Source organism: Balaenoptera borealis, assembly GCF_965194805.1.
Source record: "Balaenoptera borealis genome assembly, chromosome: 10".
Taxonomy (NCBI): domain Eukaryota; kingdom Metazoa; phylum Chordata; class Mammalia; order Artiodactyla; family Balaenopteridae; genus Balaenoptera; species Balaenoptera borealis.
The window spans coordinates 53,740,024-53,812,112 of record NC_138874.1 but is presented as its reverse complement, the minus strand read 5'-3'; the positions used below and the strand labels follow the sequence as shown (position 1 = coordinate 53,812,112).

The following is a 72,089-nucleotide window of genomic DNA, read 5'->3' as shown; positions in this document are numbered from 1 at the left end:
CAGAACTTCGAGTTCTGCAGGAACTATGGCCCCCACCCAGGTGGAGGATGCTGAAACCCCAAACTGGTCTGAATGTAAGGAATGATGATGTTGTTCTTTTCTGACCCTTGTGACTTCAGTCAATTAAACCTTGGACTCTGGCAACCTTTGCCCCAATTCTATGCTGAATTCTCTTCTGCTCAAGCCCCTTCATGAATATGCATACACCAGCCCGAACCCCTTCATGAATAAACAGGTACCCTTAGCTTAAAACTTCCTCAATTTTGCTGTTCAGGGAGACACTGCTTTGGGAAAGATCCCCGGTGTTCTCCTTGCTTACTGCAAGTAATAAGTCCTTCCTTCTCCTGCTCTTTCGCTTGGTTGTGTCTTTTGGCTCAACACCCACCAAGAGGCAAACCTAGTTTTCAGGTAACAGTGGTAACTTTTCATGCAACATAGAAAACAAACAGGTGGTCTGTAGTAAGGTAATAAATATTTTGGGTGTGACTTAATAAAACATGCTGTAATTATTGTATTTAATACTCCACATAGAATCTAAAAAAAGTTACTTAAAATGTTATCTATGGGCTTTAATCCAGTGTCAAAAACTTTTGAAAGATCTGGTACTCCAAGGAGACTTTCTAGTTACATTTAAAAGAACTAGCCTTACTAACCTATACTGCTTCAGCTACCCAACTGTGTTTTCTTTCCAGCTAATGACACATCCTGAGGATTAGTGCTGTAATAGATGAGAATTTTTTAAACTTAAATTCATAATAAAAGCTATTTTAAGCCTTTCACTATTTCTTACTGAAGCGCTCTTTGCTTTCCCCAGGCTTTCTTTTATGAGCAGTGCATTCTTGGACAATAGTTGGAGAATTAAAAAAAAAGAGGTTGTTAAACAAGAATCACCACCACTCCCATTGTCCACACTATTTTAGAACATTCCAAGGCTGAAACACCCCATTTATAAATCAGTGATGCACCCTTAACAGAAATATGTTTAAGTCTGGGGAAGGCTGGAAGCTAAGGAGGATTTATGGCATCTTGATTAAACATTAGAGAGGCCATTTCCAATTGTCGATTTGTATGGCATCTTAGAAGTTCTCACACTTGGGACATCGTTACACTGCAGTAATATTCAGGATGGACATGAGGAGTCTTTTTTCTTTAAGGTAGGAGAAAGGCTGTTGTGAGGGGGAAAAGGGGACAGATAGCCTGAGTCATGCTATGGAAAGGTACAGTTGAGGGTCTGGGAACAGAATTTCTTAAAAATTCTACACAGCTCCTTACCCCTGGACGTTCTTCTAGTACTGCAGTTTGAACACCTTCGCCCTAGAATATGGGCTCCTCCCTGTATTTCTTCCAGGCCTCCCCTCCCTTAGCACTCACTGGGCAAGGCAGGTAATAGAAAAGTAGACAATGGCCTCCCAACGTCCTCCGAGACAGGAGACTTCTGTCCTAACTGGACAAGGCAGGATAACCACAGTCAGTTTCTTGCTTTGTAATTCTCCGTTACATATTTCCTGAAAGCCATTTTTTTAACCTCATTATTTCAGAAAGGCACATCACCATGTGAAATGAACCATTCCCTTTAAGTTCCCAACAGAGTTTTGTTGAACACCTACCTCATGCAAAAATTCTGTTTCACTGGGGGAGGGGATGTTGAGAGAAGAAGGTTCCTGAGTTTCAGGAACTGGCAGTCCAGATGGGGGAATAGACTCACATTTAGAAAACTCAGACATAAGATCGTTTTGTTTTAAACAACATCTATCTTCCTGAAGATCTCCCATCAATTCAAATGTTTTTCAAGACTAATTTGAACAAAAGTCTGTGGTGAAATGATTTTTGTTTAGCAGCTCAGGTAGCAACAGTATCTGCAATGGCCTCAGTTCCCCAGCTTTGGAATCATATAATTCTTGGTGAATTTTTTAACTTGGGAAATGTTCATTTTCTCCATATTTACACATTCACTAGAACATGTATTAATATTCTTATACCACGGGATTTTACCATTTTATAATTCATATCCTCAAATAGTGCATCTGCTTTTCTGTCCGAGGAAGAAAAGTACTGTAACACAATTGAATGTGTTTTGAGAAGAGCACTTTATTTTGTAAATTAAACATCAGGACTCGGAGATGTGTCACCTGGCACTTGGTAGGTGGGCAACAAACGAGTATTGAAACAACAAAAAAGAAAAATCAAACCAAAAAAGAAAAAGGAAAGAAAAATAAAGAGGAAAAACAAATGAATAATGCAGTGAATTCACTCTCAGGGTGCAGTGTACACATGTGGTGGAAATGAGACAGTTTCCGAAAATCCTGAACAAGTTTTGGAAGACTTTTTGTGGGTGGGGGTTAGAGGGGGGGCAAACAATATACCTGAAAAAAAAGAAAAAACAAAAAACAATGGGACGGAAAGAGGCAGTTTTGCTCTGCCTGAAGCTCGAATGTAATCACTCAGTACTGCCCATCAAACTGGGATTTGCACTTCCCCACTCTCCTGTTAAGCCTTCAGGGCAAAGAGGGGGGAGGTTTGTTCTTCCCTCATACATTCCTTCCCTCTCAGACCAAAAGGAGCTGGATATGGAGATACAAAAGTTTAACAACTGAGGTGGAAAAAGGTCAATCAGAAAACACACCCAAGAGCAAACCCAGGGCATTGCCAAGGGGAACTGGATACTGAACCATAGGAGGATTATATCCAGAGGGCAGACGTCCCAAAATCGGAGTGGGGAGGTGGAGGGCAGTAGATTCCAGGTCAGCCCTAAGACCAGCGTGAGACCTGGGGACTGGGAAGGTACCGAAATCTAAATCTTAATGTAGCATCTTAAAGTTTACTTTAAGTAATCCAGTAGAAGGAGATGGCAGTTTCTAGGGCCCTTATTATGCAAAAAATGCTCAGTGAATCTTTGAAGGGAGTCATTTTAAAGATAGAGGAATGGAATCCAGGTGGAACTGGGCAAGCACTGATTTTCAGCCTTGGCTTCTCTCTGGGGAGCTCTTAAAAACCTGGATGCTGAGGCCCCACCCCAGGCTGATTATATCAGAATCTCTGGGGGTTGGACCCAGGCATCAAAATTTTTAAAGCTGCTCAGCTGATTCCAGTATACAATGAAGTCCCACTGAAAGACTCTTTGGGAGACAGCTGGAACACCCAGTTCTTAACCTTCCAGGCAGATGCTCATTGCATTTAAGTTAATATATTTCTAAGTCAAACTTTGATTTAGTCTGTGAGAAGAACTCAAAGGTAGATATATCAGGGCATAATTGATAATTAGAGCATATATTCCACAGGAGCTATTGTAGAAGGTATCCCATTTCTTAGTTGGCTTCCTCCCTTCCGTTTTTTTTTTAGAGCCCAGAAGTTTTAAGTGAACTAAATAGTACTTTGAGGCCTGAGAGTCTCTAAGTCTTCCTGGGTCTTCAGGGTTTTAAACAAATTTCTATAACCTCAATTTTATGTAGTCTGAACTTGAAACTGCTTCACAAAGTAACTGCAGTCAGAGTGAAGTGATCATCCTTTTTCTTTCTTTCTTTCCTTTTTTTTTTTTTTTTGGCTGCACCCCAGAGGCTTGCAGGATCTTAGTTCCCTGACCAGGGAGTGAACCTGGCCCCGGCAGTTAAAGTACCTAGTCCTAACCACTGGACTGCCAGGGAATTCCAGATCATTGTTTTTCTTTCTTTTTTAAAAAAATAAATTTATAAATTTATTTATTTATTTATTTATGGCTGCATTGGGTCTTCGTTGCTGTGTGCGGGCTTTCTCTAGTTGCTACAAGTGGAGGCTACTCTTTGTTGCGGTGCGCGGGCTTCTCATTGCGGTGGCTTCTCTTGTTGCGGAGCACAGGCTCTAGGAGTGCGGGCTTCAGTAGTTGTGGCACGTGGGCTCAGTAGTTGTGGCTCGAAGGCTCTAGAGCGCAGGCTCAGTAGTTGTGGTGCACAGGCTTAGCTGCGCCACGGCATGTGGGATCTTCCTGGACCAAGGATCGAACCCGTGTCCCCTGCATTGGCAGGCGGATTCTTAACCACTGCGCCACCAGGGAAGTCCCTCGATCATTATTTTTCAATGAAGTTAAAATGTATATACAGATATGCACGAATATTAACTTACACTTTGATGAGTTTTGGTAAATGAATACAACACCTGTGTAACCACCACTCCAAGATGTGGAAAATTTCCATCACCCCAGGAAATTTCTTTATGCCCTTTACCCCTCTCCCCATAGCAACCACTCTTCCAATTTCCACCTGCCTAGATCAGTTTTGCCTGTTCTTGAACTTAATTGGAATGGAATTACACATCATGTACTCTTCACGGTGATCTTTTTAAAAACACAAATTGGATCATGTAAATCCTCTGTTGAAAACCTTTAATGGCTCCCTATTACTCTTGGAATAAAATCCAGATTTCTCCTTGTGTCCAGAAGGGCCTGTATCCCTCTTAATCCTCCAGCACTGCCTCCCAACTCTCTCCCGTGCCTACTATGATGGTGATCTAGCGACTCTGGTTACCCTTCCTAGCTCCTTCCTACCTGGGGACTTGGCTCAGCTGTATTCCCCCGTTAACTCCTACTCACTTTCAGGCATTGTCTTAAATATTACCTCCTCTCAGAGGCATTCCCTGGTGCCCCAATTCTAAATTAGGTTCTCCTTAGGTTTTCATTTCTGTCACTATCACAGTTAGTAATTATATATTTACACATATTTGTTTTAAAAACTTTTGCCTGCGCCGCATGGTATGCTGGATCTTAGTTACATGTATTTATTCTACTTTAAAACTGTCTATCTCCTTCACTTTACCCACAAGGGTAGGGGCCATGTCTATTTTGTTCACCACTGTATTCCCAGCTCATAGCCCAGAGCCTGAAACATATTAGGTGTTCAATAAATATTTGATAAAATAAATGAATAAAATGGTTTAATTTGACTCTTGAACCTACTGAGTTGCAAAATGATAAAAAAAAAAAGAGATGGGGAAGAAAGGCAAGAAAGATGTGGGCAGGTAAGAGTGGGATTCCGAAGGAGAGCTGCTCCTCTTTAATCGTGAATAGTGAGAGTGAGGAATGTGTGTTATATACAACAATGGAAAGAACACTCGGGAAGGAGTCAGATCACCTAGTTGGCTGACTTCTCTGGACCTGTAACCCATCTCCTCATTTATAAAATGCAGGATCTGGACTAGAACATTTCATCAGTACTGCCTCTCCTCCACGGAGCACGTGGAAATATATGGGGGTATTTTCCACAGTTCCACAATACTTGGAGACCACTATCGGCAGTTATTAGTTCAGAGCACCAGGAATGTTAAATGTCTTGCATTGTATGACACAGTCTCAACCCTGTATTATCCAAAGTATGAGTTGAGAAACACTATAATACGATTCTATGAATCTAGTAGGCATGGCCTGTGGTTCCTCATTTTGTGATACTTCATAGACTATCTTCCAGGTAAAAGCTTATTGCATTTAAATTACCTTACTTAGAAAATTATCTATTTATAAGTCAGACTGCTTGCTTTAGTCTGTGATAAAAACTTAATGGTATAGGATTTCCCTGGTGGCACAGTGGTTAAGAATCTGCCTGCCAATGCAGGGGACATGGGTTCAAGCCCTGGTCCGGGAAGATCCCACATGCCGTGGAGCAACTAAGCCTGTGCGCCGCAACTACTGAGCCTGCACTCTAGAGCCTTCGAGCCACAACTACTGAGCCTGCGCTCTACAGCCCGCAAGCCACAACTACTGAAGCCCACGTGCCACAACTACTGAAGCCTGCACACCTAGAGCCCATGCTCTGCAGCAAAGAGAAGCCACTGCAATGAGAAGCCCGCACACCACACCAAAGAGTAGCCCCCGCTCGCCTGCGCGAAGAAATGAAGACCCAACGCAGCCAAAAACAAACAAATAAATAAATATATTAAAAAAACCCTTAACGGTAGACATACTATCAGGGAATAATTGATATTTGAGGTATATATTCCACAGGAACTATGTAGAAGATATATTTATTAGTTTCTTCTCCTTCCTTTTTTTTTCTTAAAGAGCACAGTAGTGGTAAGCATTTCACTAAGAAATTAAAAGAGCTTGATGCTATTTCATTCTTCCTTAGTAGAAGTGTAGGTAGACGTCAATTTACATTTGGGAAACTGTTATGGACTGAATGTTTGTGTCCCCCCAAAATCATACAATGAAACCCTAACACTCAATGTGATGGTATTTGGAGGTGGGGCCTTTAGTGGGTAAATTAGGTTTAGATGAGGTCATGAGGGTGTTGTCTCCATGATGGGATTAATGTCCTTATGGGAAGACTTATTAGAGGAAGAGAGACCAGTGCTCCCACTTTCTGCCATGTGAGGACAGTGAGAAGGTGGTCGTCTGCAAGAGAGAAGTCTCTTACCAGGGAACCAAATTGGCTGGCACCTTGACCTTAGACTTCCCAGCCTCTAGAACTGTGAGAAATAAATTCCTGTTGTTTAAGCCACCCAGTGTATGGTATTTTGTTAAGGCAGCCTGAGCTGACTAATACAGAAACTAAGGCTCAAAGAAGAAAAACATTAAAATTATACAGAGAACCCTCCTGTGGTAAGGTTGATATTTTTAGTGTTGTGCTTCCTAGGCTAATGTTTTACCCACTAGAACTGACTCTCAATTATAGTAATTAAGGAGACTATTTGTTAAGTGTAGTCTTATTGTCACAATTCTAGGGCCCTTGCCCACTCTAAAATTCTATGTTGTTAGTATATATATATATGGTGGAAACAACACAAATGTCCATCAACTGACAAATGGATTTAAAAATGTTTATTCATACCATGGAATATTATTTGGCCATAAAAGGGAATGAAGTACCAAAGCATGATACAACATGGATGAATCTTAAAATCGTTAATACTAAGTGAAAGAAGTCTCTCACAAAAACCTACTTATTATATGATTCCATTTATATGCAATGTCCAGAAAATGCAAATCTATAGAGAAAGTAGATTTGTGGTTTCTTAGGTCTGGGGGTAATGGAGGGATGGGGACTGACATCTAAAGGATATGGGCTTCTTTTTGAGGTGACGCAAACATTCTAAAATTGACTGTGGGGCGGGGGTAGGCATAAATTAGGAGGTTGGGATTGCCACATACACACTACTATATATAAAATAGATAACTAATACGAACCTACTGTATAGCACAGGGAACTCTACTCAGTACTCTGTAATGACCTATATGGGAATAGAATCTAAAAGAGTAGATATATGTGTATGTATAACTGATTCACTTTGCTGTACAGCAGAAACTAACACAACATTGTAAATCAACTATACTCCAATAAAAATTAATAAAAAAATAAAATTAACTGCGGTGATGGTTGCACCTCTGTGCAACTGTGTTGATGGTTGTGAATATACTAAAAACCATTCAACTGTATACTTTAAGTGGGTGAATTACACGGTTATGTGAACTTACATCGATAAAGCTATTTTAAAAATATGAAAAGGTATTCAACTTCATGCATACTTAGAGAAATGAAAATAAGAACAACAACCATTTTTCATCCATCAGATTGGCAAACATTTTCAAGCCTATAATATTTAGGACTCGGCGAGGGTGTGGGGAAGTTGGTGCTCTTGTACACTGCTGGTGGGAGTAGAAATTGAGGCAGCCTTCTTGGAGGCAAATCTGGTAAGACGTTTCATGATTCTATATATATATATGAACCTATATCAGTATGTGTGTGTGTGTGTGTGTGTGTGTGTATATATATATATATATATATATATATATATATATATATATATATACACACACACACACACACACACACACATACACACACCTATTGATTTAGTCATTCCACTCCCAGGAATTTATGCCACTGTACAGTTATCAAGCATAAAAATGATTACCAAAACATTGATTACAATAACAAAAATTGAAAACAACCAAAAGTCAATCAATAGAGAACTGAGCAAAATAAATGATAGATCCATATAAATTATGAATACCGTGCAGCTGTTAAAAGAATGAAGGTGCAGGACAGTATATATACAATATGCTACTGTTTTGTGCAAAAAAGGGAAGAAAATAAGAATAAAAAAATATATGTATGTGTGTGTTTGCATAAAGGATACACAAAAACTAATATAATATAAATGGTTACCTGATTGAGTAGGAACTAAGTAGATATTAGGCAGAAATGGATGTCAGACTTTTCACCGAATACCTCTTACATTGTTTTCTGAGGCTTTTGAATATCTAACCAGAATAAATTAAATTAAAAAATTAAGAATATGACTGAAATAAAAGAATAAAGCTTATCTACAGTAAGTAAAATATAACTTATACAAGATACTTTTTTTTTTTTTTTTTTACATCCCCTATTTTCTAGTTTTCATTTTTCCCATCTATTTCATTTTTGGGGACATGCTTCCATTTGTTCTGAACTCTCTATAAACCTTATCATCTCAAGATACTTTAAGTGAAACAAAAAAGTTACAGAATAGTAAGTACAGCACTCTTTCATGTACTTATTCATTTAACAAATACTTTTAGGTCCTTAATTTATGCTCTAGATACTAGTGATATGGAAGAAAATAAGGCAGCCAAGGTTCCTGCTATCATGGAGATTACATTTTAGTAATGAGTAGGTAGGCAAGCACATAAATAAACAAGGTAATTTCAAACAGTGATAGAAGAAAATAAAACATGGTGATGGGGAGTGACTTGGGTTGGGGAATAGTTACTTGATGGGTGTCACAAAGACCTCTCTGAGGAAATAACCTATGAACTAACCCCTGAGTGAGGATAACCTGGGAGAAGAGAGTGGTCCAGGAAGATAATGTAGCGAGTGCAAAGGTCTTGAGAATGGAACAAGTTGGCAAGTTTGAAGATCTAGAATATAGTCTGTAGAGCAGGCAGAGAGTGGTAGGAGATGAAGCCAGAGTGGTAGTCAGGGGACAAATCACAGGTTTAAATAAAAGAATAATACGTACGTTTGTATATAAATTGAAAATATCCAGAAGGACACACAAAATCTTATTAACCTTATTAAGTGGCTATTTTGTAGGGATAATGGTTAGTAGGACTCTAATTTCCTATATTCCAGCAGGATTTGGATTTTTAAACGTATTTTAAAGTGCATAAAAGAAATACGCTTCAAAGGAAAAAAATGTTAATAGAGTGTTGAAGTAGGAATCTGGGAAACTGAATTTTGTACCTAGAAGCTTGATGATTCCTTTGGTCCTAGTCCCTCTAGTGGCGGCTGTGGGGCAGTGCTGGCGACAGTGTCTAAGCACAAGCATCCCATGGTGAGAGCTAAAGTATCGTTAATGAACTCTGAAATACTCAGAAGTTTGAATTCTTGAAATCGTGTAATCCTTGCCACCTGGTGAGTGGGAAAAATCCAAAAATCGCTACAGTGATTGTTAGTCACCTACTGTATACCATAAAGCAGGGGCCAGCAAAGTCTTCAGATTTTAAAATCAAAACATGAGGAAAACGCTCCAGTGCAGTAGTCTTACAACTGTGTGGCTTAAACATCTAGGCCCTGGTCACACCATCTCTTCTGAGCCTTTCCTCAGGCCTATAATGCTCCGTCTTCTCTCCACCTGGACGAGCTACATCTTCCACCCCTCTTGGTCAGCTCACCCCTTCTACATAGCTTCCCCCGACAACTTGCTTTGCCCCCTCCTTAACTCATCCCTTGGCATTTCCTGACCAGGATAAAAATAGCTGACGTTTAGGGAGCTGTCACTGGGTACCAGACACCATGTTAATTAATGTTACCTTGTTCAATCCTCAAATCAATCCTGTGAGGTGGTCCTGTTATTACCCACCTCATACAGATGGAGAAGGTAGACCTGAGGCATCGGGGCATAAAGTAGGATCAGGGCTGCTAAGTGGTAGCTTGCAGTTGAATCCCTGTCTGACTCTAGACCACAGGCATTTAGCCAGCAATCGATAATTGAATATAGTTTTTTATTTGGATAGATATTGACTATATAATCAGTGTAGATCATAGGGCATAAATTCAGATGTATATAGGGACCAGGATGTGAGTACAGAGAACCTGACATAATAGTCTTTTATATATATATATATATATATATATATATATATATATATATATATATATATAAATTTATTTTTATTTATTTAATTTTTAGCTGCATTGGGTCTTCGTTGCTGTGTGCAGGCTTTCTCTAGTTGCGGCGAGCAGGGGCTACTCTTCGTTGCGGTGCGCGGGCTTCTCATTGCAGTGGCTTCTCTTGTTGAAGAGCACAGGCTCTAGGTGTGCAGGCTTCAGTAGTTGTGGCACATGGGCTCAGTAGTTGTGGCACATGGGCTTAGTTGCTCCGCAGCACGTGGGATCTTCCAAGACCAGGGCTCGAACCCTTGTCCCCTGCATTGGCAGGCGGATTCTTAACCACTGTGCCTCCAAGGGAGGCCAAGTTTCTTGTTTTTATTCCATTCATATTTCCTGAGTATCAGATTAATATCTATGGTCTAGGTCATACCTTGATGCACATTATAATCACTGGCCATAGCTTTAAAAAAAAAAAAAATCCATGCCCCGCCCCTAGAAACTCCATTTTAATTGATCTACAGAAGGGTCCTGGCACTGGTATGTGTGTATATATGTATATACATATATGTGTATGTATATGTGTGTGTGTATATACGTATATTCACCAAGTGATTTTTTTTGGCTGGGCCACCGGCTTGTGGGATCAAACCCGGGCCCCTTGCAGTGGAAGCCCAGAGTCCTAACCACTGGACCGCCAGGGAATTCCCCACCAAGTGATTTTAATGTGTAGCCAGACTAGAGGATCACTGGTCTAGGTTCTGGGAATCAGAACTCATAGGACCAGAGAATCTCAGATCTTACTGCCAGAAGTTATCTCATGAGTTATTTGGCCCAGTTTCATGCACTTAAGTCACTATTTTCCTAAAACTACCATCATATCTGATTTGACTACTATATTACCAACATACTCCACTGCAATTCTATTTGAGAAGAGGGGAAAAAAGCTGAAATGTCAGGGAGATATTCAAGTGCTTGTTTCCCAAACATAATCAAGTGACTGTTCAAGGAATTTCTGTTTAAAAGAAATCTGTTACAGTAATAGTAGGTCCAAACTAATAACTCAGTGACTTCTGCCTCACTAACAAGTGGCATATTAACCACTTTTCTATGATAATTAAAAATGAATTTTTTAACGTTTTTATTGGAGTATAATTGCTTTACAATGGTGTGTTAGTTTCTGCTTTATAACAAAGTGAATCAGTTATACATACACATATATCCCCATATCTCTTCCCTCTTGCGTCTCCCTCCCTCCCACCCTCCCTATCCCACTCCTCTAGCTGGTCACAAAGCACCGAGCTGATCTCCCTGTGCTATGCGGCTGCTTCCCACTAACTATCTATTTTACATTTGGTAGTGTATATATGTCCATATATACACTACCACTCTCTCACTTTGTCCCAGCTTACCCTTCCCCCTCCCAGTGTCCTCAAGTCCATTCTCTAGTAGGTCTGTGTCTTTATTCCCATCTTGCCCCAGGTTCTTCATGACCTTTTTTTTAGATTCCATATATATGTGTTAGCATAAGGTATTTGTTTTACTCTTTCTGACTTACTTCACTCTGTATGACAGACTCTAGGTCCATCCACCTCACTACAAATAACTCAATTTCGTTCCTTTTTATGGCTGAGTAATATTCCATTGTATACATGTGCCACATCTTCTTTATCCATTCATCTGTCCATGGACATGTAGGTTGCTTCCATGTCCTGGCTATTGTAAATAGAGCTGCAATGAACATTGTGGTACATGACTAAAAATATGGAACGCTTCACGAATTTGTGTGTCATCCTTGCGTAGGGGCCATGGTAATCTTCTCTGTATCGTTCCAATTTTAGTATATGTGCTGCCAAAGCGAGCACAAAAGTGAATTATTTTTTAAAAAGAGAGAACACACACACACATAGTAAAAATGAGAAAGGTATAAAAGTACACAGTAAAGTTTACCTGCCATTCCTGTACTTGAGCCATCAAGTCTGCCTCCCTGAAGGCAGCTACTCTTATGGGTTTCCTGGGTATCTTTCCAGAGACATTATAAAGTTATTTTTTATTTTCATATTTTGGCTTCAGTTAGGAATCTTTACTTCTGTCACTCTCTTTTTTGACAGATCCTTCAATACTTCCTTAAGAGCAAAGGTGCTAAGGTTAGAGGGGGGAAGAACGATCCACTGTGAGAGTGTTAGAACCTGAAAGGACCTCAGAGATCATCCTGTCCTCTGCTATTCCAAGTGTGGCCCCTGGATTAATAGGGACTTCACCTGGGGGCTTGTCAGAAATGCAGAATCTCAGACCTCACCTAGACATCCTGAAGCAGATGTTTTATGTTCACCAAATCACCAGGTGATTTGTGTGCACTTTTAAGTTTGAGAATCATTGCTCTGATCTGACATCCTCCTTCTCAAATCAAGGAAGCGTGGGTCAACAAGGAGCCAGTAGAGAGCTGATACGAGAAATCAGGTCTCCTAACAGCCTTGTCAAGTGCATTTTCTGAAATGCCTAAATTCTGGCCAGATAATCTGATGCAGTGTTTTTATGCATTTTATTCACTATGAGCTTTGGAGTCAGACACAGCACGGTTCAAATGCTAGCTTTACCAATGGAACATAGTAGGAGCTCAATAATGGTGATTATACTTCCTGTTATTACCGTTATTTTTAAAAAATAAAGAATTTTTCAGAGCAGTTTTAGGTTCACAGCCAAACTAAGCAGAGTTCCCATTTACTCCCGTCCCCCACTATCGATATTCGCACACATTAACAAGTGAATTACTATCATTTGTCACTGCACTTTGCACTTGATTAAAACCTCAAAGCAATGTTTCAACAGCCTTTAACGAATCATTTACAGATTCTATGCCTGACTTAGCAGAAAGACTCTTTTTTTTTTTTTTAAATTTTAAATAGAATGCTGTTTTGCTCTGGCAGTCAGGGAGGGATTTTATCAGGCAGCCTAATAAAATGGAAGGACTAAAACATAGGGAGGCTAAGGTCCTGGCAGGTTCCGTTTTCTTTCCACTGGATCTTATGTTGGAACAGAGCAGCAGATTCTGAGGAAAAGACGTTGGGAGGTAGGAGCTAAATCGGAAACTAGGCCTTTTAATCAGCGAGCTCAGCTGGTGTCCAAAACCCCAGCCTGAGCCGAGAGCAGGGAAATCAGAACGAATGGTTGCAGGCACTTCCTGGAACCTGGGGTTTGGCGCCTTGGAAGCTCGGGTTCCGAAGAACCGCAAGGGAAAGGTGCCGATTTTGCCCTGCACAACAGAACTTAGCGTGAGACTGGAAGGAAAAGGGAGAAGCAGGAGGAGAGCTGCACATCTGAGAACGACTCTGGTAGCTGGTCGCGCAGAGCTCACCTATGGGCTGCCTAATTTCTTCCTCGTTCGGAGCTTCTGGGCCTTGTAAACTCTTACCTTCCGGCCTTTCTCCTTTACTTTTGAGCAGAGTTAGCTTTTTTCTTCCCACTTAAAGCCTACGACCTCTGACGTTAAAAAAAAAAAAAAAGCACTTCCGCAGGGACGTTTCCTGGAGACCGGAAGTAACTGGGCTGTCTCCTGTCGCTCCTTTACACGCAATTTTCGCGATGGCTTGTGGGAGTTGTAGGCCCGGGGCCGAGGAGACTGGGCGGTTTTTCTGGTCCTGAGGTTGGGCCTCTGACGCTGCGCGTCTTGAGGTGCAAAGAACTTCAGCGATGTTAAAAAGTTCTATGTAATTTCTATGATATATTTTGTACTATGTATTTTTAAAGGGTTTTTTTTAAACCAGCATTTGTAAGTTAAATTATATTTGCTCTTTTAAAAAGCATACCAAAAAAGCATAAAGAAGAAAACAAAAGTGGTGAGATGACTGTATTGACTTCGTACAAACAGTTCAGAAAGATGTAAGCTGAAGCTAAAAGCCTTTCTTCTGTACCTGCCCAGCTCCCTCTCTGAAAAGGAATCCACATATATGATTTTTAAAGAAAAAAATCAGGTGCAAATGTACACACAGTTGACCCTTGAACAGAACGGTTTTGAAATGCAGGGGTCCGCTTTTACCGGGATTTTTTTTTTCAATAAATATATGAATTATGAAAAAGTGCACAGAAGAGATAATGCTATCATACTCTTCTCAACCTTCCTTTTTCATGTGATAATCCATCATACAGATCTCTCCATACCACACAAAAAGAGTTATCTTACTCTTTTGTTAATGGCCTTATAGTAGTAGTTCATAACACAAATACCATACTTTATTCATCCACTGATCTCTTCTTCTCCATCCCATTGAGGGACATTTTGGTTGTTTCCAATTTTTTTCTGTTGCAAAGAATTTTGCAATGACCTCCTTGAACATATTTTGGTGTACATCACAGGGTAAATTTGTAGAGAAAAATTATCCAGTCAACAAGATATAAGTTTTATAAAAGTTGATAAATACCACCAAATTGCTAAATTGTACCAATTTACACTCATATCCGACAATGTATGAAGGTGTTTACTTTCTCACTTCTGCTCTAGCACCGGGTATTATCAAACTTTAGACATTTTGCTTCTCTGAGAGGTGAACAATTTATCTTCCTTTGAGTGATTAGCAGTTTCATAATTATGATTGAGGTTGCACTTATAGTTATATGTTTATTGGCTATTTATGTTTCTGAAAGTAGTCATATTCTTGACCCAATTTTCTGTTGGGTTGTTAATTTTTTTTTTTTTAAATAAATTTATTTATTTATTTTTGGCTGCATTGGGTCTTCGTTGCTGCACGTGGGCTTTCCCTAGTTGTGGCGAGCGGGGGCTACTCTTATTGCGGTGCGCGGCTTCTCATTGTGGTGGCTTCTCTTGTTGTGGAGCACGAGCTCTAGGTGCACAGGCTTCAGTAGTTGTGGTATGCGGGCTCTAGAGCGCAGGCTCAGTAGTTGTGGCGCACAGGCTTAGTTGCTCTGCGGTATGTGGGATCTTCCCAGACCAGGGCTCGAACCCGTGCCGCTGCATTGGCAGGTGGATTCTTAACCACTGTGCCACCAGGGAAGTCCTGTTAATCTTTTTCTTACTGATTTGTTTACACTTTTTTTTAACTGGGGAAGTCAGCCTTTTGTCTGTTACGGGAATTGTGAAATTTTTTTCCTTGTACATTATTTATCTCCTGATTTTGCTTTTGTATTTTTATGCCACACACATGTGCTTAATTTTTTTTTAGAGAAAATCCTTTCTTTATTATTATTATTTTTAAAATATTTATTTATTTATTTGGCTGTGTCAGGTCTTAGTTGCGGCACACGGGATCTTTTGTTGCGGCACACAGTCTCTCTGGTTGTGGCGCATGGGCTCTAGAGTGTGTGGTCTTAGTTGCCCCTTGGCATGTGGGATATTAATCCAACCAGGGATTGAACCCGCTTTCTCTGCATTGGAAGGGGGATTCTTAACCACTGGATCACCAGGGAAGTCCTTTTTTTTTCTTTTAAGGTAAGAAGTGGATTTATTTAGAGAGAAACACTGCACAGAGAGAGTGTAGGCCATCTCAGAAGGTGAGAGGCCCACAAGTGCTTAATTTTTGCATAGTCATGTTTATTAATTTTTTTCCTATGGCTTCTGGGTTATTTGGTTATCTGTAATTTATTTTGATATAAGGAGGAATGGCTCTAGCTTTATCATTTATCATTTCTTCAAAATACTAGCCAGTGGTCCCAACATGATTTTTATTACCTTTATCATTAGAGGGAAAAACCCAGTGAACATTAAAAATACACCCTATCATAAGATGCTGCAACAAGTTTAAATTTTTTAAATTAATTAATTAATTAATTATTTTTGGCTGCATTGGGCCTTCGTTTCTGCACGTGGGCTTTCTCTAGTTGTGGCAAGCGGGGGCTTCTCGTTGCAGAGCACGGGCTCTAGGTGCGTGGGCTTCAGTAGTTGCAGCACGTGGGCTTCAGTAGTTGTGGCTCGTGGGCTCTAGAGCACAGGCTCAGTAGTCATGGCGTATGGGCTTAGTTGCTCTGAGGCATGTGGTATCTTCCGGACCAGGGATCGAACCCATGTACCCTGCATTGGCAGGCGGGTTCTTAACCACTGCACCACCAGGGAAGTCCTGCAGCAAGTTGAAAGGTTAGTTTTGGGGAAAAGAGTAGAAATAAATAAGTGCACTCTACTTTTCTCAAAACACATGCTTACCTGTATTAAATAATACCCCCAAAAGGCTGCTAATATTTATTAAAATAAGTAATGAAGACTTTTCTAATCAGTATACAACTTAGGGCTTCCCTGGTGGTGCAGTGGTTGAGAATCTGCCTGCCAATGCAGGGGACATGGGTTCGGGCCCTGGTCTGGGAAGATCCCATATGCTGCGGAGCGGCTGGGCCCGTGAGCCACGATTACTGAGCCTGCGCGTCTGGAGCCTGTGCTCTGCAACAGGAGAGGCCACGATAGTGAGAGGCCTGCGCACCGTGATGAAGAGTGGCCCCCGCTTGCCACAACTAGAGAAGGCCCTTGCACGGAAACGAAGACCCAACACAGCCAAAAAAATAATAATAAATAAATAAATTTTAAAAATAATCTGTTTAAAAAATATATATACAACTTAAAAAAGAGAATAAATTGTGAAAATGATTTAAAAAGTTAAAATGATTGAAGAATTCCCAAATTGAGGAAGTATTATGTATGTTCAAATATAAAGCAAAGTTTTTCCCCAGATCATCCTTTAGAAAAAAATGTAGATGCCTCATACTTGTAACCTTACAAAGTTTCTCATACAATGGAAGAATAGCACTATTCTTAAATTAATACGGTTTTTCATAATATAGTATTTTAAATATGTATGTTGAAGTAAATTTAAAAAGTTGAATATTACATGTCATTTGATCATTTTATATATAACTAAATAATGAAATTTAAGTATTACATGTAGGCATTTGACTATTTTACATATAATATATATACTATATTCATATGTAATATATACAAATATGGCCCTAAACTCATTTTTTGTTTTTGTTTTTGCATTGTCTCATTGGTGAAACTTAGACTTGGCTTTTATTCAGGCCTGGATGATGTATTCTTGCCATTTTGTTATTGTTTGATAAAGGCTTTAGTGCGGATACAGTGGTGCAATACATTAAACTTAAAGAAGTTCTGAAGTAGAAACATCATTTAGAAAAATGGTGAAAAATACAAGAAGAAATAGCTAAATGTTTTACCATATTGACCTCTAGGCAGAGGGAGGTATGAGGCAAGTCTTCCACTTTTTTGTTAAAAACTTGGAATACTATGTCCTTTTAAAAAAGCCAAAACTCGGGCTTCCCTGGTGGCGCAGTGGTTGAGAATCTGCCTGCTAATGCAGGGGACGCGGGTTCAAGCCCTGGTCTGGGAAGATCCCACATGCCTCAGAGCAACTAGGCCCCGTGAGCCACAACTACTGAGCCTGCGCGTCTGGAGCCCGTGCTCTGCAACAGGAGAGACCTGACAGTGAGAGGCCCACGCACCACGATGAAGAGTGGCCCCCGCTTGCCGCAACTAGAGAAAGCCCTCGCACAGAAACGAAGACCCAACACAGCCAAAAATAAATATAAACATTAAAAAAAAAAAGCCAAAACTCATGAGGATGTACAACACTGATGTAAATAAAAATTAATTTGAAAACAGGAATGTGAAGTTTATGTTAGTTTTTATAATAAGAAAAACATGAGGATGTTTGGTTGGGCACTTCCTTTTAAGATTTTCTTTTTCGGGCTTCCCTGGTGGTGCAGTGGTTGAGAATCTGCCTGCCAATGCAGGGGACACGGGTTCGAGCCCTGGTCTGGGAAGATCCCACATGCCACGGAGCAGCTAGGCCCGTGAGCCACAACTACTGAGGCTGCGCATCTGGAGCCTGTGCTCCGCAACAAGAGAGGCCACAATAGTGAGAGGCCCGCGCATCACGATGAAGAGTGGCCCCTGCTTGCCGCAACTAGAGAAAGCCCTAGCACAGAAATGAAGACCCAACATAGCAATCAATCAATCAATCAATCAATCAATCTAAAAAAAAAAAAAAAGATTTTCTTTTTCTCTGATTATAAAATCACACTGTAAGCATTTTCATCAAGGGCTTATCAAACTCAACATTTTATGTAAATATTTATATAAATATATATTTAAATATATATAATTAAGTTATATGTGACATACAATAATACATTAGTTTCAAGTGTACAACATAGTGATTCAATTTTTTTTTTTTTTTACGCACCACATGGCTTGTGTCATCTCAGTTCCCCAACCAGGGATTGAACCTAGGCCAAGGCAGTGAAAGCACCGACTCCTAACCACTAGACCACCAGGGAAATCCCATGATTCGCTATACATATACATATATTTAAATGCCAGGTGCTACTATTTTATTTTTTAATATTTATTTATTTATTTTTATTTGGTTGTGCCAAGTCTTACTTGCAGCACGTGTGCTCATTAGTTGCGGCTCAGGGGCTCCTTAGTGTGGCAGGCAAACTGTTAGTTGCGGCATGCATGTGGGATCTAGTTCCCTGACCAGGGATCAAACCCAGGCTCCCTGCATTGGGAGAACGGGGTCTTACCTACTGCACCACCAGAGAAGTCCCTCGATATTTTTATACATTTTAAAATAATCACCACAATAAGTCCAGTTACCATCCGTTACCATGCAAAGTTGTTACAATCGATATTTTTATTTTGGGGATGTGATCTTGTAAGTAAGCCAGTCAGTACTATTATTAAAAAATAACAAAACCTCAAAGGCTTAAAACAAGTTGAGAAGGAGATTTTTACTGAATTCTGACAGTGAAAATAAATATGGAGATATCAAAATGAGGAAAATAACCAGTAATGCTGTGTAAACCTGTAACATCACAATATAAAGGACACCTTCAACTGGGTGCTTATTGAATTGTGAGCTCTTTCTCTTTAATCTTTACCTGTATCCCAAGGGGTGCTGTGAGTTGGGGGCACTAAGGAGGGAGGAGCCATTCAGAGCCAAGGTGTCAGAAATGTAGGCCACAGTTTAGTAAATAATATGATAGATAATACATTATGATGCAGGTGTAGTCTGTTACTAGAATTGCCTAATTCCAGGTTTTTGAGGAAAGGAACGAAACCTTTAGTTGATTTTATTCTGTCACATACATTATGCCTACATGGAATAATAATTTTGGTAAAACTCAGTTACAGGATGTAGGGGGAGCAAAAGAAATTATCAGAATTCTTTATTTTTTTAAAGAAGCAAAAACTACAGGTACTTTGTGAGTATATATCCAATAGGCTCTCAGTAAATGCCTACTGATTTACACATGTTAAGTTTCTTTTCTAAAACATGTGCCAACATGAGTGAAAGACCATAAGAACAAGAGTATTCAGTGCAGTATTCTTTGTAAGAGCTGAAGATTGGAAGTGTCTGACACTAAGGAACTGAGATATATATATGTAAATATATTTGTAAATGCAATGACTGCAAAAATGAAATTCTGTTAGCAGTGGTTACCTCAGTTACCTCGGGAAGAAAACTGGTGGTTGGAAGACCAAGGGTGGAGGGACACTTACCTTTCATGCCTACCGTTTTGTACCTTTAAAATTTTGTTCTGACTACAGTTCTGCAGCCTGTGGAACAAAACCACATTCACAGAAAGATAGACAAGATGAAACAGCAGAGGGCTATGTACCAGATGAAGGAACAAGATAAAACCTCAGAAACACAACTAAATGAAGTAGAGATAGGCAACCTTCCAGAAAAAGAATTCAGAATAATGACAGTGAAGATGATCCAGCACCTCGGAAAAAGAATGGAGGTAAAGATCGAGAAGATGCAAAAAATGTTTAAAAAAGACCTAGAAGAATTAAAGAAAAAGCAAACAGAGATGAACAATACAATAACTGAAATGAAAACTACACTAGAAGGAATCAATAGCAGAATAACTGAGGCAGAAGAACGGATAAGTGACCTGCAAGACAGAATGGTGGAATTCACTGCTGTGGAACAGAATAAAGAAAAAAGAATGAAAAGAAATGAACACAGCCTAAGAGACCTCTGGGACAACATTAAACGCAACAACATTCACATTATAGGGGTCCCAGAAGGAGAAGAGAGAGAGAAAGGACCCGAGAAAATCTTTGAAGAGATTATAGTCGAAAACTTCCCTAACATGGGAAAGGAAATAGCCACCCAAGTCCAGGAAGCGCAGAGAGTCCCATATAGGATAAACCCAAGGAGAAACATGCCGAGACACATAGTAATCAAATTGGCAAAAATTGAAGACAAAGAAAAATTATTGAAAGCAGCAAAGGAAAAATGACAAATAACATACAAGGGAACTCCCATAAGGTTAACAGCTGATTTCTCAGCAGAAACTCCACAAGCCAGAAGGGAGTGGCATGATATACTTAAAGTGATGAAAGGGAAGAACCTACAACCAAGATTACTTTTCCCGGCAAGGATCTCATTTAGATTCGATGGAGAAATCAAAAGCTTTACAGACAAGCAAAAGCTAAGAGAATTCAGCACCACCAAACCAGCTCTACAACAAATGCTAAAGGAACTTCTCTAAGTGGGAAACACAAGAGAAGAAAAGGACCTACAAAAACAAACCCAAAACAATTAAGAAAATGGTCATAGGAACATACATATTGATAATTACCTTAAGCATGAATGGATTAAATGCTCCAACCAAAAGACACAGGCTTGCTGAATGGATACAAAAACAAGACCCATATATATGCTGTCTACAAGAGACCCACTTCAGACCTAGGGACACATACAGACTGAAAGTGAGGGGATGGAAAAAGATATTCTATGCAAATGGAAATCAAAAGAAAGCTGGAGTAGCAATACTCATATCAGATAAAATAGACTTTAAAATAAAGAATGTTACAAGAGACAAGGAAGGACAGTACATAATGATCAAGGGATCAATCCAAGAAGAAGATATAACAATTATAAATATATATGCACCCAACATAGGAGCACCTCAATACATAAGACAACTGCTAACAGCTATAAAAGAGGAAATCGACAGTAACACAATAATAGTGGGGGACTTTAACACCTCACTTACACCAATGGACAGATCATCCAAAATGAAAATAAATAAGGAAACAGAAGCTTTAAATGACGCAATAGACCATATAGATTTAATTGATATTTATAGGACATTCCATCCAAAAACAGCAGATTACACTTTCTTCTCAAGTGCGCACAGAACATTCTCCAGGATAGATCACATCTTGGGGCACAAATCAAGCCTCAGTAAATTTAAGAAATTTGAAATCATATCAGGCATCTTTTCTGACCACAACGCTATGAGATTAGAAATCAATTACAGGGAAAAAAACGTAAAAAACACAAACACATGGAGGCTAAACAATACGTTACTAAATAACCAAGAGATCGCTGAAGAAATCAAAGAGGAAATCAAAAAATACCTAGAGACAAATGACAATGAAAACACGATGATCCAAAACCTATGGGATGCAGCAAAAGCAGTTCTAAGAGGGAAGCTTATAGCTATACAAGCCTACCTCAAGAAACAAGAAAAATCTCAAATAAACAATCTAACCTTATACCTAAAGGAACTAGAGAAAGAAGAACAAACAAAACCCACAGTTAGCGGAAGGAAAGAAATCATAAAGATCAGAGCAGAAATAAATGAAATAGAAACAAAGAAAACAATAGCAAAGATCCATAAAACTAAAAGCTGGTTCTCTGAGAAGGTAAACAAAATTGATAAACCATTAGCCAGACTCATCAAGAAAAAGAGGGAGAGGACTCAAAGCAATAAAATTAGAAATGAAAAAGGAGAAGTTACAACACACACCGCAGAAATACAAATCATCCTAAGAGACTACTACAAGCAACTCTATGCCAATAAAATGGACAACCTGGAAGACATGGACAAATTCTTAGAAAGGTATAACCTTCCAAGACTGAACCAGGAAGAAATAGAAAATATGAACAGACCAATCACAAGGAATGAAATTGAAACTGTGATTAAAAATCTTGCAACAAACAAAAGTCCAGGACCAGATGGCTTCACAGGTGAATTCTATCAAACATTTAGAGAAGAGCTAACACCCATCCTTTTCAAACTCTTCCAAAAAGTTATGGAGGAAGGAACACTCCCAAACTCATTCTATGAGGCCACCATCACCCTGATACCAAAGCCAGACAAAGATACTACAAAAAAAGAAAATTACAGACCAATATCACTGATGAATATAGATGCAAAAATCCTCAACAAAATACTAGCAAACAGAATCCAACAACACATTAAAAGGATCATACACCATGATCAAGTGGGATTTATCCCACGGATGCAAGGATTCTTCAATATATGCAAATCAATCAATGTGATACATCATATTAACAAATTGAAGAATAAAAACCATATGATCATCTCAGTAGATGCAGAAAAAGCTTTTGACAAAATTCAACACCCATTTATGATAAAAACTCTCCAGAAAGTGGGCATAGAGGGAACCTACCTCAACATAATAAAGGCCATATATGACAAACCCACAGCGAACATCATTCTCAACGGTGAAAAACTGAAAGCATTTCCTCTAAGATCAGGAACAAGGCAAGGATGTCCACTCTCACCACTATTATTCAACATAGTTTTGGAAGTCCTAGCCACGGCAATCAGAGAAGAAAAAGAAATAAAAGGAATACAAATTGGAAAAGAAGAAGTAAAACTGTCACTGTTTGCAGATGACATGATACTATACATAGAGAATCATAAAGATGCCACTAGAAAACTACTAGAGCTAATCAATGAATTTGGTAAAGTTGCAGGATACAAAATTAATGCACAGAAATCTCTTGCATTCCTTTACACTAATGATGAAAAATCTGAAAGAGAAATTAAGGAAACACTCCCATTTACCATTGCAACAAAAAGAATAAAATACCTAGGAATAAACCTACATAGGGAGACAAAAGACCTATATGCAGAAAACTATAAGACACTGATGAAAGAAATTTAAGATGATGCCAACAGATGGAGAGATACACCATGTTCTTGGATGGGAAGAATCAATATTGTGAAAATGACTCTACTACACAAAGCAATCTACCGATTCAATGCAATCCCTATCAAATTACCAATAGCATTTTTTTACGGAACTAGAACAAAAAAATCTTGAAATTTGTATGGAGACACAAAAGACCCCGAATAGCCAAAGCAGTCTTGAGGGGAAAAAAAGGAGCTGGATGAATCAGACTCCCTGACTTCAGACTGTACTATAAAGCTACAGTAATCAAGACAATATTGTACTGGCACAAAAGCAGAAACATAGATCAATGGAACAAGATAGAAAGCCCAGAGATTAACCCACGCACCTATGGTCAACTAATCTATGACAAAGGAGGCAGGGATATACAATGGAGAAGAGACAGTCTCTTCAATAAGTGGTGCTGGGAAAACTGGACAGCTACATGTAAAAGAATGAAATTAGAACACTCCCTAACACCATACACAAAAATAAACTCAAAATGGATTAAAGACCTAAATGTAAGACTGGACACTATAAAACTCTTAGAGAAAAACATAGGAAGAACACTCTTTGACATAAATCACAGCAAGATCTTTTTTGATCCACTTCCTAGAGTAATGGAAATAAAAACAAAAATAAACAAATGGGACCTAATGAAACTTAAAAGCTTTTGCACAGCAAAGGAAACCATAAACAAGATGAAAAGACAACCCTCAGAATGGGAGAAAATATTTGCAAACGAATCAACGGACAAAGGATTAATCTCCAAAATATATAAACAGCTCATGCAGCTCAATATTAAAAAAACAAACAACCCAATCCAAGAATGGGCGGAAGACCTAAACAGACATTTCTCCAGAGAAGACATACAGATGGCCAAGAAGCACATGGAAAGCTGCTCAACATCACTAATTATTAGAGAAATGCAAATCAAAACTACAATGAGGTATCACCTCACTGCAGTTAGAATGGGCATCATCAGAAAATCTACAAACAACAAATGCTGGAGAGGGTGTGGAGAAAAGGGAACCCTCTTGCACTGTTGGTGGGAATGTAAATTGATACAGTCACTATGGAGAACAGTATGGAGGTTCCTTAAAAAACTAAAAATAGAATTACCATATGACCCAGCAATCCCACTACTGGGCATATACCCAGAGAAAACCATAATTCAAAAAGACACATGCACCCCAATGTTCATTGCAGCACTATTTACCAGGTCATGGAAGCAACCTAAATGCCCATTGACAGACGAATGGATAAAGAAGAAGTGGTACATACATACAATGGAATATTACTCAGCCATAGAAAGGAACGAAATTGGGTCTATTGTTGAGACGTGAATGGATCTAGAGACTGTCATACAGAGTGAAGTAAGTAAGAAAGAGAAAAACAAATATCGTATATTAACGCATATATGTGGAACCTAGAAAAATGGTACAGATGAACTGGCTTGCAGGGCAGAAATTGAGACACAGATGTAGAGAACAAACGTATGGACACCAAGGGGGGAAAGCAGTGGGGTGGTGGGTGTGGTGGTGTGATGAATTGGGCGTTCGGGATTGACATGTATACACTGATGTGTATAAAATTGATGACTAGTAAGAACCTGCTGTATAAAAAAAATAATAATAAAATTCAAAAATTTAAAAAAAAAAGAAAAAAAAAAAGAGGGACCGTATAACATGGGAAGTCTACTCAACACTGTGTAATAACCTACATGGGAAGAGGATCCGTAAATGAATAGATATGTATATGTACAAATGAATCAGATTGTATACTCCTAGAACAAGCAATATTGTAATCAAATTACTCTGATAAAAAATTAAAAATAAAAAAAACGAACAATACGTCATGAGACATAAAAAAAAAAAAAAAAAGAATTGCAGGTTTATTAGTCAGGGTTCTCCAGAGAAATAGAACCAATAGGATTTGTGTGTGGATAGAGACAGAGATAGAGAGAGATAGAGAGAGAGAGAGAGAGCGAGAGAGAGAAAGATATATATATAGAGAGAGAGAGAGAGAGAAGAAAAAAAATTTTTGTTCTATGTGCATGTAGTGCCCATTAAAAAAATAAAATTTAAAATAAAATTTAAATTCAAATTCAGGGTTAAACCACATTTGTCATTGTTTTCCAGCGTTTCCTTGCTTCAAATGCACACAGCCATCAGATTTAATCTTCATAAAACTTCACTTTTAACATGTCACATGCTTGAGAAACTGCAGCAGTTCCCTGTTACCTCCGCATTGGCTCAGTTTTCTTGGCCTGATCATCAAGGCTCTCCACATTCTGGCCCAGGTCTCATCTTCAACACTAGTCTTAAAGGCTTTTCTCTTCAACACATTCTGCTGTAAAGTTGTTTTCCTCACCTTTCCCCGAACATGCTATGGACGTTTTCATCTCTCTTCGACAGCTTTTGCATTTTGCCCCTTCTTCCTTTTTTCCATGTAATTTGTGAATGCATCTATGAATTTCTTTTAAATTTTCCCTCAAAACCACACAATTTAGCATTTGATTATGTAATGTGCTAAAGCTTAATTTGAGTTAATCTTGTGTTCTCAACGAAATTAATTTTCTGATACGTGAGGTGTGGTGATTAAAGCATAGTCCTATTCAAGGAATAAGGAGCAGGGTTCAGCATTGTTTCCATTGCACTGTGATTCCTGTAAGCAAGGGATCACTCAGAAGAGACAACAATTGGACCTGCCAGTGGCCAAGACCCCTGTGAGAGGGGAAGCTCTGCGATGGCAGGATTCATTTCGTTCTTCTTTGTTCAACCCACAGCACAGTGTTAGCTGCTTTGAAGGGTGAATAAATTGGCTTATTACATGCAGTAGAGCATGCAGCAAACCAAACCAAACCAACTGAAGAACAAATTCTTGAATAGGGCCCTCTGAATTGTCATCTCTACTAAGTCAGTAAATAGCTACGTGATGTTTGGTGTTTTGCAGTTTTTACTGACTTTTTTTTTTTACATCTTTATTGGATTATAATTGCTTTACAGTGTTGTTAGTTTCTGCTGTACAACAAAGTGAATCAGGTATATGTATACATATATCCGCATATCCCCTCCCTCTTGTATCTCCCTCCCACCCTCCCTATCCCACCCCTTTCGGTGGTCACAAAGCATCAAGCTGATCTCCCTATGCTATGCGGCTGCTTCCCACTAGCCATCCATTTTACATTTGGTAGTGTATACATGAACTGACTTGTTTTTTATGGCTTTTTTCTTATTACTCGAATATTATGTTTATCCTAGCAAATGTAGATGAGTAAAAAGAATGAAATATAAATCACCTGTGACCCTGTTACCTAGTGACAATTGGTCTATTTTGGTGTATATGCTTTTGCATATTTTATAAATATACGTACCGTTTACAGATGGTCCCTGACTTACAATGGTTCAGTTTAGGATTTTTCAGCTTTACAATGGTATAAAAGAGATACGTGTACAGTAGAAACCGTACTTTGAACTTTGAATTTGGATCTTTTCCCAGGCTAGCGCCATGTGGTATGATACTCAATAAGTATTCAATAAGTTACATGAAATATTCAACACTTTATTATAAAATAGGCTTCTGTTAGGTGATTTTTCCCAACTGTAGGCTAATGTAATTGTTTTGAGCACATTTAAGGTAGGCTAGGCTAAGTTATGGTGTTCAGTAATTTAGGTGGGTTAAAAGCATTTTTGACTTAGGATGGGTTTATCGTGTTGTAACCCCATGGTAAGGGGTCGAGGAAGATCTGTATATTTATAAAACAGGAATCATACCATACTTCTAAAACTTAACTTTTATATTTTTTTCCTTTTTAAATTGAGATATAACTTATACCCAATAATGTGCATAAGTCTCAGTGCTCAGTGAATGTTTACAATAATGCATATGGTTTGTAACCTTTTTTTTCACCTGATAATGTGTGAACATTTCCCAGGCATTAAATATTTTTCTATATCATTTTAAATGACTACACGGTATACTACTGTATGCAGATCATTATTTAAATGATTGTTGGACATTTAATTTTCCTAAAAAATTTTCATTATTTTAACTGTGTTTTGGTAAAGATAACCAGCTGTATCTTTGTACACATTCTTGATTATAATCTTTGCATAAATTCCTGGGTATGGAATTGCCTAGACAACATTATGTACAATTCTGACTTTTGAAATGCCAATTTCCATTTCAGAAAGGATGTACCAATTTCTTCTGCTGCCAGCAGATTTTTCTTTTAAATATTCATTTATTTACTTGTCTGTGCCAGTTCTTAGTTGCAGCACGTGTGATCATCGTTTTGGCACACGGGATCTTTAGTTGAGGCATGTGGGATATAGCTCCCTGACCAGGGATCGGACCCAGGCTGCCCCCCCCCTGCATTGGGAGTGCGGAGACCTAGCCACTGAACCACCAGGGAAGTACCCTGCTGCCAGCAGATGTTGAATGTGTCTAGGACTCTTTACTAACTTTAATATGCAGAAGGTGAGAACAATATTGGTCTAGGAAAAGAGACTTCCATTGCATTTAATAAAACATGAATGGCTGCTTTACCAAAATTCCTTTCTTAATCATCTTTTCTTTTTGTTCTTTAGAACAACATCAAAGCATTGTCCTGCCTGTTCTCAGGATAGAGAGTAATGCAGCAAACTTGTTTTCTGGGCAAGGTTGTCTAGTGTTCGAGGGATATAACTTTTCTTTTTGATTGTGGTAAAATATATATAACATGAAATTTACCATTTTAATCATTTTAAGCATACAGTTCAGTGGCATTAAGAACATTCACACTGTTGTGCAACCATCACCACCATCCAACTCCAGAACTTTTTTCATCTTCCCAAACTGAAACTCCACCCCCATTAAACAGTAACTCCCCATTTGTCCCCCCAGCCTCCTGGTAACCTCTATTTTTCTTTCTGTCTCTATGAATTTGACTACTCTAGGTATCTCATGTAAGTGAAACCATACAGAATTTGTCTTTTGTGATTGGCTTATTTCACTTAGCATAATGTCTTCAAGGTTCATCCATGTAGCATGTGTCAGAATTTCCTTCCCTTTTAAGACTGAATAATATCCCACTGTATGTATATACCACATTTTGTTTATTCTTCTGTTAATGGACACTTGGGTTGCTTCTACATCTTGGCTATCGTGAATAGTGATGCTATGATCATGGGTGTACAAATATCTGTTTGAGTTCCTTTTTTCAATTCTTTTGGGTGTACCAGAAGTGGAATTGCTGGATCATATGGTAATTCTATGTTTAATTTTTTGAGGAATCACCACTGTTTTTCATAGCTGTAACTTCATATCCTTTTAAGGCCATTTGTTAGTTATTCTGGTCAGGATTTTGTGATGCCCAAATGGGCTTCCAAATACCTCAAGGGTTGTGAAATTTCCAAAACAAAATTTGTACTTCGTTTTAAAATTCCACACCAAACTTTCAGCAAGAAATGATATATAATGAAGGATTAGTAAAAATGGTACTTCAGTGATTTCTCTTCAGAAATAAACCTTAAAAAAGATGTATATTGGTGAGCTCAATGAAAAAGTATTTTTTTAAGGCGATAGTTTATGGAGGCATTTAAAGGGTTAAGGCAGTTAAAATGTATCCCTGACCACTCACTTTCTTCTCTAAATCCTGCATTTCTTAGGGCCACAGTGAGCTGAAATACAGGCACCCTGGACCCACCCTAGGCCAGACACACTCCTGAGTGTGGGGAGAGCCAGCCAGGAGAAATGGCACAGTGATCAGACCCCAGTCATCACACAGTTCTCCTTCTCACTGGCATATTTTATTTCCTTTGTGGCACAAATCACTATTTTAAATAATCCTCTTTGTTTGCATGTGTCTTGTCTGCCTCCCTCTGTCAGAATATAAGCTCCCTAAAAACAGAGACTTGTTCACCACACCTTTTTCTACAATTGTGCTGAGCATAAAATAGGTCCTCAATAAATATTTATTGAATGAATAGATTGTCAAATGAATACAAATTTGCTTTCTTAGTCTATTTCTTTCTACTCTTAAACTATTTTAAAACTTATGAAATACTCTAAACACTCAGAAAAGCGCCTACTACTCATATTTAACAAATCCTAAGATTTTACCATAATGCTTCAATTTTTTTTTCTATCCCTTAAAAAAAATGGAAAAAGACAAAAATATATAGGAGATGAAAAGATGGCCAATTTGGGGAGTGTGTAAAAATGGACAGTCTTTGTCAACTCATGAAAGGAATGGTTCATCTACGTCGCTTACATGAATTCAAACTACAGATCCCAGGCAGCACTGCAACAGTTCTGCTCGTGGGCTATTCTTTTCTCTTGTATAAACAGCCAATGAAAGGTAGAGTTTACAAAGGTCTAGGATGACATCTGGTGTGTTGACTGTGGCCAGACTTAAATCTAGTTATTGTCGTTTGGAACGCGCAGCTGTAAACCAGACCTCATAAGGCTTTTCCTGTTAATTCGCAGTTCATTGTGCCTCTTGTTTCAGAGGGAAGAAAAGCTGATTTAGTAATCTAAATGGACGCGATACTGAATTACAGGTTGGAAGATACTGAAGATTACTACATGTTACTGGGATGTGATGAACTGTCTTCGGTAAGGAAGTGAATAATGCCGTTCTTTTTCACAACAGTATTTCAAGTTTTTATTTAAGGTTTTAATTGGGAACTTACGCTGCCTAATAATCTAATCTTGTATTATTTTAAAGCACGTTTGGCTCAGAGAAAGTTAAGGACTTAAATATGTGCTGGGTCTTTATTTGAATAGTGTCCTTTTTCAGTTTTATGGAAGCTTCTGATTGAATATGTGTATTCTGGCACATGGCCATAGACTTTATTTCAAATATACTAAAAATACATATTTGAAATTTAATTGTAATTGCTATTGGCAGTGTTTCATAGTATACATAAGCTATATCTTTATTATGGTAATTTACACTGTAATTGAGATGAGATGTAATTTTCTAGTAATTAGTGATTTTAAAATGTTTTATTAAAATATGTAGTTTTATGTGAGCAGTTAAATTATATAAACCAAGAAACACCCTTTTATGTTAATACTTCAAATTGTGTGAGAGGAATTACTTCTTTAAAGTCTGGCTTCTGAAACAAAATGTGTGAAAACTCTGTAATTGTTCACTTGATCTATAATGGAACAATGTTTTTAAAGGTCCCCGTAGATAATTATAAAGGTTGTAAAAGTTTTTTAAATTATGGAAAGCTCATTTATAATTCTACCTCCCAAGGGTAACACTATTAATGTTTGGTATATTAATCACCAGGCTTTTTCCTATATATGTATTTTTGAAGACAAGTTCGCTTTTTATCCATTAACATTTTAACAAGGATTTCTCCAGGCTACTAAAGATTCTTCATATATATGTTAATGATTGCATATTTCATTTTACTATTGTACCACAATTGGTTATTCTCTTATTGTTAAACATTTCATTTATTTACCGTTTTTTAATATTTTAAATATTGAGATGAATATGAAATATATTTCAATTATATTATTAAATATATTCGTATTATTTTATATTTATATAACAAGTATTAAAATATTTATTTTATTTTATTACTAAAATATAGCTATTAATATTAAAATATTTTAAAGCAAATTATTTTTCTATTCATCTTTGTTTCATAAGGCTGGAGTTAAGTAATAAAATGTACTTCGTTTTGTTTGGAGAATAGAATAATATTGGACACAAAGGATTCTCTCTAATTTCGTCACCCTGAGGAAATTATCTTAGGTACCTTGTAGTTAAACACACTTATAGCAACTGAGAAAGCTTATTATGTGTTATTCATAGTTTGGATTATACTCTTGCCAAATAATTTTTGAAGGAACTATTTGAATCAAAGGAACATAATTCAATTTGAAAAGTTTCACGATTCGGATTTATAAAAAATATTGTCATGCTGGGTTATAAAGTAAAGGCTGTAATATCCCCTTAATAAATCTCTTGACCCTTTAGTCAGTCTTTTGTAGTTATGTTATTGTCTTTTCAATCTTTCTACAAAGAGAGATTAGTCTTGAATAGACTAAAAAAAATGATCCTGTTGTTTATTTATGTTTATAACAGTTTCATTTTGTGGTTACCAGTTACAGTCATACTCTGTGTATACCGTAGCATATATTAAAAGGAGAATAAAAGCATTGTCTTGACATTCCTTCTTCCGGATGTATTTTACTAATTCTGTCAATGGCATAGCATGTGTAGGTAACAGTCATTTATTTAAAATGCAATGACCTGTCACAATTTTGTCGATTCTTTTTATATATATCTTCCCCCCTGCCCCGCCTTTTTGTTTGTTTGTTTTCGCCACACCGCTCGGCTTGCGGGATCTTAGTTCCCTGACCAGGGATCAAACCCCTGCCCCCTGCAGTGGAAGGGCGGAGTCCTGACCACTGGACTGCCAGGGAATTCCCCTCTCCCCTCTTTTTATGTGTATCCTTCTCACTGAAAAATATTTTAATGCCTTTTTTTGAGTATTACTATGACATTTCCTTTACTTAAATTGTGTTGCATGGATTTTCTTTACTTCACATATTCCTTGATCTGATGCTCTAAAAAATTAACCAGAACTGTTCCTATCCAAGAGCAATTTAGCAGTTATAATTTCAAAGCAGCTTGATATTTTGATTCTACTTACAACAATTGAGTTAGATACACACATAATTCTTTGCTTTAGTATACAGTTCTTACACTTTAAAGCGTCTGTTGGAAATTAATTAAATGACATATATGAGGCCATGGGAGGATTTCCATGCTGTTGAGTAGAAAACAAATACCCCCGTTCAAAAACATTTACTGAAATTTGAGCCCAAATCAGTTAGCTTTTTCTCCCTATATCAGATTTTACATAGACGCATGCTATGAAATCTTCTGAAGTCCTTATTGATGCATATACCACACACTAGTGGTGTAAGGCATCCTCTTGGGTGTGGATCTTAATTGATTTTTTAATATCTGGTCATCATTTCAGTAGTAATAAGAAGACTTTTTCATTTCAAGATTTCATGGACTTGAAAACTGAGCAAAAACTCAATAAATGGAAACACTTATTTTTTTTTCTAGTTCTCTTTCTCATTGACTTCAGACCACCTGGGTTTAAATCTTAACCATTTATTGGCTATGTGACCTTGGGAAAATTATTTAACTTTTCTATGGATGGGTTTCCTAATCTGCAAATGGGGATAATAATAGTACTCACCTCATGGAGGTGTTGTTGGGATTAAATGAGACATGATACATAAGGTGCTTAGAATGGTGCCTGGCATATAGTAAGTTGTCGTGGTTGAGGGATTTGTTTTGGCCTCACAGTAACACTGTACACTTGGAACTTCATAAATTCATTCTATTCTATTTTTTTAAAATCAATTAATTAATTTATTTTTGGCTGCGTTGGGTCTTCGTTGCTGCGTGTGGGCTCTCTCTAGTTGCTGCAGGAGAGGGCTACTCTTCCTTGTGGTGCACGAGCTTTTCATTGCAGTGGCTTCTCTTGTTGCGAAGCACGGGCTCTAGGTGTGCAGGCTTCAGTAGTTGTAGCTCGCGGGCTCTAGAGTACAGGCTCAGTAGTTTTGGCGCACGGGCTTAGTTGCTCCGCGGCATGTGGGATCTTCCTGGACCAGGGCTCGAACCTGTGTGCCCTGCATTGGCAGGCGGATTCTTAACCACTGCACCACCAGGGAAGTCCCCATTCTCTTCTATAATTCACATTATTTTTAAAATATTTTATTTTGAAATGATTTTTAATAGAATTTTTTGAAGAGCAATTTTAGGTTCATAGCAAAATGGGGGGCAAGATACAGAGGTTTCCCATATACCTGCCCCCTCCACTGATGCATAGCTTCTCCCATTATCCACATTCCCACCAGAGTTACAACTGATGAACCTACATTGACACATCATCATCACCCAAAGTCTATAGTTTACATTATGGTTCACTCTTGGGTTTGTACTTTCTGTGGGTTTGGACAAGTGTATAATGACATTTATCCACCTTATCATAGTGTATCATAGAGAGTAGTTTCTCTGCTCTAAAAATCCTCTGTGCTCCATCTATATTGGAATAATTTTTGGCTTACAGAAAAGTTGCAAACATAATAGAGTTCTTGTATGCACTTCACCCAGCTTCCTTAATGTTAACATCATATTTTATGGTAGTACAATTATCAAAATCAGAAAATTAACATTGGTACAATAGTATTAACTCAACCAGTGGTTATCAAGCATTTTTTGTAAAGGACCAGAGAGACAGGGTCAGCACTAGGGTGAGGCAAGCAGAGTGCTTATGATGCAAAATTTAAGGAGGCACTAACTCTCAGGGTTTCTGCAAGTGCAGCGACCTGAGAGAGAGTGAGTACTTCCTTAAACCCAGGTGTCCTGCTTGTCTCATCTTTTGTTTGTTTGTTTGTTTGTTTTTTGGCATGTGCGGCAAGCGGGATCTTAGTTCCCTGACCAGGAATCGAACCCGTGTCCCCTGCATTGGGAATGCAGATTCTTAACTGCTGGACCGCCACAGAAGTCCCTGCTTGTGTCATCTTGGTGCTGACCCTGAGATAGCAAATATTTTAGATTTTGCAGGATTTATGGTCTCTGCCACAACCACTCAATTCGGCCATTGTGAGAAAGTAGCTATAGATAACATGTAAATGAATGACCATGGTTGTCTTCCAATAAAACTTTATTTTAAAAACAGGTGGTGGGCCAGATGTGGGCTGTGGGCCAGAGTTAGTCAACCCCTGATCTAAAGTATAGGGCTCCTTCCAATTTCATCAATTTTTCTACTAATGCCCTTTTTCCTCTTTCAAGATCCAAGCCAGGATCCTTTATTGTACTTGGTTGTCTGGTTCCCTTATTTTCCTCCAAAATGACAAATTTTCATATCTTCCTTGTCTTTCAAGACCTGGACACTTTGAAGAGTAGTGGTGAGTTGTTTTGTAGAATGTCCCTCAATTTTGGTTTGCTTGATCTTTTCCCATGATTAGAGTGAGTTTATGTGTTTTTGGAAAGAACACCCCAGAAGTGATGGTGTGCCTTTCTCAGTGCATCATTTCAGGGGTACCTGATGTAGATATGTCTTATTAATGTTGATCATTTGGTTAAGATGTGTCTGTCAGCTTTCTTCTGCCAGGTTTTTGCAGTGTAGGGTTACTATTTTCTCTTTTGTAGTTAACAAATATATTGGTGACAGTTCTTTGAGACCACAGTGTTTCTCCTCAAACATTCACCCACTGATTTTAGCATCCTTTAGGGAATCTTGCCTAAAAGAGTTACTGTTATGGTGTTTGCCTAATGGTGACTTTCTATTTTCCTCATCCATTTGCATTTATTACTTGGAATTCTTCTGTAAAGAAAAGCTACCCCTTCTCCCACATTTACTTACTTATTCAACTATTTTTGTCACTGTGGATTAATAGATAGTTATTGTATTTTATGGATTTTAACCCAGTATTACCATTGTATATTTTATGGCTCAAATCACTTCTATAGCTCATGTTAATTAATTATCATTTCATTAGAATGATATAAGATGATCTCTCATGAAATCTATTTCAAGGATATTATTAATATCGGGTGTTTTGTGGGAAAAATCCAGTTTCAAACTAAGTAAATCAAAATGATGGATGTTAACCCACTTATTAAAATGAGTCTTGTCTTTTCTGCAACATATTCTGTAGCATATACATTTCCAGCACACGAATCACTGCATTCTTTTAATGAATAAATCACATTTTCAGAACGCTCCTATTACACTACAGTCATGTTATTTGAAGAATATCTGTCAGTCTATAATCAAGTATTCGTTCAACACTTGGCATTGGTCCAGTACTAGACGTGATGGGGGGAGAACAAAACAAAAAAGTGAGACATGGTGCGAGTGTGTAAGGAAATTGGCATCCAGTCGAAGAATCAAAGCTCATACAGAGGAAACAATTCCAGGACAAATAAGTACTGTGCTGTGCGGTACTGTTTATAAGTGCAACAGGAATTAAGGAAAGAATATCTGAGAAGACTTCAGAGAAGAGATGGGGCATGAAACGATCTTACTTGGTTAAAATTTAAATGCATGGAGGGAGAGTCAGAGGGCATTTGTGTGGCCAGGGAAAAGCTGGAGAAGATCCGTTCAAGTGGGAATCAAATTAGTCCCTATTGCACACGAGTATTTCCTGGCACAGAGCAAAATACTGTGCTATTAGGATATGGAAAAGATAAGTTTTTAAGTTTTAAAATTTAATTTCTAAAATTAATATATGTTCAATAAAGAAATGAGGAGTATGAAGAGAGCAGAGAGAAAAATGCTTAATGTTTGGGAGTATGACATAGGCATGCCAATTATGCGTGAATATATGCTGTATTTATGTATTATATAATAAGTATATATGTATATGTATAAATATTTATATGTATATTTTTGTATGTGTTTGGAGTCAGACTGTCTGAGTTGAAATCCTGGCTTTGCCACTTAGCAGCTCTGTGACTTTGGGAAAATTACTTAACTTTCCTATGCCTTGGTTTCCTAATCTGCAAAATGGGAATGGTAATAGTACCCACCTCATAGAGTTGCTGTGGGAATTAAATGAGATGCTATATATAAAGTACTTAGAACAGTGCCTGGCACATAGTAGGTCTCAATAAATCTTAGCTATTATTATCATTATCTTTATTTTACATATACACACATATACATATGTTACATAATTCCTTTTGAGAAAACATTAAGGTTTTATACCATACATAACACTTTGTAGCTTACCTTTTCTCACAGAATGCATTATATAAAATTTCTCTGATTATTGTCTTCTACTAAAAGATGATTTTTTTAATGACTGCAATATATCCCATCTTATAGCTGTATTACAATTAACTTTAACAAATATCCTATTACTAGGCACATAGGTTTTTGTTTAAAATGTATAACTTTTTAATTAAATTAATTAATTAACGAATTAATTTATTTTTGGCTGCATTGGGTCTTTGTTGCTGCGTGCGGGCTTTCTCTAGTTGCGGCAAGCGGGGGCTACTCTTTGTTGCGGTGCGCAGGCTTCTCATTGCGGTGGCTTCTCTTGTTGCAGAGCATGGGCTCTAGGTGCACAGGTTTCCGTATTTGTGGCACGTGGGCTCAGTAGTTGTGGCTCGCCGGCTCTAGAGTGCAGGTTCAGTAGTTGTGGTGCACGGGCTTAGTTGCTCCGCGGCATGTGGGATCTTCCCGGACCAGGGCTCAAACCTGTGTCCCCTGCATTGGCAGGTGGATTCTTAACCACTGCGTCACCAGGGAAGCCCTAAAGTGCATAACTTTTAATTCATTGAACTTTCTTGTAACTAAATCCATTTCCTACCTCTGATTATCCTCTTAGCCAAATTCGTAGAATTGAAATTGTTGAATCAAAGAGTATGAAAAAAATTACAGGATTAAAAAAATTTTTTTTTAATTTATTTTTTTGGCCGTGCTACCTGTCTTGTGGGATCTTAGTTCCCCGACCAGGGATCGAACCTGGGCCCTCGGCAGTGAAAGCGTGGAGTCCTAACCACTGGACCGCCAGGGAATTCCCAAGGATTTTTATATATGTGTATATCCCAATTGATTTCCAGAAAATCTGCACCATTTACATCCTCACCAGGAAAGCATGAGAGAGTTCATTTCTTTGCACCCTCACTGACACTGGTCATGATCATCCCATGGATGTTTTGATTTATTTACTTATGAGTAAAGTTGAACCTTTTTTGTATGTTTATTGGCCAATAGGATAGGCAGCTTTCCAGACCATTGGACATTGGGTCTGGAAGGCAAGATTCAGTGGACCTTGACATGGAGGGCCTCACTTGTCCATGGGCCACACTTGGCACCAGGCACGTGGGGTGGTGATCCCAGGAGATAAATAGAACATGCCCAAGACAAACTAAGCCTCTTTACTGGTTAGTTTACCCAGAACCAGCCCTACATAGGAGATTTGTGATAAACTTTGTGACAATAAAACTTTGAAAAGTAATGAAAGGCAGATATGGACTATCCTTAATTTTTAAAGATGGGATAGGAATTAAAAAATAAAACAACAACAAAACCTCCAAACTTTCTACCTTTGATAGATAGGTATAATTTTATCCATTTATGTTATTAAATCCCCCCAAAATATATACATAAATATGTATATAAGTGTGTAAAAATGTGTCTTGAAGGATTCTGTTATCTTAGGGGAAAAGGAGTAAAGATTTTTTTAAAAAAATTCTGTATTGATAGAAATTTTTTCAAAGAGAGTTCGTGAGTATTCATAAATTACTTGTTAATTAAAAAATGCTTACTACTAGATTCTTTAAAATATTTAATATTTAAAATTTAAAAACAAGTCCCAATCTCAATTTTCTTCATTCTATTAGCAGGTTATGGTGACTAAGGGGTAAAGGGAGCACCCAGGAAGAGGAAACATAATTAATTACAGTTCTTACTAGGAAATCTATCTCTTCCTGTTATTCCAAGTGTTTCCCAGTACATGCTTAACACGGAAAATAGTAGAGATATCAGTCTGGGCTTTAAACATACTCATATCTAATACAGCCTGTCTTTGATTGTATTTATTTATTTATTTTTGGCTGTGCTGGGTCTTCGTTTCTGTGCAAGGGCTTTCTCTAGTTGCGGCAAGCGGGGGCCACTCTTCATCGCAGTGCGCGGGCCTCTCACTATCGTGGCCTTTCTTGTTGCGGAGCACAGGCTCCAGATGCGCAGCCTCAGTAGTTGTGGCTCACGGGCCTAGTTGCTCCGCGGCATGAGGGATCTTCCCAGACCAGGGCTCGAACCCGTGTCCCCTGCATTGGCAGGCAGATTCTCAACCACTGCGCCACCAGGGAAGCCCCTGTCTTTGATTGTAAAAGAAGATTTTTTTTATGAGAATTGATTAAGGATGATGTGGAGTTGATAAAAATGTTTATCCCATGAATCTTATGACAATACTGAGCTGAACTGCTTAAGAATTCATTTCTCAAACAAGAGGCAATTTGCTTTCATTAATTCATGTATAGTAAATATAGAACTTGATAATAGGTCCCTAAGTCTGAAGAATTCGGCCACATAAAACAGTGGTTACGATTATTGGATTTGAATTCCATCTGCTTAGTTAACAAAAAACTCAGCTTTAATAGTAATAAGCTAAATGAGTTCAAGTTACTTAACCACTGACACTTGATAATAGCTACTATTATTGAGTTCTTACTGTGATTGGGCTTTGTGTTGAGTGCTCGACTTATTCATGAAACGTAAAGATGAGGAAACCTAGGCACATAGAAATTACATAACTTGCCTAAAGTCTCCGGGTAGAACTGGGATTTAAAACAAAGTAATCAGAATCCAAGAGCCACATAACCACTGTTGTATCCTGCTGTTGACATTGCAATTATAATTAATGAAGCCAAGTCTTGATAATTCATGATGATAAGGATTAGATGGGTGAGTGAAATCAAATAAAATCATAAATGGCCCTCAAACCTCATTTTAGTTTGGGTTGAAGTTTCTGTTTTCCCAATCAAAATCTCTAACCAAACTGTTTATTGGTAACAAAATTATCAGGTTTATCCTTTTTTTTAAAATTGTGAAAAATTTTTCCTTCCAATTTTATTGATATAATTGACATATAGCACTGTATAAGTTTGAAGTGTACAGCATAATGATTTGACTTACATACATCATGAAATGATTACCACAATAAGTTTATTGAACATCATCTACATAAATATGAAATTAAAGAAATAGAAATTTTTTTCCTTCTGATGAGAACTCTTAGGATTTACTTTCTTTTTTTTTTTTTTTTTTTTAAATATTTATTTATTTATTTATTTTTAGCTGTGTTGGGTCTTCGTTTCTGTGCGAGGGCTTTCTCTAGTTGCGGCAAGTGGGGGCCACTCTTCATCGCTGTGCACAGGCCTCTCACTATCACGGCCTCTCTTGCTGCAGAGCACAAGCTCCAGACACGCAGGCTCAGTAGTTGTGGCTCATGGGCCCAGTTGCTCCACGGCATGTGGGACCTTCCCAGACCAGGGCTCGAACCCGTGTCCCCTGCATTGGCAGGCAGATTCTCAACCACTGCGTCACCAGGAAAGCCCCAGGATTTACTTTCTTAACACCCTTCATATATAACATATAGTAGTGTTAATTATATTTATCATGTTGTACATTGCATCTCTAATACTTATTTATTTTATAACTGGAAGTTTGTACCTTTTGACTACATTTATCTAATCCCCTAATTCCCAACTGTGAAATTCTTAATAAAAAAGAAAAGGGCCAAAAGGCAGACAGAAAGAACTTCATAATGGGTAATTTATAAACTGGATAGTCTTTTTTTAAATTGATTTTTAAAAATTTAATTAAATTTAATTTTTTTTGCCACACCACATGGCATGCAGGATCTTAGTTCCCCGCCCAGGGATTGAACCCATGCCCCCTGCAAAGGAAGCTCAGAGTCTTAATCACTGGAATGCCAAGGAAGTCCCTGGACAGTCATCTTGAATAATGGTTCGTGGCTAAGCATCCTTTGAAGAACTCGGATGTGTGAACACACCTTTTATATATTCTTAGGATAAACCTATCTGACCATTTTTGACATTTAAATATATTGAACTCATAGGTGTCTTGGGCCATCATCTAAATACAGTAGCAAGTTAAATTGTCATCACAGACTACTATTTGAATAAGAACTTCTATTGGATACTTTCTTTTTTTTTAATTTTATTTTTATTTATTTATTTTTATTTTTGGTTGTGTTGGGTCTTCGTTGCTGTGCGCGGGCTTTCTCTAGTTGCGGTGAGCGGGGGCTACTCTTTGTTGCAGTGCGCAGGCTTCTCATTGCGGTGGCTTCTCTTGCTGTGGAGCATGGGCTCTAGGTGCGCGGGCTTCAGTAGTTGTGGCACACGGGCTCAGTAGTTGTGGCTCACGGGCTCTAGAGTGCAGGCTCAGTAGTTGTGGTGCATGGGCTTAGTTGCTCTGCGGCATGTGGGATCTTCCTGGACCAGGGCTCGAACCCGTGTCCCCTGCATTGGCAGGTGGATTCTTAACCACTGCGCCACCAGGGAAGTCCCGGATACCTTTTGAATTTTGTTATTGAGAAAATAATTTCTTAGAGTAAAAAGTCAAAGTACAAATATAGGGATCAAAATAAAAAGTAGGGTGATCATGGCTTTTTTGGGGAAAACTGACACCCAACTTCTTCCTTCATTCCATTCAAATTGGATTCCTTATTTTAAACATTGATTTTTGTTTTAGGCTGAACAAATCCTGGCAGAATTTAAGGTCAGGGCCCTGGAATGTCACCCCGACAAGCATCCTGAAAACTCCAAAGCTGGTAAGTATTTAATAATGGCTGTTTCTCATGAAAATGTATAGCATAGAGATCTAAAAAGGCTTTAATAGTAACTTCATTTTCTTCTATCTATTTACACTCAAAATTATTCTTTCATTCAATGCCAAAGAATGTTTTTGCACTATCAGATGGAAGGTGAGGAGGGAATTGGGTACGGTCTTTTTTCTAACAGTAGTCATTTGATATTCATTTATCTTTCTGCTGTAATGTTCTGCTTCATGGTTTAAAATTTGTCCAGTTTATGCTTTATTTCACCAGTTCTCAAATGTTAACATGACTTAAATATGTTTGTAACCAGGTGGCTGTCTTGATGAGAACCTTGCTGTGTTTTCTTCATTTTGAAGACCTGAATAGGTCCATATATATTATATAATAATATATTCATACATTTGTTTTTTCTTTATATTTTAAATTTCATGATCATAAATTTATACATAAATGCTTTTGTGTATCTCAGCTTGAAAAAATACAAGCAAACCAATAATCCTTCCTTAACCTGTCGCCCTCCTGCTCCTTCCCTATCTCTTGCCTTCCCTTTAGAGCCAAACTTCCTGAAAAAGAAGTCCACAGTTGGTATCTCTACTTCCCTTTTGCCCTTTTCATTTTATCTCAGTCTGACTTCTTCCTCACCTTTCTAGGAAACAGTGCTTGTGATAGTCACCAAGGACTTCCTGGCTGCCAAATCCAATGGTCCACGTTTTAGTCCTTACCTTCCCTGAGCTTGCATCAGAATTTGGCACTATTGACCAAGCTCACCTTCCTGACACTCCTTTTTCTTAGCTACCAGGATATGTATGCCCTTATGCTTTTCCTCCTACTTCTTGGGCTGCTCTTTCTGTCTCCTTTGTGACTTCCTTCCCTTCTGTCCTAAGGTTCCCTTCTAAACTCTCTTCTGGGTTTACTCCCCACTTTTTCTCTGGAGTTTTGTCCAAGTCTGTGGTTTCAATCATCAGCTATTTGTTGATGGCTCTCCAATCTATCCTTAACTCAGTTCTCATTCCTCAGTTTCAGACTGTAGCTTCAACTGCTTCTTGAAAATATTCAAAGTCACTCTGTCAAAAACTGGACTTGTTATTCATCCTCCTCTCACCTCTTAAAATCATGCTCATTTTTCTATGTTTCCCCATCTCAATAAATGGCACCACCATTCATTCAGTTGGTCAGGCAAAAACCTGTCTCCTTCCTCTGCCTCACATCTACATCTGATTGACTACCAAATGCTGGTGATTTGCCTTCCGCATCTCTCTCCTGTAGGTCCTCTTCCCTCCATCCTCAGAGCCACTGCAGTAGGTAAGCTACTATCATTTCATGCCTGAATCCTTACAGGACTCCTTTAATTGCTTCACACTGCAAATAGTGGTCTTTCTTTCTAGTTATGGAAAGAAATAAAAGATTTAATATGTACAAAACAGTACAAATAATACTATAACAAATGCCCATGTATGTATCACACAGCTTAAAACTTTACCAGTGCAGTTGAAATCTCTTGTGTATTCCTACCCTGATTTTACCCTCAGGGTAGGTAATACTATCTTAAATTTGATGACTATGTTTACTATATGTGTATACTATAGGTATGTGTATAGTATGTGTATACATATGATTTTTCTATAAGGAAAATATTATGATTAAGACCTGTCTATAACTCCATATTTCACAAATGGTAAGACCCAAACCCTCTTCATTAAAAAAAAATTTTCCGGGGCTTCCCTGGTGGCGCAGTGGTTGAGAATCTGCCTGCCAATGCAGGGGACACAGGTTCGAGCCCTGGTCTGGGAAGATCCCACATGCTGCGGAGCAACTAGTCCCGTGAGCCACAATTACTGAGCCTGCGCATCTGGAGTCTGGGCTCCGCAACAAGAGAGGCCGCGATAATAAGAGGCCCGCGCACCGCGATGAAGAGTGGCCCCCACTTGCCGCAACTAGAGAAAGCCCTCGCACAGAAACGAAGATCCAACACAGCCATAAATAAATAAGTTAATTTAAAAAAAATTTTCCCTTATCGTAAATCTCTTAATTAATTTCCTCTGGAAATCATTGATCCCTTTGATTTGTATAAACAAGTCATTTTCCAATGTATGAAGTCATCTTTTGTTAGATACTTAACTATTATTTCTGCTCATTTGACCCTCCTCCTTTTTTTTGGCCACGACACATGGCTTTCAGGATCTTAGTTCCCTGACCAGGGATTGAAGCCAGGCCCCCTGCAGTGGAAGCATGGAATCCTAATCACTGGACCACCAGGGAAGTCCCTCCCCTTTTTTATTAAGGCAATGTGAACAAATCATAAGTGTAAACCTGATAAACTTTTGTCCACATATAACCAGTTTAACCACTGCCCAGATGAAGATGTAGAACATTTCCACCACCCCAGGGAAAGTCCCTTTTCATTTCCTGTTCAGTGTCAGCACCCTCTCCCATTTTTGGACCTTTATCATCATTGATTAGTTTTGCCTAGTTTTGAATTTCATGTAAATGGAATCATACAGTATGTATTCTTCTGCGTGTAGCTTCTTTCGCTTTACCTTATGTCTGTGATATTTACCCATATTGTACGTGTAGCAATAGTTCATTCTTTGCCATTGCTGGGCCCTTAGGTGCAAGCCCCTTCATGCTGTGCTCCCCCCACTTATCTCTCTATCCTCATTTTCTCTCCACCACCATGCTTACAACCCCATGTTTCAGCCACTCACAACTACCTTGGTTCCTTCATGTGCCCTGCTCTCCACTCTTCAGACCTTTATACCTATTACGTTCTCTGCCTGGAACATCCCCGAGTCCTGCCCACCTCCCTGCCCTGCTTTTGATTGGTTGGGTCGTGCTCCTGAGTCAGGTCTCAGCTTAGCCATCACTTCCTCTGGGATTTATGTGTGCCCCAGAGCACCCAACATACACGTCAGGTGGCCAACTGTGTATCATATTGTCCTCTTGTTGACAATTTGTTTATTAGTCATACTGGAAGCTCAGTGAGGCTGGCTTCCTGCTTATCTCATTCAAAGTGGTATGCCTTGCACCTAGCACAGCACCTGCCATGGAGGACAGCTACTTTGTGCACATAATTTCTTGAATGAGTGAAAGAATGAATTCGTGAACATTTCTGTAGGAGACATATGAATTACCTCTCTAAACTAGAGTTAATATTAAGATAGATGTCCTAGCATAAAAGTATAAAAATTTGATAAACACTTAAAAAAACCCCACCACCACAGATTATTCTTTAACTGGGCTCCTCTCCAGTGAAGCGTGGCTTTGAGCTGTTTTTCTGTCCCAGCAAACAATTTCTATTCAGGATGCATGATGAATCATTGTGCAATCATTGCCATTCTAGCTGCCATAGTGTTGGGGGTTTTCATGTATGGGCTACCTCAAGGCTTCTTGTTCAGAGAAACACTGGACTGTGTAAATATTGTTTAAAATGAAAAGGTACACAGACATCAATATCTTCCCTTGTCAGGCTTGCAGTAGATAGATGATTCAACCTTTGGGTAGAAATTGCTTTGAAATCTGTTTAAGCATCCATTTACTTAATTTGGATTAATATGGCTTTCTGAAAATTTAAGTGGTTCTTTACACACTTGGAGAAGGGTTAAGGTTACTGATAAAAATATTTTAAAATGTGAAACAAAAATTCACCCTGATGCTGATTTTAGCTTGACTGAAATCCAGAATATGTTGGACAGATTTTGAAACATATTTCATTAAGGTGAAAGGCTAAGCCTTTAGAACAACTGCAGGTAGAAGAAATCAAACTTGTATATACACTTTTTTGGTTTGCTAAATGTAGTCTCAACCACTGCCACTGAAATGACTGATTTGGTAGCATGACGGAGTAGTAGATATGAACACAGGTTTGTCTGTCTGGATTGCTCCTAGCTCCCACTTATGAGCTAGTTGATTTTGGGCAACCTCTTTGAGCCTCAACATACTCCTAGGTAGAATGGGTAGACTAATAGCATATTATTACTTCATGTGTCTGCTGTGAGGATTAAATGATGTATCTCGCATGTAGGAAGAACTCAATGAATGTTGGCTATTATGAGTCAGTGGACTTTCTTTTCTTGTTTTTATGCAGCATTCCAAGATAAAAATTTAACAAAATGGGATAGTTTTCTTTTTGTAAGTAAACATTAGATCGTTCTCACTCTCATTAAAAAAAAATCTAAATCTAAGGCTTTTAGAGATCTTTGCTCTGCAGTTGTGGGTGATGTAGGCAGGACTGGTTGTGCTATAGAAATCGTGTTACTGAGATCAAAAGCCTCTGGCTGGTACTCATGCCAGTCCTATGTGCACATAACAGTAATGGTTTCAGACCGATGCTTTATTAACTTCTCTTGAGCCTGAAGAAAGGGATTTCAAACTAAATTAAGGACCCGTGAAATGGTATTTTTGTTATTGATTTGCAGGCTTCAAAGACATTTGAATATTTGAAGAAGGGGAACCCTTTGTCTCTTACTAACTGAAATCTTTCAATGTTTCAATGTTTTCCTACTTTAAAATCTCTTTATTGCTTTTTCCCCCTTGGAATAAAAATAACATACAGTGTTAAATAATGTTGAAAGTGAAAGTCTGCTCTTATCTCTTTTTGCTAGACAACCACTATTAACAGTTGGTGTATTTTCCTCCAGATTGTTTTCAAAGCATTCCCTGATATCATATTATTATTATTATTTCTCAAGTAATTGTAAGTGGCCTACATTTAAATTGTGGCTATAATAATAATAATACAAATTATACTATGAAATATGAATTAAAAGAACCTCTGTATTTTCAAAGTAGACCTAGGAGTTAAATCAGAATGTCTCTTAAAGGTTCCATCATCATTTGCTTGTATAAGCTTATAAAATGAGATCTCTCTTCCCAGAACTGGTATATGTTTATCTTGTATGATTCATTTGATTAGCTGATATATTAAAGGACAAATATAAATCCAAACTCATTTTTATTAAATGTGGTGAAGGGTATGGAACAAGGAAAAGGCCACCTAACAGGAAAGGTAAGGTCTCTTTTGCTTTCTGCTTATCAACTGCTGTTGAGGGATTGATATTAGAATAATTCTTTCATTCCGGAAACTCTGGAAAATGAGGCCAACAATTATGTGCAAACAGAAGGTGAATCATAGATAAAAATGTAAACCTTTACAACCTCTGCTCTAGTAGTAACTGGCATGTGCATTCATGGTGATAATTTAATGAGCTTTTTATCCCGTTGGAAAAAGTGACACCTCATTTATACATTGGGACATTTACACTGTCGTCAGCAACAGGAAGGATTACTCACTGGAGCTAGCAGCTATTGCAAGATGTTTTTTATGTGTTTGTTTTCCTTAGCTTTTAATAACCCCATCTTTAGGGTCTTCCCTTTAATCTGTTAATTGCTACTACCTCCAGCAGTGATCTTAAATGACCTATTACGTACCTGTGCTGCCCAGCTTTGGACAGGGTCCTGGAGGTGCCCTGCCATGGTTGGCAGTTTCTCTGGCTGCTGGAGGAACACTTGAAGTGGTGGTGTTTGGGGGAGCAGAGCTCAGGAACAGCAGCTCTGTACCAACTGAGGTACAGAAGTATTTCAGTAGTTTCACAATTGGTATGGTGGTACCATCAGTATTGACTGTACATTTGCCCTAACATCTTCTGTTTCAGAGGATATTGACTACTTTCCATGAGGTATTTTTAAGCACCATCAGGATAATTTTAATTATTTTTCCCATTGATACTATTAAAACGTGCCTAATTCACAAAATGTTTTAAGGGCATGTGTCATTTCTTTGCTGTTTAGAGCTCAGGGAATAGCATTATATGAATATCTTTATATTCACATCCAAATTGGAAGCATTCACTCATTCATTCATTGAACAAATACTTTGTGAGCACCTACGACACTGCTCTAGTACAAGGGATGCAGCAGAAACAAAACAAAGTCTCTGCCTTCATGGGGTTTGTATTCTCATGGAGGAGATAGATCATAAACAAATAACTATATATAATGTCAGCGGGTACTATGAAGAAAAGTAAAGCAGGGCAAGGAAGATAAAGGAATGGGACTGATGGAGTGGGCAGTTATTTTATGTAGCATGGTCAGAGAAAACTCCATCGACAAGACAACATCTGAGCTGACATCTGGAGGAAGTAAGTCATGTGAGTGCTTGGGGTGAAAGTGTTATTGGTAGAAAGGACAGCAAGTGCCAAGTCCTGGGGCTGGAGTGTGCTTGGTGTACTCAGGGAACATCAGGGAAGCTACTATGGCTGTAGCAAGGGAGATGGGGAAAATAGGAGGAATAGGAGGGGACTTTCCTGGTGGTCCAGTGGTTAAGAATCTGCCTTCCAATGCAGGGGACGTGGGTTAGATCCCTGGCTGGGGAACTAAGATCCCACATGCTGTGGGGCAACTAAGCCCAAGTGCCACAACCACTGAGCCCGTGCGCCACAACTAGAGAGACTGAGTGCCACAACTACTGAGCCCATGCGCTGCAATGAAAGATCCTGCATGCCCCAACTAAGACCCGACACAGCCAAAAATAAAAAAATAAATAAATATTTTTTAAAAATGAGGTCAGAGAAGGAAGAGAGGGGCAGAAGGCAGGCAGAGCATGTCAGACTTAGTAGCCATGGTAAGAATTTTCAGTTTAATTCTAAGAGAAATGAAAAGTAATTGGAAATGGAAGTAATTTTGAGCAGAGGAGTGACATTATGTGACTTTTTTTTTTTTTTCTTTTTTGGGCTGTGCGGCTTGTGGGATCAGCTTGTGTGATCTTAGTTCCCTGACCAGGGATTGAACCCGCACCCCCCGCAGTGAAAGTAGAGTCCTAACCACTGGAGTGCCAGGGAATTCCCTATGTGAATTATTTTTAAAAAGATCACTCTGACTGCTGTGTAGAACATAGACTGAGGCAAAGGCAGGGAGATCAGTTGAGAAGCTAGTATAATAATCCAGCCAAGAGAGGATGGTGGCTTGGACCAGAGGGATGGCAGTGGAGGCAGGGACAAGAGGTCAGATCTTGGATACATTTTAAAGTAGAGCCAACAGGATTTGCTAATGAATTAGAAATGAAATGTGAGAGAAAGAGAAGAGTCAAGGATGACTCCAAGTGTTTAGAAAACTAGTACAGTATGTCCTGACTCCCCATGCAGAACGAGTCTTGCTTCTATATTTCTCTTTATCACACTGTATTGAAATGATTTGCTTATATGTCTGCTTCCTTACTAGACTCTGAGTTTCTCAAGGGTACAACCTGGATCTTAGTGATGAATAAGGAAGATTTTTATTATCCCTGGAGATGAAGGAGAAAGTGGAGATTAGAGGGTAATATGTATTGCAGGAAAATGGAAGGGGCAGGAAGGCAGTCAAGTGTAGCCTTCCCAGTTGGGGAGCCTGGCAGGCTTGGGTTTGAATTGTGGCTCCATCACTTGTAGCTTAGGGACTTGGGGCAAGTTATACGAACCTCCTTCAGCCTTAGACTATGTAAAATGTGAATAATACTAATAATATCCACCTCATAAAATTGTTGTGAACACGAAAGAAACTCTATATTCATTAGCAATCACTTCCCATTCCCCCCTGCCCAGCCCCTGGCAATCACGAATCTAATTACTGTATAGATTTGTCTATTCTGACTATTTCATATAAATGGCATCACACAGTAAGTGGCCTTTTGTGACTATCTTCTTTCATTTAGCATAATGTTTTCAAGGTTCATCCATGTTGTAGCATATACCACATTTTGTTTATCCACCTATTGGTTGACAGACATTTGAGTTGTTTCCACTTTTTAGCTAGTATGAATAAAGCTGCTATGGGCATTCATATACAAGTTTTTTATATGTGTGGACATATGTTTTCAGTTCTCTTGAGTATATACTTAGGGTTGAAATTCTTGGGTCAGATGGTAATTCTATGTTTAACATTTTGAGGAACTACCAAACTGTAGTTCAAAGCAGGAACATTGTTTTACAATCCCACCTGTATGAGGCTTCCAATTTCTCCACATCCTCACCAACACTTGTTATTATCTATCTTTTTTTAAAAAATCATTCTGGTAGGTGTGCAGTGGTATCTCACTGTGGTTCTGATTTGTACTTCCCCAGTGACTAATGATGTTGAGTAGCTTCCCATGTGCTTATTGGCCATTTGTATATCTTTGGAGAAATGTCTATTCAAGTCCCTTGCTAATTTTTAAATGAAGGTATTGGTCTTTTTATTAAGTTGTAAGAGTTTTTTATACATTTTAGATACAACTCCTTCATCAGATCTATGATTTGCAAATATTTTCTCCCAGTCTATGTCTTGTCTTTTCACTTTCTTGATGGTGTTCTTTGAAGCACAAACATTTCAGTTTTGATGAAGTACAATTTTTCATTTTTTCTTTTGCTGCTGTGCTTGCGATTTTGGCATTATATCTAAGGAGCCATTGCCTAATCCAAAGTCACAAAGATTTACTTCTATATTTTTTTCTTATAACTTTAGCTCTTACATTTTGACCGTTTTGAGTTAATATTTGTATATGGGATTCAGCTTCATTTAAAAAAAATTTATTTATTTTTATTTTTGGCTGTGTTGGGTCTTCGTTGCTGCATGTGGGCTTTCTTTAGTTGCAGCGAGCAGGGGCTACTCTTCGTAGCAGTGCGTGGGCTTCTCATTGCAGTGGCTTCTCCTGTTGTGGAGCATGGGCTCTAGGCACGTGGGCTTCAGTAGTTGTGGCGCATGGGCTTAGTTGCTCCGCAGCATGTGGGATCTTCCTGGACTAGGGATCGAACCTGTATCCCCTGCATTGGCAGGCGGATTCGTAACCACTGCGTCACCAGGGAAGCCCCAACTTCATTCTTTTGCATGTGGATATCCAGTTGTCCCAGCCTATTTGTAGAAAAGACTGTTCTTTCCCAATCGAATTGTCTTGGTAGAATTGTAAAAAAACCAATTGACTGTAAATGTGGGGGTTTATTTCTGGACTCTCAATATCCCATTTGTTTACATTTGTCCTTATGGCAATACCACCACACTGTTTTCCTTACTATAGTTTTGTAGAAAGTTTTAGATTGGGAAGTGTGAGTTCTTCCACTTTTGTTCTTATTTTTCAAGATTGTTTTGACTATTCTGGGTCCCTTGTATTTGCATATGGATTGTCAATTTCTGCAAAAAAAAAGGCAGCTGGGATTTTGATAGAGACTGTGTTGAATCTGTAGATCAGTTTGGGAAATATTACCATCTTAGCAATATTAGATCTTCTGATCCATGAACATGGATGTCTTTCCATTTATTTAGATATTTAATTTCTTTCAACAATGTTTTATAGTTTTCAGTGAACTTTCATTAACACTCCTCACGTATTTTATTTTTTTGATGCTATTGTAAATGGAATTGTTTCCTTAATTTCATTTTCAGATTGTTCATTGCTAATGTATAGAAACACAATAGATTTTTGTATATTGGTCTTGTATCCTGCTCTATAGAAAGTTTTAACTTCACTGAGGAGCAGAAGACATATTGGAAGTGTTTCCAACAGGTCTTGAAAAGTTTCTATTATATGCCATCTGGTCAAATAGATCAGTGACAAAGCTACCATTTATCAACCACCTACCATGTTATTTCCTGTGTTTATAACCTCCCAGTAGCTTCCCATTGCTCTTGCAAGAAAAAACAGACCAGAATCCTTAGCATAACCTCTAAGGTCCTGGGTGACCGGGCCCTTGTCTACTCTACAGGCCTACCCCCCATTGTTCTTCCCCTGACCCATGTCTTCCTGCCAAATTAGCATCCTCTACTTCCTCTAAATAAACATGCTTTTTTTTTTTTTTTTGGCTTAGAGTCTTCATTTACACTGTTCCTCTAACCTGCTCATTACCCTCTATCACACTACCACTAGAAAAGGTAGTTTTCTTCTTAGTAGACAAGATTGTAATTTTTCCAATGTTTATAAATGTCTATCCCGTGAGGTAGATTATGTCTGTTGTTCACATCTGTGTCATCAGCACCTGGGAGAGCACCTGGCACATCACTGGAGCTCAGTAAAGGGAGTGGATAAACAGTGAGCCAGGTACATTACATACAAAATCTCACTTGTCCTTATGATGCACTTTACATATGAGGACACTAAAGCTTGATGAATTGAACTGGCCCAAGGTTACACAGCTGGTAAATAACAGAGACATATTTCAGTGAGATCAGTTTGATTGTATGGGAGTTTAAAAATAACTCCTCCGGGAAAGTAGTGCTCATTTTTTAATTTGTTTTCTAGTGGAGACTTTTCAGAAACTGCAGAAGGCAAAGGAGATTTTGACTAATGAAGCAAGTCGAGCCCGCTATGACCACTGGCGAAGGAGCCAGATATCGATGCCATTCCAGCAGTGGGAAGCTTTGAGTGATGCGGTGAAAACGGTAGGTTTCTCTCTGGGATTAAGTGAATTTATGAAGCTCAGGCTGCCCCTGGATTAGACTCACATAGTAGCTTAAAGAGTCAGCAGACAAGAGGAGAGAGAAGACCAAGAGGCTGGTAGTATCTAGATATAACAGTGTCCACAAAATCCTGTGACGGGAAAGTCAGTACATCAGGGCCAGAAGAGCCTCTGACTACATTTGTCAGTCTCTTTGGCTGTTTGATTCAGTATATGTATATACTCCCCGTTATCATTTACTGTTTTATACATTCTGATAACTGTGCTTCTCAAGTTGCTCATATAATACTGCCGAATCTTGAACCATTGCAAATTCATATTCTCCATCTTTTTAGTTCATATGAGCCTGTTCTCTTCTCAAGGTTTAATAAATTCAATAAAAAACAGGACCTAATTAATCAAAGAAAGATGTAAATTATTTGTAAATTATTCCTGTTATTAATTCTGGTGAAAGAATTGTTGGATAGATGCAGAGAGACTTTTTAAACCATTGTGTTATTTTCCTTCATGCCATTAAAAAGACTAAATACAAAATAATCTCTGTAATTACTGTGTTATGTATTTATTTTGTTCTTCCATGGACCTTTGTAGATTGTAGAGAAAATGTAATTTTAAAGGTTTTTACATTCTTAGACATGATTTATTATCTGGCTCTTTTTTTTACAGGGACATTTTTCAGTAACATGAGACTTAGAATGCATAAGTTACCATATAAGGAAGTCTTCAGGGACATATTAGAATTAGTGTATAAAGTGATTCACATCTCTTGAATTACAGCTCGTCAAGGTTACATTTAGATTCCTTCTTGATAGTTTTTATTTTTAAGGAGACTTGAGCAAATTGTTTTGTCACTGATAAAAGACCTGTAACAATGAGGGAGGGTCTTTGAAGTAATGGGGAAGAACAATGAAAAACTCTCAAAGTATGTAGTTAAAGCCACTCTACATAACATGTAAACTGTTTTCTTCATCTCATTTTGGAATGCAGTGTATATTCATATGGTTTAAGGTGGGTTCAGTATTTATGAAGGACTAACCATAAGATTGTTGACTATATACACAAAATAACTAGAGAGAATCTCTAAAAAAATAGTGACAGCTTCACATACACAAAAATAAGTTTTTCTTTTGCATTGTATAAATCCAAAATTCCTTGTTAACCCTGACTAAATAAACATTGTTCTGCCACCTCTACATAACTATATTTCTAGTCTCTTGAGTGTTACACACTGTAACTGCTACTGAATTAGTGACCCTTGTTATTTTAATGCCTTTTGATTTATAGTTCATTTTTCTTGATGATCCACTGAACTCTATTACTTAACTTTAACTGCTAATATCAAGTTAGCTGTGGATTTTTCAAAAACTCTTCTCCAAGTCCCTGCTCTAATTTATATTGCAGATGTCTTTCCATTAAATACTAACATTCTGTCTCCAAACACATCATTTCTGCTTAGAATTTAGCTTAACTATGAACTCTTTGAGGTCTTACAATAATTACATATCAGATCTTACTGGCTGCATCATTAGTCTTGTCAGCAAAGTTGAAATATTATGCTGGGCTAGCATTTGGTTCAGGATTTATTTTTATTAGTGGTACAAAAATGATGAGATGCATATCCTTCTACTTTAAATCAGCAGTGATATTTTTCCTTGCACAGTCTTCTTTGGGCTCAACCTTGTCGTTTCTGACTTACTTTTGTTCTATTCCTCAGTGAACTTTGAAACCACTATACCAAGTTTCATGTGTTTTGTACCTCATTCGATAGACTTTCTGTAACTTCCTTTCATTCCTTTCTGTTCTAATCCTCACAGAGACTTCTGCATGTGAAAACCTCACCTCTCTCTAAAACATTTTAGTTGTTGTTTTTTGTGTGTGTGCATTTCATTTGTCCATCCTTTCACACTCACTACTCTAGAGAAATTAATAACAATTGTCATACCTAGTATTGTTCATCACCTATTAGATCACCATCCTTTTGTAGATAAACATCACCATTAGGGTGTTTGGATTAGGTATATTACATTTGTCATTCTGACAATAAAATGGTTATAATTTAGGATTATAGGTGAAATTTTAGGTGACGTTTATCTAAAACACATCTGCATGTTCGCTTGCCCTAAAAGTGCAGGACAAATCACAATGCACTTTTGCAGCGTCACACAGGTTCATATTACAGGAATCTCCTTGGGAGAACTCCTCAAATGAACCATAGCTTCAGGGTGGACACATTTCTATCATCCAAGAGTGATGAAACTCTAACTGGTATTTTTTTTTCCTCACACCAAGTCCCTGTCACTTCACTAGCTATTAAGTTTTCTTTTCCATTTTATAAGTTCCTCCTGATAGTCTAATTTGTAAAAATATTTTAAGAATTCATTCAGGTCAGTGAATATGCTGGAAATTTAAGTCTAGATATGTGATGTTGGTTTAAAAAAAGGGACTATGAAGTGAGGACTTCAGTAACTGTGGCCTTTGGGATCTTGGAATAACTTGAAAACAGACACCTTTCCAGCTCAAAGAATCTTAGAGAAATCATCGTTGTCTTGCTAAATGGCTTTACCCCAAGGGATCCAGGGTATGAATGGCTCTCCCTCTGGCTCCAAAATATATGGCTTTAGGATGGTTGTGGGAAAATGGTTGCAGTCAAAATAAAATTCTGAGAAAAAATTCTCATAAGGCATTAAAAATGTCCCATGCTGTATCAATTGCTACAAATGCTTTCAAAGTATTTACTATAGGTCAGTCATTAACCCTCACCACCCATCTAAGGCCGACTGTAGGCATTTTTATTCCAAGAGAAAAAAAGTACTGAGGCAAGAGTTGATACATTGTATACAGGCCACCTAGCTGACCTGTGATACATACATCTAACGTTTTCAGCTCTCTGGGTCCTGAATTCTTGAATTTCTTCCTCTCAGTTTTTCACTAACTTTCTCAATATCTTTCCCCCTCCACAAACGAAGCCACTGGCCAGCCTCCTCTATTCCGCTCACATGCAAAAAACCCAAGAAACCAAGCAAACAAAACAACAAACCAAACCAAAACCAGATTATATTTTACGCCAGCTGAGGCCATTGCCTCTTTTTAAAATTAACATTTTTATTTTGATATAAAACCTACAGAAAAAAATGCTTACCTGCATTTACAATTTAGCAAATGACTGTGAAGTGTATACTCTGTAACCACCCTTCACCCCAACACACATATTACTGGCACCGAGAAGCTCCCTCCTTATACTGATATATTTTGGCAACCATACTCAATCTAATTTTTAAACTCTAGTTGTACATATATATAATCTTGTCATAGAAAATTTAGAACACACCAAAAAATAAAAAGAAAGAAAAAAGAAAAGAAAAAATAACTTCACAATGCTGCCATGCAAAGATAACCCCATTAGTATTTTGGTGCATTTCCTTCCAGTGTTTTCTGCCCTTCATTTGTTAGTGTGAGAGCCGGTTACACTGAATGGTGGCAGTAACTGTTTTATGGGGTCTTTTTTCGGGGAAGAAGATTCAGGATGACGCTCCTTTGCAGTTGGGGAGAGATAGGTTGAATGCGGGAAGAAGTGAGTTCTCAGGTTGGATTAGGGCAGAAGGCTTGAATATACTTAAGGTTTTAGGCTGTGTACAGGCTATATTGCCCTCCAGTCTATATATTTTATGTATATGTATCTACCTATATATTTATATACCTATATTTGAATATATCTTTCTACCTTTTAATTTAGTTGAGATCATGCTATTTGTGATCATATTGGCTATTATTTATAAACACCATGTCATTAACATTTCCCAATTCTCTTAAAAAACGATGATGAACAGATTTATTTAAAAGATTCCAAGAAGGCATTTTACCCCTTTGTACTTTCCCTTTCTTCTTGGTGAGGTGCTTCTCCTGGCTCCTGCCTGTGTGGCCAGTGTTAATACTCCTGAGACAGGTGGTAAGAAATTGTGGTGGTAAGAAATCTAAGCTCTTTAAGATGCTAATTATCTCTGCCCCTTCCCCGCTGCCCCCCCACTTCCCACCCCCCTCCGCCCCACGTAGCGAACTTGGCCAAGTACACACGTAATGGGCCACCGCCTGCCTACACTGATTTGTTTAAACTAGCAAATAAAGTGGTGCTCTTCGGAGAAGTTGGCAACCGCAGTATTTTGAGATAGTTCAGACCTCAGTGCGCTAAAGATGAAAAGCCTGATGCCCCTTGCAACATGGGGCACGTGTGTAGCAGAGGCAGTGGCCCCTGCCATGGTTTGTGGCACAGTTTTTTTTTTTTTTTTGTGGCACAGTTTTTAAATGTCACAACTTCTGAGCTTATTCGCTAAGCCTTGGACTTTAGAAAAATCAATTTTTTATTTGGTTTGGTTTCTTTGCTTTGCTTTTATTCTGTTTTTTTTTGCAGCACAGGAAGAGAATATCCTGGATATTAGGAGAATAATACATTCTGGGTTTTAAACTTGCCCAAATATGTGGCTTATGGGTTTTTCTTGGGTTTCTGAGTAACAGAGGTAGTATGTCACTGTTCAGCAGTGCTTCAGAAATAGCATCCCACAATACCCAGATGAAGTTTCAAGAAACAGTTATGTTTATTATTTTGGTTGATGTCAGGGCTAATTATTCTACTTGAAATATTCTTGACACAGCAAACTCTCACTTTTTCTTACTCTGTATTCATCTATTCGTCTTTTCATTTATCTACCCATCCATCCAATTTTAAACATTTTAATAGGAAACACAGGGAGTTTCCTGATGGTCCAGTGGTTAGGAGTGGTGCTTTCACTGTCGTGGCCCAGGTTCAATCCCTGGTCGGGGAACTAAGATTCTGCAAGCCGCACAGTGGGGCCAAAAAAAAAAAAAAAAAAGACAAAGGAAATACGTATACAGGACACACGTGAAAAAGGTACAAAAGGATGTATGGGGAAAAGTAATTGCCTTGTGCTTTTGCTCCATTTTGAAGATCCATTTTTCATTTTTTCCTCGCTCCTGACACTACCTTCAGAAGCCAGAGCTAGGCTGGAAAAATTACACCGTTAAGTTACTTGGCAAAGGACCACCACCCAAGTATATTGGACGCAGTTCTAGGATGTCAGGTTTCTGGGGAGAGTTTTCAAGTGCTTTTGGATCTTGTGTTTGTCTAAAAATATAAGAGCTTTACCAGAAGTTAGTGGGCAATGCCCAACACTTGATTTATGGTCCCGGATTTTTTAAAACTGTAAATTAAAAAAATATAATAAAACAACACTTTTGTTTAAAAAAATCAAAATAGTACAATAGGATATGTAATAAAAAGTGAGTCCATCCTCATTCCAGACTCTAGTTCTACTCCCCTCTCTCAGAAAGCCACCATCGCAGTTTCTTGTGTTTCCTTCCAGAAACCTTCCATACAGTATACACATACACATTCATATTATCATTAAAAAAATGGAAAGATATTTAGAAAGTTCTCATTATTTTGATGATAACTGGACTTTAAGTGAATCCACTTAAAATTAGGACAAATATTTCACAGTAAATATTGATTGACTTTCTGCTTTGTGCCATGAGTTTTCTTAAAGAGAAGATGTATAACCCAGAATTCTAATATTTGCCAACTGTTCATTGATCATGGCTGGATGGAAGGTCACAATAGTAGAGTGGGGATAGTAGTTACAACAGTAGTAGGTTTAATCTCTGGCATGGCTCAAGGTACCCAGCCCAGTTGTCTGTTTTTTGATAGTAAAATACACATAAAACTTTCCATTTTAACCATTTTAAAGTGTACATTTCAGTGGCATTAAGTACATTCCCAGTGTTTTTTACCCATCATCACTATCTAGTTCCAGAACTTTTTCATCATCCCAAAAGGAAACCCTGTACCTGTTAGCAATCACTCCCTATTCCCCTCTCTCCAGCTTCTGGTAATCACTAATCTGCTTTCTATCTGTATGGATTTGTCTATTCTGGAATTATACAATATGTGCTTTTTATGTCTGGCTTCTTTTACTAAGCATAATGTTTTCAAGGTTTATCCACTTTGTAGTACTTTTCTCCTTTTTTATGGCCAAATAATATTCCATTGTATGAATATGCCACGTTTTTGTTTATTCATTCATGAATTGATGGACATTTGGATTGTTTCCACCTTTTGGCTCTTGTGACTAGTGCTGCTATGAACACTTGTGTTTAAGTTTTTCTTTGAACACTTGTTTTCAATTCTTTTGTGTCTAGGAATTGAATTGCTGGGTCATATGGTAATTTTATGCCTAATTTTCTAAGAAAACGTCTCATTCTTTGAATCTCTCTGATGCTGGTCCCTTTGCTTTCTACCAGGATATAGATTTCTCCTTATATCATTAGTTTTCCAAATCAGTGAGGATTGATTAACATCTGAATTAATTGATTAATATCTGGCTAATAGTCAAGTCTAACATTTTATTAATCAGCACTATAATAGTAGGTTAGGTGTTACCACATATTGACCTTTAAATATAGAAACTATATAATATTGATTTTATATTATACATCTGCTTTCAATTAATGTAGTCAATGCACTGGGCTGTCAGAGGTAAAAAAGATCTGATGTTGGAAGAATCTGACCAGACTCATACCGACAAAATTGAAAATGAGGAACGGAATGAGCAAAAAGAGATAAAGAATGAGGAGTTCGGTCCAACCACAGAGAAAATGGAGCAAAAAGAATCCAAATCCATGGAGAAGTCATTCTCCTCACAAAATCCAGATTCTCCAGGTAAGTCATGTCATGTAGCTTTGCAGAACAGAGAAGGTGTGAAATTAAAAGGCTCGTTTTATATTGTATTTATTCTCAACCTTTCCAGCTACATAGTAGTGCCAAATATAAGGGTTGGTTTAGCACCTTAAAAGATACTTACCTAGCATTGATACAGAAACTAGAAGATATATTCCTTAATACATTCCTTGCAAGGGAAAACTTGAGACATTTCTGGGATCGTCATCTGCTTTAATAAAACAGTACTATCTAACATGTGTTGGGAATTTACTATGTGTAGTTCTTTACATATATTACTTTACATCTATTATCTTGTTTAATATTAATTTTACATATATTAATTTATTTAATCCTCATTATAAGTTTGTGAGGTTGATATCAATATTATAAATTTATTTATTTATTTGTTTTTATTTTTGGCTGTGTTGGGTCTTTGTTGCTGTGCGCAGGCCCTCTCCGGTTGTGGCCAGCAGGGGCCACTCTTCGTTGCGGTGAGCGGGCCCCTCATTGCGGTGGCCTCTCTTGTTGCGGAGCATGGGCTCCAGGCGCGAGGGCCTCAGTAGTTGTGGCTTGCGGGCTCTAGAGCGCAGGCTCAGTAGCCACAGCGCACAGGCCCAGTTGCTCCGTGGCATGTGGGATCTTCCCGGGTCAGGGATCAAACCCATGTCCCCTGCATTGGCAGGCGGACTCCCAACCACTGTGCCAGCAGGGAAGCCCAGGTTGGTACCAATATTATTCTCATTGTATAGATGAGAAAACTGAAGCCTAGAGAGGTTGAATCATTTTCTCAAGGTTATCCAGCTTGTATGTGGCAGGGAAGGGGTCTGAACTGAGGCAGTTTGGTTGCAGAGTCTGCATTCTAAGGCATTGCACTATCCTGAGAAGATAACTTATCTGTAAGTAGCTTTATAGACATCTGACCCATGTATATATCCACTGAAGCAGGGTATTACAGAGGTTAAACTCTTGGCTCCCCAGCTATACTACCTGGGTTCACATCGTAGCTCTACCATTTATTATCTGTATTACTTGGTAAAAGTTACTTAACTTCTCTACACTTCAGTTTTCTCATCTACAAAATAGAGATCAGAATGGTACCTTCCCATAAAGTTACCATGAGGATTAAATGAGACGATCCATGCAAAATGCTTAGCACAGTGATTTGCCTACAGCAGGCCCTGGATAATTGTTATCATTTCTTTGTCTATCTGGCCATCCCACTGTATTTATCTTGTACAGGTGTGTTATGTACACACACTTTAACTGTCCTCCAAATTCTTGATTCTCATGGTTGTGATACAACACCCCACTAGAATTTAGTCTTTAAGTAAAAGGTTCCTGAATGTTCTCGAACACTTCTTACAAAAAAGATAATTCGATAGTTTGTGGTGAACTATAGTCTTTCTAGAGATAGTCACTTCAAAACTCTCTTTGGGGAGAACTTTTACATGCTCCCTACTTGTTGGGAATAAAGATTCTTAGAGCTTCATTCAGGTGCCTCTGCTGGTTACCCAAGAGATCCTTTCATAGAGTCTGCAGTTGACTGCATCAGCCGCATAACTGGCAGTGGTTATAATATAACAAACCAATCAAAGCAGAAGCTAGAATGTCCTAAAGACAGTGTTTTAGGCAAACATACACATACAAACACCCACCCACAGGCATCCACAGACAAACACGTGAATGTTTCTCCATTTAGCCTTGGAATGTTCAGATCTGGGCTTCCGGAACCCCTGGGGCCTCCCTGTGACTTTATGTTTCAGATTCAGACCTATTCTGAGTTCACCAGAGTTGAGGGGGTTGATCACGTCAGATTCTCACACTGAGGCCCCACTTAAATCCCTTTCATAAAGATTCTATAAAATTTTCTTTCTTTTTAAAAATAGTTATTTAGATATTTAAAAACCCCAAACTAATATGAGCTTATCATTAAAAATCCAAAGAATCACATATAGACAACAATTTAGTGTCTACCCTAGTCTCATCCTTCTCTGCTTCTACTTCCTGAAGTAACCAATGCAGATGCCCAGGTGTGTCTCCTTCCATAGCCTTTGTTTGTCTATGCTAAGCATATGTATAAGCATATGTTCGTTTGTGAGGGCTTTACAAATAAAGAATGGGGTTATACTGTGCACATTCCTCTCTGTTATACAGTAGCTAAGAGCACAGACTCTGGAACCAGAGCCTAGCTTTTCCCACTGATGAGTTGTGTGACCTTGGGCAAGTGAGATAACCTCTCTGTATTTGCATTTTCTTATCTCTATATAATGGTTAAAATGTTTGTGTCTACCTCTACCTTGTAAGGTATTTTTTTTTTTTTTTGTGGCTGCGCTGGATCTTCGTTGCTGCTCGCGTAGGCTTTCTCTGGTTGCGGTGCGCGGGCTTCTCATTGCGGTGGATTCTCTTGTTGCAGAGCACGGCCTCTAGGGGTGCTGGCTTCAGTAGTTGTGGTGTGCGGGCTTCCACGGGCTCCAGAGCGCAGGCTCAGTAGCTGTGGCGCACGGGATTAGTTGCTTGGTGGCATGTGGGCTCTTCCCGGACCAGGGATCGAACCCGTGTGCCCTGCATTGGCAGGCAGATTCTTAACCACTGCGCCACCAGGGAAGCCTTTTTTTTTTTTTCTTTTTTTTTGGTAAGGTCTTTTTGAGAAGTAAATAACATATGTAAAATATTTAGACCTGGTACATGGCCATTGCTTTTTTAATGTTAGCTTTTATTGCTGTGGGACTCCTCCTTAGACCCTTATATTTAGAATGAACTCATTAGAATGAACAGCTGATAAATATTCCACAGTGTAGATATATTGTAATTTACTCAGAACAAATTGTGATGCCAGTTTTGATACCCTCACATTGTGAAATGTATTCTCTTCCTGTGGTTGAGGAATGAAGCAGAGGGGGTGAGAGGAGGGAGGATCACTGTTTTGAAAGCTGTTGTTGGAGAATAAGAATTATGCAATTTTGCTGAAGGCTGCATTTACCAGTATTTTCTTAATGCTGTTGAAGAGATTATTGGCTGTTCTGAGTAGTGCCTTAAAGTTGGGGTTTCATATGCCGAAGCACAGTTGCCTGATTATCTATAATTTCATTTGACTGCAGTGTAAATTTTTATAACATCAGCATTTAAGAAATATTATTCATGTCAGCTTTACCAAGCCCTGAGTGGCTTCCCACATAACTTTTCAGCATTTTTGTTAATTTCCTCAAGCAGTGCTTGATATTTACTTTGAAGTTTGCCTTTTGATGCCTCTTCTGTGATGAGCTTCTATCAAATAGTCCCCATGATTTTCTGATTCTTCACTGCAACCAGGAAAATAAGGAGCACGGCATCTGAAAACCCATGTGCGAGATAATCTTACTTTTACTTTCTTTTCATTTAAATATGCAATAAATGTGCCTTCTGATGAATACAATTCTAGAATCAAACATCCTGGAGTAAAAAAAATATGTAGCAGATGCTGTTGATGTGCTAACATATCCTCTGGGCATTGCCAACCCTACGGCTCCCACCAGAGGGCTTTCTCTGGCAGTGGGTCCGGCTTGGCAGCAGTGAGCGGGCAGTTAGGTACCAGAGAGTAAACACGCTGTGGGTGTAGCCATCAGTTGATAATGAATGGGAGTGGGAGGCTAAATTCCCCAGCGCCTTCACCTTTCAAGTGGAATAACTCTGAGGGGTCTTTATAGACTTGGTTCCTTTCCCTACCAGGGTCTCCTGGGATCACCTCCCCAATTAGCCACTTGCATTCAAGTTCTTGTCCGGGGTCTACTTCTAGGGGGACCCAAACTGGAAAACATCTTTTCAAACTACAGAAATAACAGGTATTTAGTGTAGAAATGTGAGAAAATATGGTCAGCAAAAGGAAGAAAATACAATAACTTGTAGTCTTACCACTTAGGGAAATATTTATTATTGTTATTTTGGTATATTTTAAGATATGTTAGTATACCTAAAATGAAAAGGATATTACTGTACATATTTTGTGTGCGTGTTTCAATTACAGGTTGTCAGAAACAATTTCCTTTTTGCTTTTTCCCCAAATGGCAATTCTTTAGATTTTTTTCTCTGATAATTCTAAAGAAAGTGCAGATCCTATTTTCCTGGGATAATCACTGTCAACTATTCTGTGTATATTTTTCCTACTAGATATTTAGATAATATTTTAAATATCAATGGAGGCATATTTAATATATTATTCTGTAACCTGCTTTTTCATTAGCAATATTATAAAAGTAAAAAATGATACAAGGCATACTTGTTCATCGCAGAAAAATAAGAAAATACAGATAAACAAAAAAACAGTATAAAAAATGAAAATCATATCTATTCCAACTCTTCAGGAATAGTTACTGTTAACATTTAGGGGTAATTCCTTATAGACTTAAACAATTTTATATAAATACCCATGTAAATATGAATTTATGAATGAGATCATGTTGTCTAAACTGTTTCCTAACTACCAGTTACTTAACAATATGTTATGAACATTTTTCTATGATGATAAATATTAAAACATTGTTAATGACTATATCAAAGCCTTTTAACCAATTTTCTATTACTGAAGATTTAGACTGTTTCTTGATTTTTTAAACATTTACAAATGGTATCATAATAAACATCCTTAGAGTTAAGCCCTTGAGCACATCATGATTATTTCATTAGGATAAATTTCTAGAAGTAGAATTATTAGCTTAAAGGTTTATACATTTTAATGAGTTTGATAAATATTGCCAAATTGCCTGCTAGAAGAGTTTTGCCAGTTTACACTTCCTCCAGTAGAGACTGAAAATGACCTTTTCTCTAGTTTTCAACAAAGTTGTTTATTAGAATAAAAAGAAAAAATCTTACTACTGTGGAATAAATTATTTGTATTTCCAGGGATCCTTTCCATTGACCTTTTACTTTTGACAGCTGTTTGAAAGTAGTTTCCAATTTGCTTGCAGATGAATTGTCAAAATTCCCACCACTGGAAGTATCTATAAATATCCTTTTATTAATAAGCATTTAAAGACGTAAGGCCCTCTAATCCATATAAACCAATTCCTGTTCATAAGGATTCAAAAGTCTGGTTATCCATTTCTGTAAGATATTAATAATTCACACCAAAGACTTACCCTTACATTTCACTTATTGCAATGAAATCGAATCAACAAGCTGTATTACTATTATAAATAAGCTTGACTTTTCCTACCTCTGATGTTAAAATATTCTCTTCTCTCTTCTACAGGTTTTTCAGATGTGAACTGTTGGCACCTTCGTTTCCGCTGGTCTGGGGATGCTCCTTCAGAACTCCTGAGGAAATTCAGAAACTATGAAATATGAAATGTCCCTGCTTCATAGGGGGGAGAGGGGGAGAGAGAGAGATCATTCCCTGTGCTGCCAACATACAGTCTTTGTTCAAATCTTAAAAATGTCATGTTTGTGAATTGCTGAGTACCAATTCATTCCTCCATCCTTGATCCTGTTCTCTCAATATGTTTTCTAAACAGGAAAATTTTTAGACTAGTTTCTTCCAATATTTAAGTAAATTACGGCTCTTAGATCCAGAGTAGATTGTATTATGTGCGTTTTTTCCTGTTAATGTTATTTATCGAAATCCATTAAAAATCGATCTCTATATTTAAATATTTCATTGATATACCATGATCCTTATGAGTGCTAGATGTACAAGAAATGTTTTCTGACGCTGGATTTAAAATGAAATGTGAAATTACTTGTCTAAACTCCATTGAATGAAATAAATAATTTTCCCAAACTTCATAATGAATTTATAATTCAACTGTATTTTAAAAATAATTTGAATAAGTATTTCTACTTCAAGCTTAATAATTATAAATTTAAAAGGTTATTATTCATTTGAGAAAATGTTTTTACAAGATTTCTTTTATTATATAGCAGGGGATAAACTTATAAACTATGTTCTAACTATGAAAATGGGCCTGTTAGGTAACATATCCTTTTTAGGTTGGAATTACTAGGTTTGTCATGTGTAGTCTATGGTTATTTTTTGTTTGGAAACAAGTGAATGAAAAATTAAGAAGAAAAATGATTTTAGAGCAGAGGTTCCTTAGTCAAAACAGAGTTTTCATCGGTCTATAGCAAAATGAAAAATATAAAAATATAGGAAGTTTTTTTTTTTTAAATAAATTTATTTATTTATTGGCTGCGTTGGGTCTTAGCTGCTGTGCGTGGGCTTTCTCTAGTTGCGTCGAGCATGGGCTACTCTTTGTTGTGGTGCGCAGGCTTCTCATTGCGGTGGCTTCTCTTGTTGCAGAGCACGGGCTCTAGGCGCACAGGTTTCAGTAGTTGTGGCGCACGGGCGGCTTAGTTGCTCCACGGCATGTGGGATCTTCCCGGACCAGGGCTCGAACCCGTGTCCCCTGCACTGGCAGGCGGATTCTCAACCACGGCACCACCAGGGAAGTCCCAGGAAGTTTCTTTAAAAAGCAAAATTATGGCCTTCCTAACTTTGTGGTTTAAAATGTGCTTTTTTTAAAAAAAATAATTAATTAATTTATTTTTTATTTTTGGCTGTGTTGGGTCTTTGTTGCTGTGCGCGGGCTTTCTTTAGTTGCGGTGAGCGGGGGCTACTCTTTGTTGTGGTGCGCAGGCTTCTCATTGTGGTGGCCTCTCTTGTTGCAGAGCACGGGCTCTAGGCACGTGGGCTTCAGTAGTTGTGGCTCGCGGGCTCAGTCGTTGTGGCTCATGGGCTCTAGAGCACAGGCTCAGTAGTTGTGGCGCACGGGCTTAGTTGCTCCGCGGCATGTGGGGTCTTCCCGGACCAGGGCTTGAACTCGTGTCCCCTGCATTGACAGGCAGATTCTTAACTTCTGCACCACCAGGGAAGTCCCTTTTTTTAAAAAAAATTATTTATTTATTTATTTTTGGCTTTGTCAGGTCTTCATTGCTGCGTGCGGGCTTTCTCTAGTTGCAGCGAGCAGGGGCTACTCTTCATTGCAGTGCATGTGCTTCTCATTGCGGTGGCTTCTCTTGTTGCAGAGCATAGGCTCTAGGTGCGTGGGCTTCAGTAGTTGTGGCACATGGGTTCAGTAGTTGTGGCTCGCGGGCTCTAGAGTGCAGGCTCAGTAGTTGTGGCGCATGGGCTTAGTTGCTCCGCGGCATGTGGGATCTTCCTGGACCAGGGCTCTAACGTGTGTTCCCTGCACTGGCAGGCAGATTCTTAACCACTTTGCCACAAGGGAAGTCCCAAAAAATGTGCTTCCTTTTATGAAATAGTATCATAGTAGATTGTATTGGTTTGTTGGGCTGCCATAACAAAATACCACAGACTGGATGCCTTAAACAATATTTCTCATGGTTCTGGAGGCTAGAAGTCCAAGATCAAGGCGTGTGCATATTTGGTTTCTTTTGAGGCCTCTCTCCTTGCTTTGCAGATGGCCACTTTTTCCTCACAAAGTCCTTTCTTCTTATAAGGACATCAGGCATATTGGATTAGGGCCCCACCCTAAATGCCTCCTTTAACTTCATCTCTTTAAAGACCTTATCTCCAAATAAGGTTACATTCTGAGGTACTGGGAGTTGGGACTTCAATAAATGAATTTTGGCGAACACAATTCAGTCCATAAAATAGATGAAAACTTTTTTTTTTTTTTTTAAACAAATACAACCCTGTATTGGTTCCCTTAATATTATTTGAAGTTCTGCTGTTTTGTCAAATCCAAAAGTCAGGGCCAGACATTTAGAGAATTTTTCGACCACCATTTTAGTACTTCAGTAAAATGGGATTTGTTATTATATCTGCAATTTTTATTTTAAAGATAGAAAGTAAATGCAAAAGAGATAGCACATTAAATTAATAAAATGAGCTTTAGGACTACAGTTGCCTGTCATAATGCCTGCCTGGCCCAAGTGGGCACTCAAATAAATGCCAGATTGAATAAGTGAATTTTTGAATCTAAGAATCAAGGTTTTAACTTTTTTCTCTTTTTTTCCCCAGTCTGTCTGATTTACAGCACTGATGACTTTTAATGACTTGTTAAGGGGAAAACACTCCCACTCCCATGATCCGCTCTGCTTTTGTCACATATTTCCCAATTGTTGACAAGACTGAGCACTAGCTCTTGTTTACTTTCCTCTCTCATGTTTGAAGCCTCCAAGTAAGAAATGAGAAATAGTGTCACTTGAATAGGGGTTTCTGATGGGTCAGGCTTGTGCTAAGCACTTTATTTACTTGATCCCATCTAACTTAGTAGACCTTTCATTCTTAAATACTCTCCTGAACTCAAAGTTTAAAAAGGGAGGGGACTGTGCTTTGATAATAGTGTTTCTCTTTGAATGAAAAGTAAGAAGAAACCTGGATAACTTTTCCTCAGTAATTTGTTTGAATGCCCCAGTGTGTCCAGCACAACCACAATTGTATGTATGTGTGATGGCACATTTTCAAAGCCATTTATTTTTGGATTATGGCTTGACTTCATGGTATAGCAAACTGATTATGAAAAGATAATTTTATAAAAAGGTGATTAAGCTCTTGAGTCAGCTCTAAAGGGTAAAGATAATTAGTTTCTCTCATATTTGATATTGAATGAGTGAATGAATGAAGCATATATTTCTTGAGAACATTATTATGTGATATATATCGTACCAGTGTTTGTGTAGGATATAAAAAATGCTTAAGTCAAGTTTATGCTCTCAAGTAGTTGATAATTTAGTGAAATAAGACAGGTATCTGAATATCTTATAGTTTAAAAGGAGCACGTTGCATTAGTTTAAGTATGTAATGTGCTTAGAACATGCTGGGCACATAGTAAGCACTATGTATACTAGTTACTATTCTTATGTGTTAAACCTTGTGAAAATCAATTAACAGAATTGTGGCCTCCTTCCCTCCTCAATCCCTTTCCTCCAGTTTTGCATCTCAGAGGCACTGTTTCTTGCCTATCCTTCCATAGATATCCTGTGCTTTACACACGTACATGTGTTTCTGTTCTCTTCTTTACCCAAATGGGAACACTACCCTGCTGCACATCGCCCATTTATTCAGTTACTATGTACTGGAGATTTTTCCATTTTTAATATGGAAGTGCTACCTTGTTCTTTTTATCTGCTACATGGCTTTCCATTGTGTGGATGAACCATAATTTACTTAATTTGTCTTCTATTGAAGCCTTTCCAGGTTATTTACAGGCATTTTTTTTTTTTTCAAACACAAATAGCAATGTAGTGAATAGCTTTACACACAGTATTTCTTATATGTGAAGTATACCTGTAAGATAAATACCTCTTACTGGAATGAATCAAAGAACATGTATGCACATTTAGAATTTGATTACCATGTTCTTAAGCAAACAACAGATGCAATTTGGCAAGTTTCAGAGATCTTAGGGCCACTGGATTGGAGAACCCAGAAAACAGTGTGCGTTCATTGGGATTCTTGTCTTTAGTCTTTTTCACTCTAGGATAGACTCCCTTGAGTGGCTCAGTTTGAAGCACTATGCTTATGGAAAAATTTACCCAGCTGGCCCCCCACCGCCCCCTTCCCAGGGAGTGCCCAAGATATAAAGCAATAATAAAATCAGAGTATACTTTTCTTCTGGTACCTTCCACAGAGACAGGACGAGATCAGGGTGTTTTTTTCAGTGTTATGGCTTCTTGCCTTCTGGGTGTCCCGAAATGTTGAAACACAATTCTAAAACATTTTTTGCTCTTTTAAGTTAAGGACAACTCAGTAGAGCAACTCTGGAAAACCCAGGCAGAATTCACAATTTCCTGTGATCCCAAACAGTTTCCAGTCTCCCATGGACATATACCAGCCTGTCAAAAACATGTCCTTTGACGAGCAAATTAGAAATGCAAAAAAGACTTTGCAGATACTTCTTGTAAAGAGAGAGCTGGATCAGGGGAAGATAAGGTTGTTTTCCCGCTTGTGAATTTTCATATCCTTTCCGTGCCCAGATCTGACGGTGGTTACAAGATCAATCACAGCGGCAAGTGTCGATGACTAATGCAGTTATTGAGAGGGGCCTTTAATTTCCTGGAGGCAAACACCATCACCCACCACATCCACATCACAGACGAGAAGATGCCAGGGCTACTGGGGAGTCAGTGATGGAAGAAATTACAAAACTGATGCAATTACTGAGAAAATGATGAAACGTCTCACAAAGAAAGGCTTCAATTTCCTTCAATTTCAGGTTTTGTGATACACATCAGTGTGGCTGTGTCTTTAGTATTATTCTCAGCTCCCTGTGTCTTCTTACCCTCATGGTGGGAGAACATTTTGTATCAGGCAGATCATCCTCACCCTTTCTCCTCCCACCCTGGCTCTTTCATTTCTTCCAATGTTTTTTGCTATGATGATTTCTTTTATTAATTAGCAGCCAAGAGTAAATGTTTTCACAGTGGAATCTAGGTTAGGTTTATGGAGAACTAGATCTTTTTCTGGTTCTAACCGACGGTGGGATTTAGGGCAAATCAATGGAATTCTCTGACTCACTTTCTTGTACCTGTGGCTGAAATTAAGAATCTTTTCTTTATAGAACATAGGCTCTTGGCTCAGGACCAGGTCCAGAGTTGGCCTGTTTAGGGCCTTGGGTGGGAGCCAGGAGAGCGTGGAAACTGATAAGGAGTGCGTAGTGCAGAAGTAGAAGTCAAGGATTAGTGACGACAGAGAAGGCAGAGAAAGAAGACGTGTTTTTTTCCATCATTCTTTCTAATAACTCTTCCTTTCTTACTGTTCTTTTAAGTAAAAGGGCTGAGATAGAAAACGAGAGATTACAATTAAGTATGTATATCTACATGCACAGCCTTAAACACCTCAATTATCTTTTTACATTCAGCTGAGTCTGATACCATTCTTGATAGCATCCCACCTCTGAAGACAATGGTGATTTGTTTTCAGAGTATATTAAAATATTTAAATACTTTCCAGCTTGTCAGACGACCAGGGGAGGCTCTAAAACAGGGATAATAAATAATAACAACAACTCCTACCTTTACCAGTTTCCAAAGCATTTTCTCATGTATCCTGTTTAAACCTCACGACTAACTCCATTTTCTTGAGGAAGTTGTACCTTTTGTTACATCCTAAAAACCACAATAGAATAGAAAACAGATTTTAAAACTTAATTAAAAAAAAAAATTTTTTTAAGTCAGTGTTCTCAATCTTGGAATCCACCTGGGGAATGTGAAACCCCTGATACCTGGGTCCCAAACCCAGAGGTTCTGATTTAATTGGCCTCTGTGTCAATCCCAAGGGCGTTGGGTTTTCACAGCTCCAGGTAACACTAAAGTGCCACGTGGTTGAGGACCACGTGGCTTAAACAAATAGGTTATACGTGAAACGGTTAACGTCTTGATGTCTCTACCTGTATGCAGGAGACCAGAGCTCTCCCTTCCGCGCCACCAGTTATTTCTGGGGCTCCCCACGGCCCCAGAAGAACTTCATTTGGGCTCCCAAACAGGTCTATGAGCGGCAGCCACCGCCTAGCCTTCGCCAGGGTTCTCTCTGGTTCTCATCCCCAGCCCACGAGGCCGCTTGGAGCGCCCCCTGCTGCCGCTGACGGGCGCTGAGCGCCTGTCGGCGGGAAGAAAGGCCTCCTCCGGGTCCTGTTTCCGAGGCTGGTTCTCACAGGTTTTAACAGCTCCCCAGCGGCTAGGACTCGCCCGCTAACCGAGGGGTCAAAGATCCTGACTTCCCGGCTTGACTGGGAGCACCAACCTAGCTCTCTCCTCCCGTCCTCCTCCTCTCTCACTTTGGCCTCACCCCAACGCCTTTCTTCTGCCAGCTGGGGGCGGATTGGAGGGGCGGAGCGGCGGAGGAACACCTGGACTGATGACGAACAGGATTCTGGGGGTTGAGTGTGTGGAAGGGCGGGTGATGTGTCTCCACCAGTAGCGACTGGCTAAAAGTGCTCAGTTTTAGGAATTCCATCTGTGTTAAAGCAATAGAAATGTGGTATGGAGACGTTTAGAAATAGAAGCCCAGCAGTGGGCTCTGAGGTCCCGCGGATGTGCCGCTTGCTTCAACAGTGTTTGGACTGAACCGACCCAGTGACGCCCCTTGCTCCAGGCTCCAACCACCCTCTTAACATTTTTCCAGTTGCAACCTTCAGAATCAGCCCTCAGCTATCCTCGACCACCGGGACTAGCCAACACCGTTTTTTGAGCTTAACTCTTTATTACTGATCAACCATGAGCACCCGTATTCTTCAGAATTATTCTGCGGAGGTAGAGGCTGTCGTCAACCGCCTGGTCCAACGTGCATCTGCGTGCCTCCTACACCTACCTCTCTCTGGGCTTCTATTTCCACCTCCACCATGTGGCTCTGGAGGGCGTGGGGCACCTTTTCCAGGAATGGGCTGAGGAGAAGCGCGAGGTGTCAAGCCTCTCTTGAAAACACAAAACTAGTGCAGCTGCCGCAAGCCCTTCCAGGATGTGCAGAAGCCATCTCAAGATAAGTGGGGTAAAACCCAGGACGCTATGGAAGCCACCATACTCATGGTCTGTCCGCGCAGACTTCCACCTCTGTGACTTTCTGGAGAGCCGCCTCCTAGATGGGCAAGTGAAACTCATCAAGAAGATGGGCGACCACCTGACCAACCTCCGCAGGGTGGCTGGTCCCCCAGGCGGGGCTGGGCGAGTATCCCTTCCAAAGGGTCACCCTCAAGCACCACTAGGAGCCTCCGAAGCCCAGCGGCCTTTGAGGAGTCCCTCTGGTGTCAAGGCTTCTCTCTGAAGCGCCTCTCGGCAACCACTAGGCAGCTTTTTAAACACCCTGGAGCCCTCTCCCAAGCCTTGGACCAAATGGAAACAATAAAGCTTTTTGCAGGGGGAAAAAAAAAAAGAAGCCCACGTGAAGGTTGTTTACCAGATAATACTTAAAGTGAAATGATTAGCTATGTGGCCTCAGGCAAGTCCTTTACTTCTACTTCTCTGAACCCATTTCCTGCCTTGTAAAATGAGATGTGAAACGAAAGCAGAAAAATTGGGAATCAAAAGAAGACTGTTCTGGATTTGATTCTTCTCTTCTGGTTTAAATTCAAGGAATTAGGGAGTCTTTGCATCAAGGCAAGGACAGTACACTGGCAGACATCCATGGTGACATCTTCCATGGTATGAAGCATGTGGTTAAGAAGGTGGCTCTGGAGACAGCAATTACCATCAGGGTAACCTTAGGTAAGTTCATTAATCTCCCTGTGCCTCAGTTTCCTCATCAGTAAAATGGGATAGTAATTACCTTTATTATAGGACACAAATATTAACTATTAATAGTAACGATTGGGAAAGAAAATCAGAGAGTGAATAAAAATATTTTTTTCCAACACCATCCCATTCTCTAAAATGGTACTCCAGCATCACCCAGGTGCTTGTTACAAATGCGAATTATTGGACCCCACCCCAAACCTACTCAATCAGAAAGTATGAGGGGCAAGGCCCAGGAATCTGTTTTGGAATCTTTCCGGAATCTCTAGGGGATTCTTATGCATGCTAAAGTTTGAGCAGCACTGTTCTAGAATCTTCCTCCCCAAAGTGTGGTCCAAACCCCAGAATCATCAGCATCTCCTGGGAATTTGTTAGACATTCAGAATCTTGGGCCTCACTCTGGATGTGCTAAATTGTAATCTGTGTTTTAACAAGATCCCCAGGTATTTCTATGTACGTTAAATCTTGAGAAACACTGCCCTAGAACTGCATCTTTAATTTAGTAGCCACTAGCCATGTGTGGCTATTAAAATTAAATTAATTAAAATGAAATAACATTAGAAATTCAGTTCTTCAGTCACACTAGCCATATTTCAAGTGCTCAAGAGCCACATGTGGCTAGTGGTTACAGTATTGGACACTGCAGATTATAGAACATTTCTACCATCTCAGAAGGTTCTATTGGACAGTGCAGCTCTAGAATAATTATTACTATAATTATTTTTTTGTGACCACAGAGCATCTAGATGAAGCAGATTACCTGGGACAAGGTTGACAGACTCTAATGTTTAAATGAGCCAAGCAGGTGAAGTAAGTGAATGAAGTAGACCAGTTATAAGAGAATCAAAAGCACAAGGGCAATGGTAAGTTGCCAGTGATTCTCCACATCCATGCTGGGACTACAACTGGGAGTGCTGGTGACTGTGGTAATCTGAGAAAAGCATGTTTAGATCCAGCCAATGTTACCATGGAGGAGGCTAAGCCCAGGTTAGGATAGATTGTTCTATTTTTGTTTAAGAAGCTAGACATCTGGATTTTTATGTGATTCTTAAATTTTGATTACTAAGTCAAAATTTAAAAAATGCTGTGCTAGCCAAGGAGACATTCATGAAAGCCTCGTTTGGCCTTGATGTTGTGACCTGGAAATCAAGCTGTCTTGTTCTGCCTTGCAAGGTCAGTTGTTTGCCCTGTGCATGTCCTCCTTTCTTGCCTCTGTTTCTTCTTTTTTCACTTCTTTTGGTCTTTGCTTTGCTTTCCCTTCCCTTTTTTCTTCTCTCTCTCCTCTTTTAATTTTTCTTTCATTCAGTAAGCATTTATTGAATGCTCTCTTTGTGCCAGGCATGGTGCTAGAGACTCAGGATACAAAGATGAATCAACATTGCCAGTCCACTCAAAGAGCCCACAGTTTAGTGGGAGACTCAGCTATGAGCATAGAT

General features: G+C 38.6%; 1 protein-coding gene, 1 long non-coding RNA gene and 1 pseudogene across 4 annotated transcripts in view; 2 read left to right on the top strand and 1 right to left on the bottom strand.

Annotated features, from left to right (window-relative positions):
• The window catches only part of LOC309636261, a 25,698-nt gene extending 12,190 nt beyond the window's left edge, over positions 1 to 13,508 (bottom strand). The window contains exons 1-2 of one of the 2 annotated variants that reach the window (XR_014249331.1): positions 13,408 to 13,508; positions 1 to 12,178 (exon numbers count right to left, since the gene is read on the bottom strand). The exon at positions 1 to 12,178 is cut by the window's left edge and continues 12,190 nt beyond it. This is a non-coding gene — a long non-coding RNA (uncharacterized lncRNA). Of the gene's footprint in view, positions 12,195 to 13,407 lie in introns of both variants that reach the window. The other variant, XR_014249332.1, reaches the window with a different exon arrangement.
• A 15,901-nt stretch (positions 13,509 to 29,409) lies between these two features.
• Positions 29,410 to 63,244, top strand: DNAJC12 (DnaJ heat shock protein family (Hsp40) member C12). The gene is made up of 5 exons (XM_082408656.1): positions 29,410 to 29,616; positions 40,281 to 40,359; positions 50,606 to 50,745; positions 57,288 to 57,492; positions 62,717 to 63,244. Exons 1-5 carry the CDS (start codon positions 29,539 to 29,541, stop codon positions 62,809 to 62,811), a joined length of 597 nt encoding a protein of 198 aa, XP_082264782.1. The 5' UTR covers positions 29,410 to 29,538; the 3' UTR covers positions 62,812 to 63,244.
• A 6,042-nt stretch (positions 63,245 to 69,286) lies between these two features.
• LOC309636249 (ferritin light chain pseudogene) overlaps positions 69,287 to 72,089 on the top strand; it is a 7,891-nt pseudogene continuing 5,088 nt past the window's right edge. The window contains exon 1 of the transcript in view: positions 69,287 to 72,089. This exon is cut by the window's right edge and continues 5,088 nt beyond it. The product of the transcript in view is annotated as a ferritin light chain pseudogene (transcript).

Bases quoted from the DNA above. Each gene is read 5' to 3' on its own strand.
- DNAJC12 (XM_082408656.1), top strand. From the start codon at position 29,539: ATGGACGCGATACTGAATTACAGGTTGGAAGATACTGAAGATTACTAC. The intron at 40,360-50,605 runs GTAAGTATTTAA...TTTGTTTTCTAG, and splicing joins TCCTGAAAACTCCAAAGCTG to TGGAGACTTTTCAGAAACTG. The intron at 57,493-62,716 runs GTAAGTCATGTC...TCTCTTCTACAG, and splicing joins ACAAAATCCAGATTCTCCAG to GTTTTTCAGATGTGAACTGT.